The following is a 72089-nucleotide window of genomic DNA, read 5'->3' as shown; positions in this document are numbered from 1 at the left end:
CTATTAGACATGGGGCCCCAAAAGGGTACAATACCCTGCATGGCATCCTTAAACTGTTGTAAGGAGGTATCGGTCTGATCTATATCCTTCGTGTCAATGACCCTTCTGACTCAGGGAAAGTATACACTCCAACGCTGCAGCTGGTGATCTTTATGGTAATTGGGCGGAGCAACATGCACCGGGGGAAGAAGAAAAGAGAGGTAACACCTGCCAAACCATCCCCTAGGAAGCCAGACATAAGCTTGGAAGCCACAGACGAAGTGGACATTCAAAGTAAGATCAAAGGAGGACTATTGATTGTGCTAAGTGGGTAGGTGAAATTGCATTTACTTTCCCACACCTCTATCTACCCTCAACCCTGGACACAAAAGGCAGCTGCTGAGCTGACCACAGACACCGGTATTTATTTCTCCTTAGTGACATTGCAATCTTGAAAAGATTGGAAATACACAGAGGTGTTAAACTTCTTGAAATCAGCTACTTCCATTTGAAGCCATGTGTTGCTCTTCACCTTGTCATATTTGCTCATACAGGAGTCTGGGGACAAAGTACAAGAGATATTTTGACCTGCCTTACCTATAGGAGTAAACCTATGATGAAAACATATATACTCAACCACAGTGCGAGAATCAGCGGGTGTCATAACCTGAGTGGACTTGTGGAAATGGTACTATGACAAACAATTCAAACCAACCCTCACAACTTCCTAGGTATGACAAAGGCATGACAACAAATTATTACTTTTATGAGTAACTGACGGGAGCAATCCACAAACCCAACAATTTGTTGTATGAGACACATTATGAGCTTGATGCAACATTTGTATAAATACTTTATCTGTGTAAGTCTTTCGGTGCTCCCCTTTGTGAAGGACCAAAGTAACAAACATGTGTTCAGGGGGAATGGGTGTTGTACCAACCAAGGAATGCATGGGATACTTCTCTTCTAAAAACCAAGATATTCCAAGTATTGCTACTAAGGCAATCACAACTATTAGTGCAAAAAGATTTTACTTTTTGTAAGACCAACCCCGCTCTGGACACGGTGGTGCAAATGGCTGTTCCTCCTCATTAATAGGCTGACCAAATGGATGCTTTATGAAGCAAAAAGGGAAATGCAGTAAAAATTAATAGCAAAGGCAATTGTTCCCGGTGTCCATCTGAGCCTCACTGGTACAGGCTTCTATTGTTCATCAACGTTGGCGCTCTTGAGCACCGACAGTGGAGCTGCTCAGTCCTAACTCTCGAGGAATCCCACGTCGCACAGGATAATGTACCCCCCTCCAAGAGAGCACGTTCGATCTGTCCTGTCCAGTGTCAGAACAGTGCACCAATCTCGCCTCTCCCTCAACTAACTCTGTTGGTACTATAGCAAAGTACACCCTAACTTGCACAGTGCATCCCTAACTAATTTGACTTCTCCTTTGGTGCACCGTCCTTCCGCCAAGGACGCAAATTGTACCTGGTGACTCCAGGAACAGAGGGGTCAACGAAAAGAGGCTCTTTAATGGCTCTGATTTCAGGAGGGACCATGCATTTAGTACATAGTCGTTCTCAGCATACATTTGAGCCCCTATAAGCTGTGCGTCACTAAAAGGGACAAACTGAGCTACCTTCTCACCCTCAGCGTCCCCAATACCATCCCTCACCAATTCTTCATAGGGTAAGGGCAAGGGTACTCTGTAGCAGTGACTTAAATTTATCCAATTCTTTTGGCCAGCCACTTTCACAGCGGTCTTGGTAGCAAGGAGAACTAGTTTGGGCTCCTTCCAACGGGGCTCCAAGCTTTTCTTCCGTTTAAAGTTTCAGAGCAACACCCAGTTCCCCGCTGGATGTTATGATCGGGCCCTTCTGGTATGGGTGGAAGTGGTTCTCGAATCTGTTGGTGAATAGAACTCAAACTTTTAATTAACTTGTACAGGTAATCTGTCAGCAAAGGGTATTCAATTTCTGACAACCTACGTGGGCGAGAGGTACCGGGGTGGGGGTGTTCTCCAGCAACCTTCCCCGATAAGCAACCAATGTCGCAACTTTACAAAAGACATGAGCAGGCTCCATATCAGTAACATACACATGACCACCAATATCATATATGACCTGCGGTGCTGCACCCTTTAAATACTGCTCCCAAAGACCAATCAGAGTAGCTGACATGTGCTTACGGGCATGTTGCTGCACAAAAGGCTCATAATCTTTCATCACACTCCACACGCCTTCCACACTGTAAATAGGGTTATTAGCCCACTGCGCTGCCTGATTATCCACCACCTGTTTCTCTGTATTACCCACATAAGATCGGACCAATGTCCACCCTATGCGCCCCTTAAATTTCATCCAATCTCTATCCTCAGGGCCGCGCACCGGTGTCTCACTATGCAGCAATGTCGGGGAATGGAGGAACACAGTGGGGGTGACAACAGAGGGAGCGGACACTAACGTCATTGTCTGTGCGTCGTGGGTACAAGACCTGGAGAGAAAGACGCCGAAGCAATAGGCGTTGCAGGAGTACTAACAGTCACAGTTGCCACAGACGGCCAGGGCAAGCAAAGGACAGGAGGTGCCATGGCCAAGGCAGTCTGATCAACAGAAACAGCAGAGCCAGAAGAACCGGGTAGCTGGGCTTGTGGGGGAAGAGCAGGATATACCCTCTGCGGGCCATACGGAGGTGGTGGTCGAGTGTCTAACAATGACTCCACAAACCTATCATTTTCTTCTTGGGTCACATATGATTTATCCATCTTTAACTGGAATTTCCTATCTTCACGATCGATCCCTATCTCCTGCTTCTCTCTATCATGCGCTACAGCTTTCTGAGTCAATGTTTGCATTCTCCCTTTCTGGGCATCTTTCATCGCCTTCATTCACCTCTGTTTAAACTCCCTTTGCCATGTTCTGAAGGAATCAAACATAGACTTCCTCCTCCTTCTTGCAAAAAACTTCTCTTGTAAAAAGGGAATTTTTTGTTCATCAAAGGTTCCCGCAGAAGGCCACTGAAACTCTGCATTGTCCCTCGTATATTTGTGCCATAGCGTACTAAACATAATAGGGACAAGGCCATGCTTCACATACATATCAAAATTCGGAGTGCCTTCCGGAGGCGTTGGCTGTCTTTCTTCTAGTCGAGCATCAGCGGATCGACAGCAGGAAACCAAACATCTGCTAAACACAGGCATTTTCAAAAGTAAGCCAAATTCATTATATTGTCTGGCAAAGCGTTCACAAGCACTTTGTATCCAAATCGGTCCTCAGGCTGTACCAAATGCAAACCAAAATCAGTCCTCAGACCGTACCAAAGACATACCAAAATGGCACCATATCCACAAAGAACCAAAACAAACTCACCTGGTGTACACAGGTCAAACAAATTTATTCTCCATTGGTGACTCTTCGGACCAAACGGTCAGATCCAAGGGTTTTGCCGTTCAGGACCCCAGTCGGGATGACCACTGGGCAAAGCATTGACCGGCCAGACAGACGGGGCAGCTGCGAGTTCAAGAACTCTTGTGCAAGGATCCCTGGTCCGCCCCTCCGACCCGACGATGGCCCCGACCTCCCCACCCTTACGCGGGCGAGGATGGTTCACCCAATGGAGTCCCTGTTTGGGTGCCAACTGAAGCAAATTACCCGATTAGGGCCACCTGGGTCACTCGCGACCACCTCTCAGCCTTCCATACAAATGAAGAGTCGGTCAGACAGTAGAGAATACAAACCAAGTATATTTTATTCAGGTACACTCGAGCGAAGTCCAGTCTGACCAGCCTAGAATTGCTGCAGAGGGACTGACTTCAGCCAACATAGAGATACATTTTATACATTTCTGAAACAGGAAAGTCCCGCCCATAATGGAATTCTACTAGTAGTTGCAGCTAAAACAAAAGAGTACAGAAAGATGAGTTTCAACTCTGGGGTCAGGCACACATTATCTCTAGACGAGGTTGTTCCATTCGTGTCTAACGCTAGACTAGTGGGAGAAAGCCTCTATCTATCGGAAAGGAATGCGTTAATAAGAACAGTGTATTCATTAGCATTAACCTTGGAGATACAAACATTTCCACAGCCTGCTTCTCGAATCAGGGAATATATAGTTGAAGACATGATTCAAAATGGCGTCTAAACATAAAATTGTGCCGTGAATGCTAACTTAACACGATACAAAAGCACAAACAAAATAGCAAAACATTTACATTTTATCAGGTGACGTAGAAACATGACTGAAAGAGTTAAAGAGGAATATGGTTGCAGAAACATGGAGAAAGATAAGGTAAAATAGAGTTGAGGTTGTGTGGGATATGCAGTAGATGGAGAATAGATACTGACAGGGAAATGGAAAAGTAGCAATGAGGTGACGAGAAAGGGATGAGATAGAAATCTGGCATACAGAGAGGGGACCAGGAGTGATAGATGTAGATTTTGGTACAGCACGAGAGAGAGTTCGTGAGAGAGAGGTATCTTAGGTATATTGAAAGAGAGGTGAACTAGAAAAAGGTGAGGTGGTGAGGGCTAAGCTAGAGGATGATGGTACATAGAGAAGCAGAGATAGAGAAAGAGGTTAAGAGAAAGGGTTAATGCGGAAGAGGTGAGGTGAAGTAAGGAGCGAGAATTGACACAGAAAGATTATTTTTGAATTTCATGATTTCCACGAACTGACTGAGATGGCGGGGGTTAACTCTGGACGGGCCATATTTGCACACTAAGGGGCAGATCTATTATTTTTTAGCTCAACACAGCGCAGCAGCCAAGGTGGATAAAGCAGAGCAGAGCCATATTTATTTAAAGAATGGCCTTCTGCTGCTCACTACCCCTATGATGACGCACAAAGAGACTGCCTCGTGCCCCACATAACCGCTGCACCATGGGGTGGGTGGGTGTGTGTCTGTCCGCGCGTGCTGTTTAGTACAGGGTTTGCACTGACAGCATACTCTTCCAGTACAAAATCCTATGCCTAATTCATAACCATCCCACACATTGCAAAAGCGATGAACCCTGCAGCACACACGCAATGTGTGTAATGTTTGAAGAAATGAAATCATTTCTCCATGTAAGCACCTGCTTCGAGGACGCATTTTTTTAATGCAAAGCCTGATATGTATATCTTTGTAGGCAAGGCGTGGAAGGTGCAAATCCTTTGTAAATCCGGTCCTGCTTCTCTATGACGCCTCCTCCGCGCTCTGATTAGAAAAAAAGCTGTTGTTTTTTTATCAGCAATGTTATTATGCCAGGAATTTTGACTGTACCACTCACTTTACCAGGAGCCCCCAAGGCAATAGCCTAATTTGCCCATGCTTTAAAATGTCTCTGCCTCCTCCACGTCTGCCCCCTTGCTCCTCCAGCTCCACCTTTCCCTGCTCCCTCTGCCCAACCTCTCACTGGCGTTGTTCCCTCAACCTCTTTCACCTGGGCCTTCTGACTACTGCGCAGCCCCTGCCCTTCCAGCTCCCAGAGCCCTCCCGTGTCCTCTGGCTACCACCTCCTTAGCAGCGCTCTCCTTATTCCCACATCCAGACCCTTCTGACCCCACCTCCAGGGGCGTAGGAGACACTAAATTTCTGGGGGGGACAGGCACAACCTTGTGGACTTTCCAGCGTCCCTATACAAATCGCCCATTGCATGAGACCGTACGGCCCGTAAACCAATATAATCGGATAGTTTTGAAGAACAATACTGAGAAAGGCAGGAATATAGTCACATTATGCCTTATTGTTATTTGCATTCATAAAGTAATTAGACCAAATGTGGAAAAATCATGTCTATTTTTTATAGTGCTACTCATAGTTCACTCAGTTTTGTGATCTGCATGGTACATGTTCTTTGCAGCAGGCACATTAACCCTCCGCACTACTTTACGATGAGCCAAAACTTTCACTAGACAAAATTTCAAACTCTCACTAGTAGGAACATTAATTACTAGAGTTATCTTGACATTTTTATTGTTGCCTGAAAACTGCCTGATGCACAAGGAAGTTCATTTTCTTTTAAACCAAAAATTATTTTTAAACTCATTGTTCCTCACCAAAGTCAACGCGAGGTGCGGCCGGTCAAGCTCCCAGCAATGGGGCAGCACAAGCATTTCCTGAACCTTATAGCCATTATATGAGGAAAAACATACATGTAATTGGTGGGGTGGGATACTTTCCCCAGAATGCAGCAAGCAAAACAATTTACCAAATTTCTTGTAAAAGATTTAAGGGAGAGTTGACTTCTTCCCTGACAATGTTTTGAAATTTGTGGGATCAAATTTCTAAAATGTGGCAGACCCTTATGGGGCATTCATAAAATATTCCAGTACTTTCAAGGTGCACCAAGGAGGCCTGGCTTTTTTAGGAGTAAATCTGATGTTTTTCAAATGTCTTACGTCAGAAATAACTTCCACTATGCCAAGGTCCTAATTTTTTCATGGGCGAGCCCCATATGCCAATGAGTACATTCAATATGACAATGCCAAAAAGTTACCATGGATACTGCAGCAATAGTCCTGGGTACCTCTAAAAAATCTCTATGTAAGCATAACATGCATACACTCACACACACACACATTCTCTCACACACTTTCTCACTATATCTCTTGCACTCTTGTACCTATGTACTCTGTCACACTCACTCACACACACACACTGCCACTCACACTTCAATTAGTAAATTTGCTTTTATTGTGTTAGAAAAGCTTGCCCTGCTGCTACTGCTTTACCTGCCTTACCCTTTAGGGAAACTTAATGAAAACAGATTCTCTATACATTATACAAAATAGTAATATATTGCTTTGTCAATGTTTGTTACAAGTATGATATGAATGAAAAATGCACTTCCTTAAAATAGCTCTGCAGGGCTTACATTTGGTTTCACTTGTGGATCAAGCAGTTACAGTATTAACATGTAGTATCACAGCATCCAACTGACCTAATGAAATGCTTTACTTCTTCGACAGCCATGGATTTCATCCAGTAACACTTTAAATTTTTGTTTTTTTTGAGACCCAACTTGCAATGTAAAAACAAACCGACATGTCTCGGGGTGAAGCATTGTAGTAAATGGAAAGCCAGGAATGGCTAAAGCTGTCACACTTTTTTCAATCCAGCACCATACCCCAAAGCCTCCGCCTTAGTCTCCCTCCTCATGCCATCCCACATTGTCAGTCCACTCTCTGCTCTTGCACCAGCCCCTTTGCTGTAGATGGAATTAATTAGGCATGTAGTACCACAGAAAGAGCAGGTATTCTTAAGGGTGCCTTTGTAGAAATATTAGTAGATTCATGAGAGTTGTAAAATGTTGTATATGTGTAGAGTTAGAGGTGTGCTCATGTAAGTGCTGGTTGATGGTGAATAGTGTGAGTGAATGTAGCATGAGTGGCAAGAGTGTAGGGTGAAAAATTTGCCAATGTGAGTGTCGTAGTAACTCAGCATTGTATTGAAGTGTGGGTTGTATATGCACAGTATAGAGCCTGGCCACAGACTAAAGCCTTTTAGTTACATTTGTGCTAGTAGAAGTAGGACCCACAAAATTATCTTTGGTGCGGTAATTCATTTAAATACAGTTACAAAGGTGCTACATCTGTGATAAAAAAAACTGTTCAGTTTGCAATTGCACGCTTTTCAGGAATCCCACGGCAATCAGAGGTTACCAGGCTCCGATTTCATCAATGATAGGCTTTTATCACTGATGTCATGGGTTTTTACCTTTCTGTTGGAAACAAAGTTAACTACCAAAAGAGAGAAAGAGAAAGGGGGGTTGGGTGTGTGTTTGGGTGGATGTGTGTGTGTGTGTTGGTGGGTGCGTGTGTGTTTTCAATAATTGTCCATCAAGGGTGTTTACTTAGAGGAAAAATCACTTTATCTCAACACACAATTCAATACTGTACATAAATGTTAGAGGGCATTAATATGGCATGCAAATAGTAAGACATATTTTCCATAAGCAGAGGGCAGCCAGTACTGACTTGTTCTATTTAAAAGGCACTGGCATCAATGTACTCTTGCAGGAGGGAAAGGCTGGTGAGTTGTACTCTGTTGACCCCTAGTGGTTCCCTGTAGACCCTCCCCAATGGATAGTGATATAGAGTGATATGTTCCAAAGTTATTGCTGCAATGCCTCGCTTTTGCACTGTACCTTGTTTCCGTCTTCTCAGTTATCTGCAGGCCAGGTCTGCTGTTGGCAAGCGAGGTTGAGAGGCATGCTGCTTTTAGTGGTGTTTCAGAAAAGGGGGTGGTGATGAACAGAGTGCCTGAATTAAGCAGACCACTCTTACCCAGTCCAAAGATCAGGGCTTGATCCATCACCGTTTTTTAGCTCACTGTACCATCCCAGCTCAGAACTTGGCTATATGCAAAGTAGTCTGTTCCTGTCCCAGTGCATGATGGGAACAGGGCAAACCAAACTACCAAGCCAATTCTTGTACTGGGAAGGAAACAAGCTTCCGGGGACCGGTTTCTGCCATTTCAGGCGTCTTCGGCCCGGCTTGCTTGAATCCTGATGGTGCAATGAGCAAGGGACTCACATCTGAGTATACCCTTCCACGCTTATGGTGGACAAAATGATTCAGAAAAGGGGGTGGTGATGAACAGAGTGCCTGAATTAAGCAGACCACTCTTACCCAGTCCAAAGATCAGGGCTTGATCCATCACCGTTTTTTAGCTCACTGCACCATCCCAGCTCAGAACTTGGCTATATGCAAATTAGTCTGTTCCTGTCCCAGTGCATGATGGGAACAGGGCAAACCAAACTACCAAGCCAATTCTTGTACTGGGAAGGAAACAAGCTTCCGGGGACCGGTTTCTGCCATTTCAGGCGTCTTCGGCCCGGCTTGCTTGAATCCTGATGGTGCAATGAGCAAGGGACTCACATCTGAGTATACCCTTCCACGCTTATGGTGGACAAAATGATTCAGAAAAGGGGGTGGTGATGAACAGAGTGCCTGAATTAAGCAGACCACTCTTACCCAGTCCAAAGATCAGGGCTTGATCCATCACCGTTTTTTAGCTCACTGCACCATCCCAGCTCAGAACTTGGCTATATGCAAATTAGTCTGTTCCTGTCCCAGTGCATGATGGGAACAGGGCAAACCAAACTACCAAGCCAATTCTTGTACTGGGAAGGAAACAAGCTTCCGGGGACCGGTTTCTGCCATTTCAGGCTTCTTCGGCCCGGCTTGCTTGAATCCTGATGGTGCAATGAGCAAGGGACTCAAATCTGAGTATACCCTTCCACGCTTATGGTGGACAAAATGATTCAGAAAAGGGGGTGGTGATGAACAGAGTGCCTGAATTAAGCAGACCACTCTTACCCAGTCCAAAGATCAGGGCTTGATCCATCACCGTTTTTTAGCTCACTGCACCATCCCAGCCGGGCCGAAGAGGCTGAAATGCCAGAAACCGGTCCCCGGTAGCTTGTCTCCTTTCTGGTGAAGAATTGGCTTGGTAGTTTGGTCTGCCCTGTTCCCATGATGCACTGGGCCAGGGACAGACTAATTTGCATATAGCCAGGTTCTGAGCTGGGATGGGGCAGTGAGATAAATAACGGTGATGGATCAAGCCCTGATCTTTGGACTGGGTAAGAGTGGTCTGCTTAATTCAGACACTCTGTTCATCACCACCCCCTTTTCTGTATCGTTTTTGGCCACTATAGGTGTGGCAGGGTATACTCAGACATGAGTCCCTTTCTCACTGCTCCATCAGGATTCAAGCAAGCCGGGCCGAAGAGGCTGAAATGCCAGAAACCGGTCCCCGGTAGCTTGTCTCCTTTCTGGTGAAGAATTGGCTTGGTAGTTTGGTCTGCCCTGTTCCCATGATGCACTGGGCCAGGGACAGACTAATTTGCATATAGCCAGGTTCTGAGCTGGGATGGGGCAGTGAGATAAATAACGGTGATGGATCAAGCCCTGATCTTTGGACTGGGTAAGAGTGGTCTGCTTAATTCAGACACTCTGTTCATCACCACCCCCTTTTCTGTATCGCTTTTAGTGGTGTGTCATCCACACAACACAAGGCAGTCCCACTCGGTGATTGTGCACTGACTTGGCCGAGACAGACTAGGTTTCTGGTGCGCATACTTGTGCCTCTGAAGGAAGGCTGCCATGGAACTCTGGTAGATGAAGAGGCTCTGCTTCACTGTATCTTATGATGATCGGGGGTTCTTCAGCGTGAGATATTGCTCAATCCCAAGCAGGAACCCAACACTCAAAGTGAAGATCCCACCTTGCATCACAGAGGTGATCCAAATGGGGGGTCAAAGCAACCACTGATTGCAGTAAGAAATCTGGGTTTATGGCCAGTTTTCTCAAGGTGTTTTGGCTTATTCTGTTGAGACTGACAAATGTTGTCAGACTTTCTAAATATCAAACCTCCCTTTTGCATCCTGATACACTTCCACTGTCTGGGAAAACAACATCACCCACGACTTGTGCACAGAAACATGCTTGAGACGTCCAAATGGAACACATAGGCCTTCATCACTGCTTTGCATACATGTATACTGTATGTACTACAATAGTTATACACAACATACTGGAGAGACAATCTCAACCAGTGACAAAAAAATTATTTTTATTGAGTAAGTGAAAAAATCTATTTACAGAAGAGTGAAGAAAGACCTTTACATGAGAACTTCGCTTTTGTCTGTGCCAGCTCCCCTCTGCAGTGTACAGACCATGTACCAAGGTTGGGATACTCCAGACTATGCTTAAAAAGGCTGCCCGGGGCTTAGCATACAGCAGGATTGAACTCTTAATGTTTAAATGATGTCTGCACTCAGAATCACATGTTTAAGCTATCTTCCTCAGATATGGAGCGCTATGTATAATGTTGTTTCTTGCTACAGCCTACAGTCTCCGACTAATTGCTAACTCAGAAAGCCTTCTCCCACTATGTTCCTCAACCCTGCATGAAATATTGACATTAAATTACTCTTGCTTGATTCCTCTCCTTTCTTTCTCCTGAGTGACCCTCTTCTAGCCTTGCATCCTCTGCATACCTTCTATTGCAGAGAATAGCCACCTCTGTCTCATGCCCGTCTGTCTCAATCCTTCTTATTGTAATTCAGCAATTGGCTGATACCTCATGTCATCAATCACGTTCAGACTGCTCACCCACGCACACAAAGCGCTCCACAACATGGGCCCCAAATACCTCAACGGACGCCTCTCGTTCTACACCCCTACCCGCCAGCTCCGCTCCACCAGCCTCGCCCTCGCCATCGTCCCACAGATTCGCAGAACCACCACCGGGGGAAGATCATTCTCCTACCTGGCAGCGAAGACCTGGAACTCCCTCCCCATTTACCTACGACTGACCCAGGACCATCTCAGCTTCAGGAAGCACCTCAAGACCTGGCTCTTCGAGCAGTAGCAGCGTTCCCCCCCTCTAGCGCCTTGAGACCCTCACGGGTGAGTAGCGCGCTCTATAAAGGGAAATGATTGATTGATTGATCAATTACAACCTCTCCTCCTTAAGACCCTATTCCTGTAATGCAACATTAACTAATCTCTACCAGTCTATCTACCTCACCAACCATTCACCTGAAAGCACAGAGCCTCCTCTAATGAGCACACCACCTGGTATTAATACATCACAAAATAATTGGAGTAAATGCATGCACTTTTCCTTGAGAGCACAGTACTAATCACAATAACTAACAATAACCACTGGACTAACCACTAACCTTGTGTTCCATAGTAGCATTCTACTTGTCGTAAAGCACTCCACACCTTGCCAGGGGGAGTAAGCGCTACATAAATCCAATTACAGCTACTGGTACGTTGGCTTTTATTGGAGGGGGTAAGGGGCGAAATCACAGGATGAAATGATTTTGTGAGTACTTAGCCGTCACTAACACTTCTGCTTCTGGGCAAGTTGCAGGGGCACCAGTGTATCAAAACCTCACAACACAGCCTGAGAGTGCAGGTTGCAGAACTTTCCAGTCTCTGTTCCCAGCACCTAGCAAAGTGGAGTTGTCAGTCAGTGACTCCATACCGTGGAGCACAAAAGAGTTTCTAGTTCTCCACTGGTAAAGGACCTCAGTTTCTGGTTCCTGAGAAAGCCTGGCACATTGGCTAGTGGTTTCTGCCCCATACTTTTAGCAAGTCAGAAGAAAAACTCAGCTCTGTGAGCTGTTTCAGATAGTCTCCGTCTTTGGTGTATTTCTTACAGCCATCGCCTTTGCTTCAGTGCCAGCAGGATGGCAGGGTTATGTTGGGTGTTTCTTATCTGGGAGGTTTCCTGTCAGAGGGGACCCAAAACTAAGGCTCAAAAGATGGAGAGACTTCTCCATTCAATTTCCCTCAACTTGCTGTTGGTAACACTGTTAGGGAAGAATGGAGATGGAGGGGGAAGGGGTTTCTCAACACTACAAAAGGACCTTTGTCTCCCTCATTCCAATCCATAGAGTCTGGTTCACCTCAGAGGACTTCAGTAATGCATTGGAGAAACCCTTAATTCATAATGATGTTGAGGCTCTCTACAACCACTACCTTATCCACTTCGCCAGTACAGGAAATCAAAATGGATCCCTGAGAGACCACAGTCTCCTCTAGCATATAAACTCCACACACATCCTACTTGACATACATGAGCTACACACTCATAAGTCATCCATGTCCAGGGTCCCAGCATCCCGAGACAATTTTGAAAATTACCTTCACAGGGGGGAACACGCACCTCTAAAAGGGAGACCCCCCAGAATTCCATCACTTGATTTCCTACTCCATCTCAGCACATCATCAGCAAAACGGCATCAGATCCAAATAACCCTCCACCTCACTGCCTTTATTTTTTAATGTCTTCAAGCATCCTCTAGCTTACCTGTTGCACCATTGGTTGTCTGGAGGTGCTTTTGAACACAATTCCTGAGTTTCATTTGGAGAACACAGTATGACTCGTCCTAGTAGGTGCTCCTTGCTTACTTCTGAAAATCTACATTTACTATGGATTTGTAATCGCTCTGCAGAGTTTGGGGTGCCTGATACATCATCTTCATTTTTTTTTTTTTAAACCGTTTTTATTGCAGCTCCAAATATTCATTACATCAATTAGGATAAGTTCTGTTACAGCGGAAACCTCGTCCCCCTTAGTCGAGCTTATGGGTGGTATACACAGCCATACTGCCCACATCCCTGAGGCCGGGCGGCGATACTCAACCACATGTTACATCCTCATATTTCCAACATGTACGGGCGTCCAGTGAGGAAATCCGCTGTCTGCTTTTAGAGTTTTCTCCCCACTCCCCCAGGATTTCCGTATACGTCGAATTTTCTCCATTAATTCGGTCCAGCAGTCCCTCCCTCAGTCCCCCCCCAGTGTCTCCCACTGCGCCTAGCTTGGGGAAAGTTCGCCTGTGTGGTGGTTAGCAGGAAAATCTTATCAATTACTGGGTATGTGTGGTTGGTGAGGGAGCCGGGGCTATGGTTGTGTCAACTGCGTTATTAGGTTCTTCCTCCTCTTCCCCCTCAGCTAGACTACCTCACAGCGCCTGCACTAAGATCTCCCAAGCCATCGCCGCTTCCTGTGCTCTCTCATCTGGTTTGCGGCGAGCCAGTTGGTACCTGAGTGTGCTCTCACTAGCCGCCCATTTCAGAAATTCGTTCAGCCACCTCCGGTGTGTGGGACCTGTCTTCGACTTCCACCCCTTGGTCACCTCCCTCTTGGCAATATGAGGCCCATGTCTATAAACTTGCTGGATATCTTATTCTTTTTTTTTTTTTTTTTTTTTTTGAAAACCTTTATTGTACAGAGAGAGCTCACAAATACGGGCCTACAACCCACCGGGCTGGCCACCACAGAGCAAAATTCCAGGAGCAATGCACAGAGTATCACAATATACAAAGGCAAAGAAACAGGAGAAACAACAAGCATCTTAGAGCAGGCATAGGAGAAAAGAATTAGAAAGGTAGTTTTCTTATTTTGTAAAGGACGGGTTAGGGAGTTCAGGAGTATGGCGGGCCGAGAGACAAACCAGAGGGGTGGGGCCGCGGCGGGCAGCAACACAGCGATCGTAAAAAAAAAAAAACAGGAGAAACAAATACGAAATAGGCATACCAATAAGCACCGGTCAAAACAACGAACATGAGGAAAGGCCACTGCACACATCGTCCAATGCCCGCCCATCGCAGCCACCACCCGTCCCACCGAACAGCACAGAAAAGGACCCAAATACAAAAACAATACGAAACGTACCCCCAATAAAAGAAGAGAACCCCACAAAAGGGGGGGGGGGGAAGGGAAAAGGGAAGAAGGAAAAGGAGGGGACTCTTACCCAAACACCCGCCCCCGGGCGACGAAACAGGAAAACAAAAACCCGGTACAAAATAAACAATAAAAATAAAGAAGACACACCCAGCGAATCACAATCATCGTGATACCGGAAAAATACCCCAGAAAGACACCAGGGGGACAGGCGACGAGACAGAGCCCCGAAAGAGAGGATACACAAGGGCCATAGAACCAAAAAGGGAGAAAAAAGGAGGAAAAAGACCCCCCAAAAACAGCAACAGACCCCCCCACCCACCCCACAAGCCCACCCTACACCCCTGCAGAAGGCTACGGCCAACCCCCCAGCAGCGTGCCTGTCGCCCTAAATAGAACCCGAAATATAGAAGAAAGAAACAAGGTAGAAACAAAGGCAAAAGAGAAGGACCAGGGAAAGGAGGGAACATTACACACGGGAGTGGGCGAAAAAACAGTATTATCTGCAACCATCCCACCACCTGTGAAAAAGGGAGAGGCAGAGCCCACGGGAAGTTAACGATATTAGGATAAGTTTCAGGAGTCCCATGAAGTTACGCAGCATCACAACAGCACATGTCGGTCATAGATCAGAAACGAGACTACCGCATATAATAAGTCATTTCAGCCCTGTCCGCTTTTGTCCAAAGTTGTAATCATCCAAACAAACAAAGTCCAAGCGACGAGGGACACAGGGTTCAGGAGTAAATCCAGCGGCAGTCCTAAGAAGAAACGTGAAAGAAAATACGGAGGATACAAAAAAGTTACGGTACAACCTTCGCACCGCAGGCACAGTTCCAAGGACAGGTCCAACGAGGCAAGCCCAGCTGGGTCGGCACAGGCGCCCCGGCCGGGGAGCCGACGCGACGAGAAACAGAAAGGATCATCAAGGCCTGGACAGGATGCAAACGGTCCGCAGACCAGCGGCCGAGGCAACAAAGCAGGACGACAAAGGGCGTCGGAGAGTCTCCAACCCAAGGATGCGGTCTCCGCCGGAGGCATAGAGACCAGGAGCACACCAGCCGTACCCTGCAACGAGGAAGCCAAATCCGACGACGGGGGCCCGTATAAGTCGAAAAGTGGGTCCGCCTCCACAGGGGAAACAGGCGCTGCCACGGAAGTCCGCCAGGAGTATAGTGCATCCAGGACAACTTGAAGTGCAGGAAACCCTTCACAAGATCCGACATCCGGGCCGTGTGGCGGGCCCCCAGTGCTCGCCCAGGCCCAGCAGAGACTCCCAGGGTCGGCCGCCATCTTAGGAGCCCAGCAAGCCCTCGGTCGTCGGGGGCCCCGGCCGGAGCAACACCAAAGCAAAAGGAGGTCAGCCGAACTGCGGCAGGGCGCCCCAAGGCAGGAAGGAGACCCACCAGAAGAAGGATGTTCGTCGGCCCCCTCGTGCCGCCGGCCCCGTTCTCCGAGCCCGGGCGGAAAATCCAAAAATGGATATCTTATTCTTGGGCGTATGTGGGAACCAGTGAAGTATACTAACGGCTGTATCGTACTGTAAGTCTCTGCTAGCTACGTCATTTAATGTGTGGCCAATCTCCCTCCAGTAGTCCTGCAGACGGGGCAGTCCCTCAGCATGTGAACGAGATCCGCTCCCAGTTTGTTGCATCTGGGGCAAGCGGCCTCCTCAGCCCCGAAGTATTTCCTTATCTTACCTGGGGTGAGGTACGCTCTGTGAAGCACATAGAAATGAATCAGCTGGAATCGTGCATTTCTAGTGCTTTTCCTGGCCCTTTGCACCAGTTGCATCCACGCGGTATCCGGGAATCTCCCGCTGCAGGTCTAGTTCACACTTGGCCTTCAACGCTGCCAAGGGCTGAAGGGTTTCGTTCAGCATTCGCGAGTATAGGCACGTCACTGCTTTGAAGGTGCCTGGCGACATCATAGTGTACTGGCAAGCCAATGTTGTCGTCGGTTCAATTAGTCCTTCCCCCCAATGTGCCTGTATGGCCCTCACCACCGCTGCGTGCAATAAGTAGTCTCCTCTCGGGAGGTCGTAGCGGTCCCGCAACGTTTGATACGGGGTCAGTACTCCGTCAACGTACAAATCCCCCACCATCTGCAGTCCCGCCTCTTCCCATAACTGCAGTCGCGACCAGTCGCCACCATGTGGGAGCGCCGTCACCATGCCCAGTGGGATCTCGGGCGCATATGGGTGTCTGACTCCTGCGCGTTACTGTGAGCGGTTCCAGCACAGTCGGAACGTACGCTCTTTCTGGGACAAATCTCTGATTACCAGCCTCGGCTGAAGGGCAATATAAGCCAACACATGGCGGGGGGTGCCACTGTTCCTCTCCCGTTCCGGACCGCGGAACACCCTCGCTACCTCCTGCGTGAAAGTCTGCAGTTGAGCCGCCAGGTAGTAGAGCTCAAAGTCTGGGACCGCCAGACCACCCTCATCTTTTGGGCGGGTAAGCGTCGCTAACGCTATCCTGCGTCTGCCGAAGCCCCATAAAAAGGAGGTTATTAGTGACCTCAGCTGCTTGAAGATCGTGCCAGGCACCCAAATTGGGAGTGTCCTGAAGTAGTATAATAATCGGGGCAAGGGGATCATCTTCAGAAGAGATATGCGACCCGTTACTGATAGCGGCAGGGTGGCCCAGAAGGACATGCTGCCCCATAGGGCACGAATGCAGCGTCCCACGTTGCCCTCCAAAATGTTTGCGGCGTCATGGTATACGTGCACTCCCAGGTAGTCTAGGCAACTAGGCTCCCATCTAATCATCCGGCTGGTGGGGGGCTGTCTCTCTCCCTGCCGCAGGGGGAACAGACAGGTCTTAGTCCAGTTAACCCTGAGGCCGGATAGCCTGCCGAGGCGCGCCAATAGACTCTCCGCAGCTTCCACCGCTCCTTCGGTGTCTTCCAAGAAAAGGAGGAGGTTGTCCGCGTACAGCGAAATAAAGTGGTGGTTCCCCCTGAACTCCAGACCTCTGTAGTAGTTACCCATTCTAGCCATTGCCGCGAGAGGTTCCACCGCCAATGCAAATAGCAGGGGAGACAATGCACACCCCTGTCTGGTGCCGCGGCACACCTCATATGTTTGCGATACTAGCGTGCCCACTTTCACCCGTGCTCTCGCCGAGGAGTACAACACTTTCGTCCAGTGTATGTAGCCGTCGCCCAGGCCAAAACACCACATTACTCTGTATAAGTACTCCCACTCCAAGCTGTCAAAAGCCTTCTCTATGTCGACTGACAGCACTAGGGGCGCCTTCGCAGCCCGTGGCGGGTCATTCACCAGCCTGAACAGCCGTCGGATATTGTGGGTGGTGTTACGGGTGGGTATGAACCCGGATTGATCCTTGTGAACCAGTTCTTGCATGTGGTTCAACAACCTGGCTGCTAGTATCGTGCTCAGTATCTTGTAGTCCGTCGTCAGCATGGACAACGGTCGGTAGGACGCCGGATCGGTGCTCTCCCTCCGTGGCTTCAGTAAGGGAATCATTATGGCCTCACTCATAGATCGCGGGAGCCGTCCCTTGTCCTTGGCTTCATTGTACACAGTACGGAGCCTGGGGGCCAGCTGCTCCAGGTACCTCCCGTAAAACTCAATGGGCAGGCCGTCTAAACCTGGAGTTTTATTGCATGCCATCCGTTTCACTGCTCCCCTAATCTCCGCTATCTCAATCTGACCGCCTAGGGTGTCTGCCTGCTCTTGTTCCAGGTGTGGCAATTGCAGCTCCTTTAGAAATGCTTCTATTTCTTCTCCCTGGGCCACTAGCGCGCTTTTGTACAGCTTCTCGTAGTAAGACCTAAAGCTGTCCAATATGTCCGGTTGCGTGGTGCACACACTTCCCTCCTCCCCCTGCACGGCTAAGATCGGGTGACTGTTTCTTGTGGGGTATAACCAAGCCAGTAGTGTCCCTGCTTTATCTCCTTCGGCATGTGACTTAGTCAGGTACGTCTTGTAGTCAAAGCTGCGAAGAGGCTCCACCTCCACCGCCACCGCCTCACGAGCCTCACAGACCCTATTTTGAAGCTCAGGCCGATTGGGGCGCGCTAATTCGGCCTCTCTCAGCGCGCGCTCAGCCCTGTTCAAGTCATCCACCAAGGTTCTGCGCACCCCCGCATACTTTCCTATGCAGTGGCCTCTTACCACAATATTGAAGGCATCCCACTCCACCGCCCTAGAGGTCGCGGAGCCTTCATTCTCTGTGAAGTAATGGGCAATCCTCCCTCCCAGCGCTTCTCGGAACGGTGGGTCATCTAACGTGTCCGGCCGTAGCCGCCACGTCGGGACCCGTGATATTTCGTTCATCCAGTCCAGCGTCAACAGCAGGGGGTTATGGTCGGATAGTGTGCGTGCTAGGTATTCCGTCCGGGCAACCGCAGGGAGCACCAACGGAGAGCACAGAAAGGCGTCAAGACGGACGTGAAGGTCGTGAAGGCTGGAGTAGAACGAGTAGTCCCGCTCCGCCAAGTGCTGTGCACACCAAACGTAGGCTAATTCCCATTTGTCTTGCCAATCCGATCTGCTTTTCGCAAGCCGGTGTATCGGGGAAGCGGGTAATGGTGGATGTGACCTATCCAGGGTGGTGTCTGCTACAGAATTAAAGTCCCCCCTAACAGTACTGGGCCTGTGAGGTAGCTAGCTAGTTCACCAGAGAGCCTTGCAAAGTAGGTCGCCTGGTCCACATTAGGTGCATAGATGCTTCCTAGAACCACGTGTCGGCCCCTGACCTTGCCCTCCACCGCCACGTATCTTCCCTCCGGGTCCACTATTTGTCTGGTTATCTGAAAAGGGGTGCCCGCTCTTACCCAGATCAGCACCCCTCTAGCGAAGGCGGAGTACGTGGTGTTGAATATGTGGCCCCTCCATCTACGCTGCAGCGCTATGCCCTCCTTCTTTGTTAGGTGAGTTTCCTGTAGAAACGCAATGTGCACCCCTCTGCGGACCAGGTAAGCATGCACCTTGTGTCTCCGTGCCATAGTATGAAGCCCCCTCACATTCCAAGTCACACATTTTATTGAACCTGCATTAGCCATTGTCCCACAGTGTCCGGTACATTGCGAAGATGAATCGTTCCCTGGCGCTTGTGGTGACACTGTTCCCACCCCCCCACAAAACGTCCCTCACCCCCCGCCCCTAGCACCGCCCTGAGTAACCCCAACTTCTCCGGGCCCCCCATCCCCCAGAACAGGACCTGACTTCAAAAAAGCTGCTCCCATCCAAACTGCGTTAGAGCAAACGTGCTCTCACAACCCTCCTAATCCGCAGTCTGCACTACGGAGGCCTTAAGGGCCCTATGGAGCGTGAACTAGCTACAAGGACCTCGAGTGCCGTCCCATCTCCCCCGCCCCACAATGCTCATGTAACTCACGATAGTTCAGTCTTACTGCAGCCTGCTCAGGTGTCTATAGTGGCAAACCCCAGCCACCGCTGTACGTTACGAAGTCCTCATCTGATAGTCAGCATTCAACTATTTCCCCCGACGTCTGCGGTGTGATCACCGGGCCTTTCGTGCTGCCAAGTTCCGATAGTTCCGTCTCCGAGCCCGTCCCACGGTCCTCAGAGCCCGAGGCACGCCCCGACTGGGCCAGCGCCGCTCCCGATAGGTCCATCACTGCTTGCAGCGCTGCCCTTCTCTCGTCCTCCGTCTGGGACTCCGTTGGTTTCCTGGACCTATGCCTGCGTCCTCTGAGCCTTTGTGATTTCCTCACCGTACGTTGTTGGCGTAGCTCCACCTCCGTCACGGCTCGAGCCCCGTCCGTGCCTGCTTTGTAGGAGTCCCACCAGGCCCACGCCTCCGCTGCTGTAGGGAAGAACAACGATTTCTCATCCACCACTACTCTGAGTCTGGCTGGGAAGAGGAATGAGTACTGTATGCCCTCAGCTCGAAGTTCCTTTTTGATGGATAGAAAGGAGGCTCGTGACCTCTGGGTCTCGAACGTGTAGTCAGGAAATAGCGTGACCTTGCTATTATCCACCTGAAAGGGGCCCGCATCCCTGGCCCGCTGTAGTAGCCAGTCCCTGTCTTTATAGTGGAGGAGTTTGTTGACTACAGGGCGGGGTGGTAGGCCCGGTTTGGGGGGTCTGGCTGGCACCCGGTGCGCCCTCTCCAGCGTGAAGAAGGGTGAGAGAACTTCTGGTGCCACCACCGTTCTCAGCCAGTTGTCCAAGTATTCCACCATGTTAGGGCCCTCCTTTTTTTCCGGAAGGCCCACCAGGCGTACGTTGTTGCGCCTGCTGCGGTTTTCGGCGTCTTCAGCCCTCCTCTCCAGTGTTTGTATTTGCTCCAGCGTCTCTGTTAAACGACCTTCCATGGATTTGTGCTCCGGTACCAGATCCTTCAAGGTGTCCTCCGTGGACTTGACCCTGTCCGACAGTTTCCCATGATCGGCTAGCAGAAGTCCCAGACCCGTTGCCACCTGCGCTATGTCCTGGTGCAGAGCGTCCTTCGTGGCCGTGATGGCCTCCAGGATGCGGTCTTGCATCTGTTGTAATTCCGTCGGAGTCTGTGTCGCATCTTCGGGCGTCTCCAAGTTAGGGCCTCCGTCCCCCTTCGTTCCTCTTGGCTTCCCCATCTTGAGTCGGGATGCCCGGTCCGAGCCCTCCTAGGTTCCAGAGGCGGTCGGAGCCCCCCCTGCAGCCGAGTCGATTCTCGTCGAATGGGCCTCCAGGTGGGTCCGGCCCGACTGAGCCCTCACGACTCCTTCCCCTCGCACTCTCTCAGCTCCCCAGGCCTCAGGGCTTACTCCCTCACCAGGGCCACCTCGCTCCCACCTCTGGTTCGGCACACTGCGCCGTGCCTCTACTCCCGCTTGGGGGGGGGGGCCCTCTCCTGGGACTCCTGTTCACAAGCCTCCAGACGGGTCCAGCGCGGATATCGGTATGTGTCCGGGTGGTGCAGTTTCTACGGGTGGTGCGGCAGATTGACGCCTGAAGCACCTCTACGAGGACCCAGAGGTCAGACCCCACCAAGGGTAATCTCCGGTTGGCGGGGGCAGATCCACGAGTCGCGTCACCCCTCCGGGCTACGACCGTCGTTCAGAACCAGTCTTCAGGCGGGAGGCGATGAAGGACTGCTCACCGGCAGCGCTAACGGGCGGCACCGGGGACCAGTGGGGACCCCCCGCCGGCACCTCCCCAGGGAGCACGGAACCGCAGCGGGCGTGCGCCACTCCCCAGCCAAGATCGGCGTCAGGAAGGACTCCGAGTTATGCAGGGCGTTGTAGTTGCGATCGGCCTCTCCTGGCCCAGAAGTCGGGGTGTCAGGCGCTCTTCGACTAGCGCCGGCGCCCGATCAGAGGGCAGCGCGTGGTCCCGTTCTGGACCACAATCCAGTTGGAGGCGCCCCCCGCACCCCAGCGGTAGCCAGCAAAAAGAGACTCTCCAGGTCTGCGGAGGATTCCGGGGGCGTCCGGCCTCCCCAGGCCCGACAGCCGGGGTGTCGGGTGAGTCCGCACCGGACCCGAGGGAGTCAAAATGGCCACCTCCCAGGCTCTCCTCGCCTCACCCAGGATCTCCGCTGGCGGCGCTCCAATCCAGCCGGACACCGCAGTTTCCTTCTCCGGACTCCACAGTATGGACGGGGGACAGGTGGGCCGGATTTAGGCTCCAGTCCCAGCAAGGGCCCACAAAAGCCGGGGGCCTTCGGTCGGCGCCGCGGAGGGAGGGAGGAGCCACGCCTCGGTCAGCCCGAGTGCAGCCACCAGCCCTCAATCTTCAGGTGTCCGGAGTCTGTACCTATCGGGTTCCAATCCGTCCGTCCTGTCGCTCCTCCCTCACCGCAGCCCCCCGCTGGTCGTCAGGGAGGTCGGAAGGCCGCTAGCACCGTCTCATCAGCTCAGGCTCTGTGGCGGTCGCCATCTTGGACGCCAGTCCCCTCGAGCTGCGACGTCGTCTTTCTCCCTCACCGGCGCGGCCGCCGGAGTAAAGCCTAGACCGGAGCAGGCCCAGGGGTATCCTCTGAGATCTCCCGGAGTTTCACGGGGATCCCAGGTCGATGGAAGGAGTATTTCAATGGATTATCGGGCGGGGGGTCAGGAGCCTCGTTAGGCTGCGACCATCCTCGCCGGCTGCTAGCCACGCCCCGATACATCATCTTCATGGATAATGTGTTTTGTAACAGTCATCAACGACAGCACAACACAAAAAAGCTCTTCACTCTAGAGACACCAAAATGATGGGCCTTATTCTATTAATTGTTAGAAGGCTTAAAACAGAGTAACAATCACATTTGACTGCAAACCTAATGTGAACAGTGCTTTACGTGCCAGTAGATAGGAATGTGGAGCACTGCCTTATTGCCCTAAGGAAGTTACTAAACGTGTATATCTCATGGGGCGTGGCTTGGCCGCTGGAAGGAATGGACGCGTGAGCACCATGTTCCTCGCTGGCCTTCCTGATTATCCTGCATTGAATCCCCCCCGCGGCACCCGCTGACCGGGGCTTGACCGCAACCCCACCCACGCGCCATCGGACCCTAGTTGATACCGAGGAGCAGTCCCGGAGACAGCAGAGGGACGCGCTAGCCTCGGGATCGCCGACGCGGTGCCGGCCATTTTGAGCGGCCTGGGCACGCAGAGCGATCCCCGACCTTGCGTGAGCGGGAGGCCGACCCGCGGTGAGAGCTGTCCGGCCGCCGCTCATCACACGAGCCGGCGCGACATAGATGCCGCCGGAGCCTTGGCGGAGAGAATCGGACCATTCTGCGGAGGCACAGGGGCAGCAGCAACTAGCGGAGCCCGTCGGCGGACACACCGGGCCAACGCAGGTGGCGGCAAGGACTCCTGGAGCTCGGACCCGGGGAGGCGCGGCCCACCCCCGGGAGCGGACCTCTGACGGTGGGTGACCCCCCCCCTCCTGCCTGCCTTCCTCGGACCACTGGCGGTGGGAGACTCGGGGAAATAGCGCTGGGGGGTCCGCCGGGGTGCTTGAGGCCTGGACCTTGCTGTGGGGCACTGCTGGCCTGGGCGCTGCTACGTTAGGGAGGCCTCTGGACTGTGGGCTCCAGCCCCTGGGACTGGTGCTGGCGAGACGCGAACTGGGGCTGGCCCCCCCACCCTGGGACAGGGTCCCCCACATCGGAGGGATACACTAGCTACCGACCCCCGGACTACCGGATGTGGGGTGTTGGGCCCGGAGCCCCCCTGTGCTGCAGTGAGGAGCGGGTGGTGGCCCTGGGGCTGGGGGCCCTTCTACACACCTTGTGCCTTCCGGGGAGCGGAGATTGAGGTGACGCCTTGCACCTGAGACCGGCTGCCACCATGGGGCGCCGCCCAAAGCCCCCAACAGATGTGGAGGAGGGGGCAGCTAGCAGCCAGAGCTCTATGATAGACGAAGGCCCGAAATCGGGCCTCCCGCAGGGCCAACTGGACCAGATTTTGCAGGCCATTGCGGACACCAGGGAGGCACTCCGCCTGGATATCAGCCAGGTGTCCACGAGCCTGGGGCTCCTGAGGGCGGACCACGGCAAACTAGCGGACCGGGTCAAGCAGACGGAGTGTCGAATGGAAGCGCTGGAACCGACGACCAAGGCGACTGAGGTTGCACTGGGGGAGCTGCAGCGCAGGGTGCACCTGCTGGAACAGAGAGCGGAAGACGCGGAAGGGCGAAACCGCCGCAACAACATCCGCGTGGTTGGCCTGCCGGAGAAAATTGAAGGGGCGGACATGCTGGGCTACCTGGAGCCTTGGCTGCACGACGTGGTGGCGCCGGAGGGTCTGACCCCGTTCTACACACTGGAACCCGCTCACCGGGTCCCGGCTCGGCCCCCGGCTGAGGGCAGACCCCCACATCCAGTGGTGGCGCGCTTGCTGCACTACAAAGACCGTGACTTTATCCTACAGAGGGCGAGGGCACTGGGGCCCTACCGAGTGGACAATGCTCAGGTCTCCATATACCCGGATTACTCTCTCGAGGTACAGAGACAGCGCTCCACCTTTCTTGCAGTTAAGAGAGCATTGCGGGAGGAGGGTATCCGCTATTCACTTCTTTTTCCTGCACGCCTGCGGATCATGTTAGATGGGAAATCTTCCTTCTATGATTCTCCAGACGACGTGTGGGATTGGTTGGAGCGCTACAAGGTTGGGACGGATGCTCGCCCTGCAACTGAAGACCAGCGCAGGAAGACGCAGAACTCCAAGCGCTCCAGGAGACCCAGAAAGCGACCGCCGAAGGCTGGGACACCTTTGTCTCGCAGACCGAGCTAGAACGCAAGGAGGCCCTTCGGGCGGTCTCTACTATTTCCAGGGCGGTCACGGCGGCATCTGCAGCGGAGACGGGCTCACGGGAGGGCTCGGAGGAGGCAGTGTCGGAGGAGTCGGGCGTTGGTGGTCCGGGACCACCTCATGTCACACCTGGGACAGCTGATGGCTTAATGGACGAGTGACCCTCAGGACCTGTTATGCTGGTATCGTATTTGCAGCTGGACCCCTGTTTGGGACTAGAGCGGAGGCATATGACTGGGATGTGTGGAGTGCTGCGGGATGGTGGAGGGATATCTCCCCCCCCTCCCGCTGGTGATGGTTTATGCCTTTGCGTGGGTGGGGATGTGAGGCAACTGGGGCGCACTGGGGAGGGCTGGCCTGGTGGCATGGTTAGCTCAGGGTCTGTTGGGTTTAGCGACAGGCCGCCCCCCCCTTTCTCACACCTATTGTGGGACTCTGGTAGTTACCGGAGACTCTTGAACTCAGTTTATTGACATTTGGATGGGACTCTGCTGTTTGGGGCCTATTCTGGGGGTGGGTGGGACGTGGGGTTATTGGGAGGTGTTCAGGGGTTGGTTATGGGGTGTTGTCAGTGTGTCTGGACCCTTATCTATCGACAGGACTGCCATTATTACTGTGAGTGGGGATCGTACCTGACCTAAAGTGTGTAACCTGGAATGTGAGGGGACTGAACTCTATGCTGAAGCGCCATAAGGTACATGCCTATCTTGTTCGTAGGGGGGTACAAATAGCCTTTCTGCAGGAGACGCACATTGACCAACGTGAAGGGCGGGCTTTGCAGCGCAGATGGCGGGGTCAACTATTCCACACGAGCTACTCGGCCTTTGCGCGGGGGGTTTTGATTTGGGTGCGGGCGGGGGTCCCCTTTCAACCAGTGCTGACGGTGCTTGACCCTGAAGGGAGGTTCGTGGCTGTACAGGGCCGCCTGGATGGGAGAGATGTGACGCTTTGCAGCATCTACGCCCCCAATGTAGACCAAACTGCCTTCTTGGCACGCCTATCAGGGAAACTGGCGTCAGTGCTAGCTAACGCGGTCTTACTGGGGGGGGGACTTTAACTCAGTACTTGATGTGGGGTTGGATAGATCTCACCCTCCACTGGCGCAGGCAGCGGCGCACAGGCTAGCGCAGAGCAGGCGAGCGTGGCAGAGTAGCTGGGGCCTGGTTGATGCATGGCGGACCCAACACCCGACGGAGAAAGATTTCTCGTTCTATTCCCCTCCGCACGAGCTTCATGTTCGCCTTGACAGCATTCTATGCACGCCGGATGTTCAATGCTTGGTCCGCCACAGTGAATACCTGGCTAAGACAATTTCTGACCATAACCCTTGCCTGGTGGCGGTCCACTGGACGCGCCAACGCCAAGCTATACCGACGTGGCGATTGAATCCGCTGGTGCTGGAGGACACTGTGTTTCGAGCGGAGGTAGGCAGCGGGGTGGAGGGCTATTTTGGCGCTAACGCAGGCACCGCTTCCAGTAGGGCGCTAGAGTGGGACGCCTTTAAGGCAGTGGTTCGGGGAGTCTGCATCTCAGCCACAGCGGGAGTCCGCAAGACTCTCCTACAGGACCTTACGCGGACCGAGGATCGCTTGCGCGAAGAGGAGAGGTGTTCCCACACGACCCCGGAAGCTCGCGAGGCGGTTTCGGTGGCACGGGAGGAAGTGGCGGTGGCAACGGAGAAGTTGCGCTGCTTTGATTACAAGGAGTTCCTTGTTCGGGCTCATGCTCAGCGCGACAAAGTGGGCTCACTCTTAGCCTGGCTGGCCGCTCCGGGAGCCCGCGGCACCCCGATTGTAGCTCTAACTACGCCGGACGGGCATGAGGTTTACACTCAGTCGGAGATCAATGGCCAATTTTTCACGTACTACGCGCACCTTTATAGGAGTGCGATGCCCTGCGTGCCGGCGGAATTGGATGAGTTTCTCCAGCGGGCGCAGCTCCCCCGGCTTGACCCAGAGCACGTGGCTCGATTGGGCGGGGTCATCTCTGAGGGCGAAATCCGGGTGGCCATTAAACAGATGGCTCGCCGCAAGACTCCTGGTACAGATGGGCTACCAATCGAATTTTATGCTGCTTATGCAGACGTGTTGGTGCGGCGGTTGCTTGTGGCATACCAGGAGGCCTGGGACACTGGAATCCTCCCTGCGACCGCCCGAGAAGCCTTGATGATTCCCTTACTGAAGCGGGATGGCGAGGCTACCTCACGCTCGGCCTACCGTCCACTGTCCATGCTCACAACGGACTATAAGATCTTGAGCAGGATTCTTGCGACGCGACTGCTGGCCCATATGCGCGCTTTAGTGCATCCGGATCAGGCGGGGTTTTTCCCCCAGCGCACTACCGCCACCTGTGTGCGTAGACTGCTTCGGGTCATGGGGAACTATGTTGATGGCCCACCGGGTGCCGCTGTTCTGTCGACCGATATTGAGAAAGCGCTTGACAGCGTCGAATGGCCGTACTTGCTTCGCGTGCTAGAGACCTTTGGCCTGGGCGAGCGATTTGTGAAGTGGACCGCCTTACTCTATGCTGCGGCCACGGCCCGAGTCAAGACCGGAGCTACTATTTCGGCCCCATACAGGGTGGGGCGAGGGACCAGACAGGGGTGCTCCCTGTCCCCCCTACTCTTTGCGTTAGCTATAGAACCCCTGGCAGCTCACGCCCGCCTGGGCTGTGCATATGAGGGCCTTCAATTGAGAGGCGCTACCCACTACATATCCCTTTATGCCGACGATTGCCTGCTGTTTTTGGCTGACGCGGACACTGCTATGCGCGGGGCTAGACGCCTGCTGTCTGATTTCGGCCGCCTCTCGGGACTGAGGGTCAACTGGGGGAAGTCCTGCGTCTTCCCGCTGGTGCCGGGAACGGACGACTCCCAGCCGGAGGATGAGCTGCGATGGGAATATCATTGCCTCCCTTATTTAGGCACGCGCATATATCGGTCACAATTGGACCTCCTGGAGGGTAATATTGAGAGAGCGATTCGGAGCCTACATGGCTGCATGGGATTCTGGCGGACGCTGCCGTTGTCGGTCGCAGGGCGAGTGGCGCTACTTAAAATGGTGGCGCTGCCCCGTCTGTTGTACCTGTTTCGCACACTGCCGGTCTGGATCCCGGCATCTGTGTTCGCCAGATTGCGCTCCTTGCTCACTGAGTTCATTTGGGGAACGGGCAGGAGGCGAGTGGCTCTGACCACATTGATGCGCCCTAGATCGGACGGGGGACTGGCTGCCCCTGATTTCGAATGGTACTATTTAGCGGCCCAGTTGCAGTGGCTTACCCAGGCAGTGGCTCTCGAATGCAGAGGCCCGGAGGGGACTGCAGGCAGGTTCCTTCCGAGACATGTCATGTCCTTCATTATTTCGGCCCAGAAACTGGACCTTTCCCTACTCACCAGCGAGGAGCGGACGATCGGCAATTGCTGGCTGCGCTGTCACAGGCGAGCTGGCGTCGCTCGCCCATATGCCCCTGAGATCCCACTAGGGATGTGCACTGCCTTCCCGCATGGAGGGGATTGGTCGGCACTGGTGACTTGGGAAGAACTGGGCCTGCAAATGGTCGGTGATTTGTATAAGGAGGGTTCATTGCTTTCGTTCCAGGAGTTGCGCGACGTTTACGACCTCCCGAGGGGGGACTACCTGTTACACGCCTCACTGGTGGCTAGTATCCAGAACCATTGGAAGAAGGGCCTCTCTGAACCACCGACATCTGAGAGCTGTCAGTATGTGGTTATGGCGGCTGGTACCTACAAGGCCGTCACCTGTCTCTATCGGAGGCTATCGACGGAAACGCTGCAGCCCCTGGACAGGCTGAAAACCAAATGGGAAGAGGATATTGGGCGACCGATCCCAGAATCGACTTGGCCGCAGCTTTTGCGGCGAGCGTGGAAAGGCACTAGGAATGCCAGGTTCCAGATGGTCCAGTTCTTCTCTCTTCACCGAGCTTATCTGACGCCGGTTAAGATCTCACAGTATTTTGAGGGCGCGTCTTCACTCTGCCCTACATGTGGTTTGGAAGGTGCGGATTTTGCCCATATGTTCTTAGCTTGTGCGAAGTTAACTGATTATTGGGAGGCGGTGGTGGCCTGCCTGAATGCTGTCACGGATCGGCATATTGAAGCGGATATGGGCGTTTGTTTATTATTGTGGTTCCCTCACACCCCCCGTACTTGCATCACCAGCAAATTCTATGACTTGGGCCTAATACTGGCCAAACGGGAAATCACCATGCATTGGAAGTCCAACCGGGGCCCCAGCTACTCGCGCTGGAGATCTACACTGGAGCGATGGGCGAAGGCAGAGAGTGCGTTGCGGCTGCGACAGGCCAGGCGACTAGATACTGATAGGGCGCTAGAATCGGCCAGGGCGTGGGAGGCCCTTGTGTCCGAGCTGCAAATACCTGAGGGTGACCAGAGCGGAGATAGTGAGGCACAGACGCCATAGGGTGTTTCGAGGGTGAGGTTCCCCGTTCCTGATGCGGTACACGACCGACATGAATAACGACGAGGGTTGTGGGAGTTCAAGTCCCCCAGTGGCAGGCATCCCCTACCCCCTCCTTTCGATTGCTTCCGGGAAGGAACGGATTGTTGATTGTTGGCTGTTGAGAGAGAGGACGTTGACGCACTGACAACGGGGGGTGGGTTACAGGGAGGGATTGGTTGTGGGATTGTTATCATAAAAGGCATGTACTCAGAAAAGAATTGTCATCCCATCTTCTCGGATGCGAATACCAGAACTGATCGATGTCTTGAATAGCTATAATCTGAAATGCCAATAAAAATTGTTTCTACAAAAAAAAACGTGTATATCTCATGAAAGCAGCTTCAGGTGTGACCTAAAATCCATTTGTCTGGAGTTCTCTCAACATGGCAGTGGATGCCAAACGGGGAAATCAAAGGGTTCATTTACAAAAAAAATTCGACTGTCCAGTCCCAACAGAGTCCTCCTTTTGCCTGTTTCCTCTGCTCTCTCTGAGGACCATACCCTGCTTGCCGATGTTCAGTTTGGGGTGCCATCCTTTTCTCTCTCTGCTGTATCAGGTGGAGGATGAGACCTTCTCTCCGTTCTGTGCCACAGTAGAGGAGTCTCCATACAACTTCATACATAGACTGGTGACCTTGCACCCTTTCACCAGCAATCCCCCTCCATTCTTTGACTGCATTGAATCAGCAAAATCCTTTACTCTGTTATGCTGAGTGCCATAGAAATAGTCTTCTGGTCTCCAACATGTTACAGGCACTCTTGCCAGCTCCAGACGCTGTAGCCCCTGCACTACAAAACTGCAAAGCCGAACAGGAGTTCAAGTATCAATTGCAAGCTGGTCACCACTGTGGTAAACTACAAAAATATGGTTTCAGGTTCACATTTGCCTGGCTGCATCCTAAGAAAATCGTAGGTCAATAAAGTTTTCCCCTTTGAATTTACAAAATGCAAGCCTTGCTAGCAACAGATATCGGCTTCAGAACATATGTTGCACATAACTGAAAGTAATCAAACTCGTTTCAATGAAAAATGTACTACATGTTTATAACTGCTCCACAAAATATTTTCGGGTTTTGTAGAATCTTTTAACAGTGCTCACACATGCTTGTGGTCACTTCTGAGCAATTATCAACAACAAAGTGTGACTGAAGTCAGAAAAAACTAACCTTAACAGAGGTCAATAATCAGAGAAATTTAACCTGATTCTAGCTCGTATTGTTGCAGAAGTTGTCAAGCCCCCCGCCCCCAACCCCTGGTTTCCAAACTTTGAGACTGTAATGTAAAATTATTGGGGTATTGCCAGAGGTTCATTAGTCAGGGTATGAACTCAAAGCTGCAAATCCCAGAGAGAATGCCCGCAAGTCCTTAAACTGAATTGTCTATAAGGCACTGAAAACCAACATAAAATGTGACAGCGCTTTCCATGTGGAAGAGCAAGCACTTCAACGGATGAACACTGATTTTGTGGCTAAGCAATAATGATCACAGTATACAAGTGCAACAAAAGCTTGTACATTTGTAAAACAATTAGAATTGCACTCATCGTTCAAAAATCAATGCCCCCATAGGAAAATAGTTGTTCAGGTTTAAAAGATTGCAACAAAGCAGTGTCATAGCTCTGAAAAACCAACATTAAAGACTAAATTACAACAAAAAATAAAATTAAGCAACAATATATTCTCAACAAAAAGTTCTCTTGTGGACTCTGCAAACAAAGAATGGTAGATATTTTTCTTTTGGAAAGGTGGCATCCCTACTTGTGAGATGCCTTTTCATTAAATGCAATCTCCTACTGTGACAGTAAAAATAAAATTAAGTAAGTAAGGAATAAAGACTAGGCGGAGTGGGGACACAGGGGGTTCTGGAATAAATTAACAAAACAACAAAGCCTTCTTATCCAGTTCCAAATGAATGTAAATGGTCTTATAAAGACCTGTGAAAAACTTGTGTGTAGCAGAGACAGAGGCAGACACCAGATACTGTCCAGCCGTGCGCACAGCAACTGGAGCAAGGGGGGGGGGGTGTTAATCCCTTTACTTGAGGCAGGTCACAAGTCAAGTGCGGGCCATTATGCGCTTTCGAGTGCTAATGGCCCTGCGATTCAGAGGAGAGGGGAAATTCCTTTGTCCCCTCGTCCACCCCACCCTTGTCCCCCCCACTCCAAAATCTGGGGGGATATGTCCCCCCGCGTCCCCCACACTTTCTACGCCCATGCCCACCTCCCACCTCTGTGACCCTCCAGCTCCCTCTGCTGGTCCCTCAGGGTGCCACCTCCATGGACCTCTGTCCTCCAGCTCACAACTCATAGCTCCACCCCCCTCTGCTCACCCCTTCCCAACTCCTGATCCTTCTGACTCTGTCCCACTTCCCTCGCCTTCTCCCTCTAGCTAGGTTGCCCCTGCTGCTCCAGCGTCACACCAGGGCTCCCCTAATGCCAACATGCTGGCAGGAGTTGAGGCTGATACAAGGCATCCTGTGCAATCTGCTTTAGGGTCCCTGCCTTCGCATCCTCCTGGGAGGTGGCGAGGGTGAGCGCCCCCTACATTCCAGGACAGGGCCCTGCGAGGAGAGGCTTGAGATACTGTGGCTGAGTCAAGAATACCAGTGCCAGGGATCCCCTGCTGGGGCTGTGCCAGGCAGCCTCTGGTGACACTAACATGCGCCAGGAGCCCCTCTGTTCCAGGTGGACATGGGTGGAATGGTACTAGCCCCTGTGCCGCTAACAGCTTGCCTGGAATAGTAGTTACGTTGTGGCCTGATATCGATAGTAGATTACCAATCAATATTCTTAAAACTTTGTTTGAAACCTAACTTCTTCTGAGCAGGCCATTGAGAACGGCGCTGGCGGCTTATGAATGGTTGGATGAAGTTGTGTCTTTTTTTCACATGCAGTTACTGCGAGAACTTTGGGGTCTACGCATGCTGCACTGGGGTGGCCACCCACATAAAAATCAGCAACGGCCATGATGTTTTTCGTGGTGCAATGTTTGTCAGTAATAAGAATCCTCCATACCTGCCCCTCGTGCATGTTCAGGTCCTGTAAGCCAGGCTGTAAACGCTGCTAGCACAGAGCACGCAGCACACCTCTAGTGTCACAGTACCAGGGGACATTTTTGCTCCAGCCATCTCTCCCAGAAAGAACCCTATGACGTCTGCTTAGGGATAAGGAAAACAGGAAATTAGGCGTGCCACAGGTAACCCAATAACCAGGATATAGTCAAGGTTATGGTTTGGTGATAGAAAATACCTAACGGCCCAGCCATTCATGCATTATATTTAGAATGATTTCCACCCAAAATAGGAACATAGCAGAGTATTCTTTGTTTTGTGAAATGCTTTGGTGACCGAAACGTTTAAGGAGATGAAATACATTGACATAGTTGTGAGGCTGCATCTTTTTTTTTTTTTTTCAAAGTATTTTATTATTAATTTATAAGCAAAGACATTAGCATTTCTGTTACAAGTGTAGCCATTCGTAGTTTGTACAACAGTGTTTACAGGTACTTCGACGTATACGCTTAGCTAACCCCACCTGGCGTGATGCCCAGATGCATGAAGCTAAAAACCGCTCAAATTGAGATTCCTTAAATGCAATGTATTAAAGTTTAAAAAATAGCGATTTCGCTAAGAGGGCTCGCAAATTACCATGAAGTACAACTTCATGGTAATTTGCAAAACCTTCGAAAAATGCACTAAGGTGCATTTTTCAAAGTTTTATGTTGCGCACACACATGCCCTAAGGGCCCTAAGGGCATGTGTATGCGCAACATATGTGCACAGATCAATTTCAGGGGTGCAACAGGGTGTCCTTTGGACACCCCTGCACCCTTGAAATCGCATTCTCATTTTGCGATTCGCTAATTGCGATTCGCAAATTGAAAATTCTTCCCATTCATTCCTACGGGCCTTTAGGCCCATAGGAATGAATGGGGAGGTATTCCTTAATTGCGACTCGCAATTTGCGAATCACAATTAAGGAATTTTAAGAAATCGCTATTTTTAAAGTGATTTCTTCTTGCATACCCCCTTGTGACCAAATCATCGTTATCTTGTTGGTAAGTATTTAGTAAAGTGCAGTGTCAATTAAGGAGCAGTGACAATCCCCAGGACGCCAAATCTAGGATAGATGTTCTTTAAACCTACCGTGTTCTTTAATCCATCTTGTCTCTAGTAGGGTTATCATTAGAACAGGAGATTTCCATAGAGTTACAATTAAATTGGAGCCTCAGCCTATGACAGGTGTTTTGCATATAAGCGAGACTCTTGATGTGTTTTTTCAACAAACTGCACGTTTCACGGCAGAGATCCACTAATTGTATTTCTTTTTCTCTCTTCTGAAAACTCTTTTCCATGTTTTTTTCTCTCTCCACATTGCAGTGTTTGAGGCCCTGATGAGAATCCCTCACGAATAGACGGGGATTTGAAACGCGTAGGCCATGTCTCAGCTGGTCTGCTTGAGCATCTAGGAGATATTGCTACTCTTGGATCCCTTATATTCTTTTGTACATTACCTAACATTGAATCAATCTTATTGAATGGTGTAAAATTCGAAAAATTTACTGGATTGTACGGTTTCAAAAAAATTTGTAGTGAACTAGTGTATAATCAATGCAGACCCAGCTTGTATTTCATTATCATTTTTATTGTAGTTTGTCAGTATGTGGTATATGTGACAACAATCAGGTATGAGTGTGCTGAATGTTCTTGACTGTGATATGATTGAGGTTTCGGATGATTGAAGTTTCAAATGAATATAGTATGGTGTGTTCATGACTTTTCTAATGCTTCTCTCTTTTTTATGAAAAAACAAACTATGTTATGATCATTGAATTTCTATAAAATAAAACTGCGATTAAGTAGCAACACCCTATCTTGAATTATTTTTCTTGATGTGGATGACGAATTTATCTTTAGAAATATTGTCATTTTTTCTGTTTAAATGTTCACTGTATATAACACTATCACTATAGAAAGAGGCGCATCGGGTCATCCCCTTCCTTTCTTTCTCCTGTATCGTCTAAAGGTGTTTTGACTTTTTTCACATGTTTGCATTAGGACACTCTGACAAACTTTACTCAGAGGATGATATTTCTATGAAAGCACTTACATATTGCACATTTGCTTTTTTTATATACATATATATCTATAAGGAGAAATGTAAGATATCTCCTGGGGCCCTTTTAGAATAAGTTAAGTTTAATTAATCCTTTTTTGTTATTGTTACAGACCTTTTTCCCCCCTCCTTCCAACCGTTATAAATTGTAAAATAACAGGTCCTGAAGAAGATGATGTAGAAATTTACCGATGCCATGGAAATGTGCGTTGACCAGCAAGAGTGTGACACTCCAGCTATCAGCACAGCAACCGAGGGTCGGTGTTATCACCTGGATTTTTTTCACCTGTGCATGTAGTGTTGTTCTGGGATGTAGAGTGTGAGAGTACTGTGTGCAAGGTTGAGGTTTTGGAGTAGCAAGAGGTGTGATTGTGTGTGGGGGTGTGTTGATTTATTTCTTGTAGATAGCTGTGACTTCACAGATGGTGACACCTATGGTGTTATAAGTATGACATTAGCTGTATAATGAAGATAGAAAATTGTGATATTAATTGTAACAAGTCATATGTTTTTTATAATGTGAAATACTAGATAAAAAAGTAAAACTAAAAAAGCAATAAATGAAATAAAATTTGTAAGAAGGATCATTTGTTCTGTGTGGAAAATCATGTTTTGTATGCCCTACTTTAGAGCTTTGAGAAGCCATTAATTAAAGAAATGTAGGTCTAGAGGGTTTACTCTGTACACAGGTTTGGTTTTTTACCCCTGTTCCCTGACTTGTTGAATTATTCTCCTTAGGTGGGTGCATAGCTCATTATGATCTGGGTTGTGGGCTTGCTTTGTTGTGTCCCGCAGCCTGTATCCCAGCGTGGATGGATTAGAAGATTGGAAGGGTCCCATCAGAGGAGGTCCTAGCTCTTGGAAGATAAACTCAATCGCTACATCTGCCCCCTTCCTTCAGGGCAATCCAGCAAAACGGTCTCCTCATCCCATGGATGAGAGTAGCTTGGGTAGGTGCAGTCCTCTCGTTTGCGCTTTCTGATGTTGGAACTCCCATCAACACTTGCGTTGCTAAGGATCTACTTTCTTCAGTTCCCGAAGGAATTTGGAAAAACCTGTCTTTATAAAGTATAACAGTAATAAGTTACTTTGTCGGCTTGGTTGCCTCCTTAGCGCCATGAATATATGGCATACCAGTGCTTTAAAAATAAAATATTATAGAAACAGAGTTCTAAGCTGCTAGCTGGCTGTGTCTCATTCCAAGGCCACCTCTCATTTTTCTTCCCTGTTGAATGTTTCCAATGCCTGGTTTTCTAGGACGCCCTTCTGCAAGCCTGCCCTCGGAGCAATCCTATTTTCCCCTTTCCCCTGCAGAAGCTCTAAAATCCACGTATGCCAGGTTCCCTGTGCCCTGGCTGCGATCCTGTAATATTGTTTCAAATGTCCCTTGGTGTGATTTGTTGCTGCTGTTCTGCACCTCTTTGCCCCTTTGCAACGGGCCAGTGACTGCTTCTTAGCTTCAGCCCCAGAGACTGCTAGCTTGTGACTTGTGAGATGCCCCAGTGATGCAGGAACGGCTGGCTCCTCACACACCACACCAGCTCTGCAACAATGTCGTCTTTGCAGCATTGTGCAGTATTGTTGACCCGCTGGAGGGATGATGGTTTGTCACGTGGCTCACGGTGGGGTATCTTTCGCAGATGATGAGAAGCCTGCAGAGTGACAGGCACATCATTAACCCCAGAGAGCAGTCTCCTGTCGTTTCTTTCCTCCTCCTCCCCCCTCTCTCTCTCTCTAGGACTCTGTCTTCCTTTCGCTATAGTCCGCTCTCTCTGTATATGTTTCTCCCCCCCTTTCTCCAGTCTGTTATGCGTACACACACACACACACATCTGTCTCTTATTCTTGGCACCCATCACACATTGGTATGCTCTCTCTTTCTCTCCCCCTCAAACACTTGTACAAGGTTGCTCTTTTCATTTCTCTTCTTCAGTATATCTTTCTCTACTTCTCGCTGTCCTTTTTCTTGCCTATTGCTTCCCATGCTTCTCCCGCCCCCTTTCTTCCTCTCCTATCTCTCTGACAGTGTTTCTCTCTTTCTTTCTTTCTCTCTCTCTCTCTCTCTCTCTCTCTCTCTCGCATATTTCCCCTTTCTCTCGTGCTCTGGCTCTTGCACGTGTGCACAGTCTCTCTGCCTTTCTGTCTCTCGTTCTCCTTTCCTCTCTCCTGCATTCCCACTCACTCTTCCTTTCACTTGTCTCTCTCCGTTCCCTCACCCTACCTTTCCATGCATTTTTCTCCTTGTGTGTTCCCCTGGCCGTCTCTCTTTCTGTCACTCTCTCTCACTCTCAGTACAGTTGGAGGCTTGCTTTGACATACTGATGTAGAAGTCTTGCTCAGGCATTGTGGGTTCCTATTAATTTAATAGGCTCGATTCGGGGTACCACGCGGGTGGACGGCGTCCCCCCACTTATTTTACCGGGAGCTCGGTAACTAAAAACTTCAACTGAGTGTAAGCCACCTTTCGTGACGTCAGCACCCCCCACTTCTTTTTTTAGGACTTGTGCCCTGCATATACTGCATTACGATTTTACTTTTGTCTCTCTTGAGCTCTGACTTTGCTCAGTTGTCTGCTCTCTGGTGTAATTTTCACAAGGGAGGATGTGTTTCTTCAGTCAGTGATTTTGTGGGAGAATTCGCCATTAGTAGTTCCTGGTTTTCTCGTGTTGAAATGCATTTTGTTTCCCTGAGGTTGACATGTTTGGCCTTGTTCTGCTTTCCAGACTCGTCTCCGATCCCCTTTCTCGATTTCCACCATGTGATTGTGAACCTTCTGGTTGGCCATTAGCTGTGTTTAAAATTATTATCCTGAACTTCTGCTTAGTGGTACTTACCACTTCATATTGTTCTCTGTATGCGTTTCTCGGTGGGTTTTGTGTTTTTACATGGTCAGTGACTGGCTGCCGCCCCCTCCCTATGACCACACCAACCCCCGGACACATGAACATGAAACATGGTTATCTTTGGAAGGCGGGGGGTCGCAAGACCCCCAGCCGTATTTATTAATATATAAAACAATACATTTTAATTGCACGATAATCAGTTTATACAAAAATTCTGCAGGACATTAGATACAAGATTGTCAACAGGTGTGAGAGACTATCCTTAACAAAACTCTAATACAGATTGTTTCCTAACCGAATCTAACATCCTCATCTGAAATTCTTGTATACTAACATTTCTGGCCAAATGGCAAGGTCGCTAACCGGTGTCAGGTCCTACTAGCTGCGCCTCACCAAAAGATGTGCGCATGCGCAGCCGGGCCCGGTAATTACCCGGTCCACGCCGAGAACTCCATTTACCCACTAAAGGAGGGCCCTTACTCTGCGCCATCCGCTGACGTCATGAGTATGCGAGCGCGGGGTGGCTACCAGCCTAAGGAAAGCGTGACTCCTCCAACCCGCGCCCCTTTGAAGCACCAGTTACCTTGCCCCTGAAGTTCTAGGAGGGGCCAATGGCCCCTCCCCCTGGGCGGGAACCTCCATAGGATGATGCCCGCCCCCTCAGACCTTAAAATAGCTGCTCACCGGTCATGACCTTACCGCCACAGGCCAGCATTGTTAACCGACGATCTGGCCTCCCCCTTCCTAGACCTAAACCAGGACCGACTTACTTTGCAAATCCCTCCAACCAGGCCCAGAGATTATTAGACCACAGGACGTTCCCTGCCTCAGTCAAGTGTACACCGTCCCCCAGGTAGAACTGCTCGCCCCAGATACATCCATGTGGAATCGTCTGCAACCGGGGGGCTCGAAATAGTTTGTCCAACTGTGTGCTGATCCTCTTTACCGAGTGATTCAACGCCCTGACCGAGTCCCCCCCTCGCCACTGCCACCGAGGGATAAGTTGCGACCATACTACTGTGCAGCCCGGGCAAATCCTAGCCACCCACCCCGCAGTGGAGATGATCTCCTCAATAAGGATGCGCCTCCCTAATTTGGCCAAATCATTCTCCCCCAGGTGAAGTATCACCACTGACGGGGGGGCGGGCTGCTGAGCTAAGAGTCCCTGGAAGAAGCTCCTGAACTGGCTGAGGCATAGACCCCCTCTTCCAAAAAATGAGATATGAAACCCCTTTTGCGCCGCCCTGTTCCTACGGTCTCCTAAAAGAAAAACATGTTCAGCACGCCTCACATAAGAGTGGCCCACAATCCAAGTCACCAATTTCCTGTGTTCTTCATGCCGCTTGTGCTGCAATGGTGTAGATCGTTGACGCCCGGCGGCGAGTTCCTCCCCTGCGTCACAGGTTTGAGAAACTGCAAAAAAACAGAAACATACCAGGCGTGAGCACCATCCTGTCACAACATTTCAATTCATACATATCGTTTGTAACATTCAGACTACCATCTCCCGATTCTCTTCACATTCTCACCTGGGAGACCCCTTGCCACTGCTTCAGTTGCTGCCCCAATCCTAAAGGAGTGAGTGCCAAATTCTTTGGGATCAAAACCTGCCTGTCTGACGTCAGCTCCAAGACTCTCCTGAATTGGTACCTGGTCAATGGCGTACCATCGGCGTGACACAACAGTGCACCCCCCGCCGTGCCCTCACGCTGCCTGTGGAAGACTTCCACATTAGAAACCAGGCAGCAAGGATTGGCCCGGGCCCGGTGGAGCACTATGGTGTGACCCCGAGATTCCCGGTCAGTTTTGGATCTCTGAATTGTCACCCACATAGTATCCTCTCTGATCTTTACACAGGCCCCCTGTAGGCCGCCCAGCTTATCTTCTTTTGACGCTGCAACCAACTCGCCAATTCTCAGAGCCCCATAGAAAGCCAGGGAAAATGCAGCCTTGAACAGATGTACCTCCCACTCTGAGCTACAGACACTGTGAAGCGCCACCAATAAGGCTGTCAGCCACGCTAGCCCAATGGGCCTTCTTCTATCTGCAGAGTGACCTTGTAAACGGCGCCAACCCCTTAAAGCCTTGCGCACCATAAAGGTGTTAGTGGGATCTTGCATGCCCTTAGCCTGCGCAAAGAAGGAGACCGCCGCCCTATGCCTGCTCGCGGCCGCCACTGAGCGCCCTTCCCTGTGCATCAATTCTAAGTAGGCCGCAAAGCTGTCCTCCTGTGCCCACCTAACCTCCCATTCCTGCCCCAAGAAAGCACGGTAAGACAAAAACGCCCCTTCGTAAGCTGTCTTGGTCCTGTGGGCTAAGCTAGCAACCACGAGGTCCTGTAATCTGGGGCACCAATCTGCCAAAGTACTGCCGGGAAGTGCGCTGGCGAGAGGTCTGCTGCAGGAAGATGTTCCCTGAAAACCTGCATTTTAAAGCGAGAAAGGGAGTCAGCTGCATTGTTGAGGATGCCTGGGACATGCTTGGCTCTGAAAACCATATTCCATTTTAAGCACTGTAACACAATCTCCTTTATCAGGCGCAGTATGAACGGACAGCGTGCCCCCTGTTGGTTTATACATTCCACAACTGTCATGTTATCAGACCAGAACACCACTGATTTATTACATAGGTGTTCCGGCCAGACCTTCAAAGCCACCCATATTGGGAAGAGTTCCAGGAAGCCAATATTGGCGGTCAGACCCCATGCTCTCCATTCTTCCGGCCACCGCTGGGCGACCCACTTGGGGCCCGATGTAGGTAGCCCTTTACCGATCGGAATCGGCCGAAAATACCGATTTTCGGCCGTTTCCGATCGGTAAAGGGCCATGGAGATGTAGGGGCACATTTTCGGTAATTTTACCGATTCGTTATCATTACCGAATAGGTACATTTACCGAGTCGGTAATATTTACCGATTCGGTAATGATAACGATTCGGTAAAATTACCGAAAATGTGATGTAGGTAGCCTATGTTCCGGCTGCACATGGCTTACAGAATCGGTATTTTACCATGGAATACAAATCCATGGTAAAAAACCGATTCCTGTGTACATGCACATCTGTGCATGTACACATGTGCCATGTGACAGACAGACGTGCCCTTAGGGCATGTCTGTGTGCCACATTGCACACATGGCCGTTTTGGGGGTGCTAGAGGGTGTCAAAGTGACACCCCCTGCACCCTTGTGAATTCCTTAAATACCGATTGGGTAAATACCGAATCGGTAATGCCTAATCATTCCTATGGGCTTCAAAGCCCATAGGAAAGAATGGGCATTACCGATTCGGTATTTACCCAATCGGTAATTAATGAATTGTTAAGGATTCGGAAACGAATCCAGATGTTGGGACCTACATCCCATTTACCGATTTTAAAATACCGAATCGGTAAGATTCGGTATTTCAAAATCGGTAAATGGGATTTACCTACATCGGGCCCTTGGTCCCCAGGATGGCGCCGAAGCCCACACTACCAGCAGCGTCTGTCCATAAACCCAACTCTGCTGATGTGGCGGGAGGACCGGACCACACTACCCTGCCATTAAAATCCTCCAGGAATGCCATCCATATATGCATATCCGGGCGAACCTCAGATGACAACCTCGTGCGGTGATGTTTCTCCCGTAGTCCTTTCATAGCTTGGGCAATGGAGCGTGAGAATGGGCGTGCCATGGGGTTGACCCGCAGAGCAAAGTTCAGTTGCCCCACCACTTCCTGCAGCTGTTGCAAGGAAACCTTGTCTTTGCGTAGGCATTGACGAAGAGCTTCTCTAAACCTAGATACTTTGTCCCTGGGCAACCTGAAGCATCCCTCCACTGAGTCAATTTCGATACCAAGGAATTCCAGGCAGGTGGACAGGCCGACCGTCTTCCCTGGCGCCAGCGGGACCCCAAAAGCCCGCATGAGCACGCAATATTCCTGCAATGCCCAAGCACACTCCTGAGCGCCTAAGAAAAGGAAATCGTCCAGGTAATGCATGACCTGCTGGTGGCCCGTCGCCTGTCTCATGACCCATTCTAGAAATGAGCTAAACGTCTCAAAGTAAGCACATGATATGGAACAGCCCATGGGCATGCATTTGTCCATGTAAAACTTGCCTTCGAAATTGAAACCTAGGAGGTGGTGATCCAAAGGATGGACTGGGAGGAGACGGAAAGCAGATTCTATGTCGGATTTTGCCATCAGTGCCCCTGGCCCCAGAGCACGCAATAAGTCAACAGCCTGGTCAAATGAGGCATACTTTACACTACAAATCCCCTCATTGATCGCATCGTTCAAGGACGCTCCTCTTGGCGCCGACAGGTTGTGGATCAGTCTATACTCGCCTTTCTCCTTTTTGGGTACTACTCCTAGCGGTGAACACACAAAATTGGGGACAGGCACCTTCTGGAAAGGGCCAGCTATCCTGCCCAGAGACAGTTCCTTGCTAATCTTAGCAGCCCCCACTGCAGGATTATGCTTTACTGACAGTTGGTTCCTGCAATGTGCCCTACCTGTGTACCCCACTGCCGGGATCCTAAAACCTTGTGAGAAACCTTCCTGAAGTAGAGTGGCCGCTGTGTGGTCCGGGTATCTATTCAACCATGGGATCATTGATAAAACGTCTATTGGCGTGGGGGTACCCAAATCGTCTGCACTACTCTGGCTTCCCCCTTCCCCTCTGACCGTGGTTGCCGTGCTTGGACCTGCCAGTTGTCTCGGGGTGGGAGGGGTGACCACAGACTGCACATGCATGTCTAAATCTACAGGTGCCCGGGGCCCTTGTGCAGGAGCGCTTATTGAAGTCCCAGCATACCCCTTTTCTCTCCGACCCCCCCTATTCTTCCCCGGGACCTCACTCCCCTGGGCTGACCGAAAGGGCTGTTGGGGTCTGGCGGAGAACACCCTGACTGCACTGGTGGACTGGGATGGGGCTGTGTTCCCTGAGAACTGCTTATGCCAAGATATAGAGTCAACCCTGTCCCATGTCAGTGATGTGTCAAATTCCTTGGCTTTCCTGAAATTAACATCATACTCCTTCCATGCATCCCCAGGGTATTGTTCGCTCCACCCCTCAATCCTGCTCTGGTAGCAAGCCATTGGTGCCTGCACATTAGGGGGGCGTTCGGCCGTGATAGCCGTAAGGACGGAAAAGGCCCTGACCCAATTATTCAAAGTCTCCTCTACCCTGAACTTGGAGCACTGTGCCCTCCATTCACTCGGATGCATCCATTCCTTCAGTAACTTGGCATGCTCCATTTCCCTATTGTCTAGTAACAAAGAAAAAATGTAGACATATTTTCCCGCCCAAATCAACTCTTTCACTGCCTGGGACACATGTTGTGCCAAATTTTCACTCCTGGATGGCACTGAGCCGTCCCCCAAGAGAGGCAGCGCCACCTCCTTACCATTTCCGGGCACCTGGGCCGGTAGACCACCATCTCCGTTCGGTTGGGCGGGACTGGAACCTGTAAGTGAAGAAGATGAGGGCACTGCAGCACTGTCCGCCGCCGTTGCAGCTTTAATCTTTTCTACCAACTTTGCCGCTTCTGCCGCATGATCTGACGAAGCAGGTAACACACCCCCCTTTTGCAGCCAAGGCAATAAGGCCGCTATCTGAGATACCAACTCGACAGGGACCGGGTCCAGGTTACCAGCTGGCACCACAGGCACCCCTGGGAGCATGCCCGGTGGCACTGGTGTGGTAGGCAAGGGAGCGGCTGGCGGCGGCAGACCCGGGACTGGTATCGGTACCACGGGCAGGGGGTAGGCCCCGCAGGAGGGGGCGCCGGCGGCATGGCAGGAGCCGGTGCAGCGGGCGCCAGAATTACAGGCCCAACCTCTTATGAATGTCACTCATCTCACGCATCATGGCCTGCATCATAACCTCCATTCTGGACCCCTTACCACCCTTTGGTCCTGGCATGCTTGCCGACCACTGCCCTACACTCCTAGTGTTACAACTTCGGTGTATGTGTGCTCTGTACCTTCACCAGATGGAGGATGCGCAGGGGGCTGTAAGCACCATGCAACCGTAACCGCAACACCCCGGCTTATCCGGTTTGTCAGGGGTGAGTAAACTCTAACGTAGACCCACCCGGCGGCTACTAGAAGCAATGAAATGCAAGCCCCCCGCTCTCCTCTTACCGTTCCAATCCTGTGTAGTCTCAGCCGGTATCGGATCTGTGACCAGGTCTGCCGTTCACCACTCTGGGCTCACCGCGCACGAGATGTGAAAAACACTGTATTAGTTGCCTGCAATATAAAAAATTATTAATTTGCTGAAAACTGTTATTAATACCACACTTGAATGGGGGCTCGAACCTTTGCTGACCACCCCCAAGCCAACCTTTGCTGCTTAAAAACAAACAAACTAGAGGGGGACAGCACAGACCAGCACAGAATTGCAATTTATGTTTTCAAAACAATCTTTTACCCCCTACAAATAACGAAAATTAGAGGAAAAACTACAGATATTTCAATCCCCAGTCACACGCTCTGCCAAATGGTGTAGTTTGTCCCCGAACTAAGAGCTGCAGCAGCGGGTGTAAGTACAAAAAAGGCGGCGCTGCTCCCGTCACCACCAGCCGCCTCACCCAATTCCTCGCCTCAGTCAGGCGCTCGGTCCCCGTGGTCAAAGCGGCAGCAGCGGGCGAATGTAAGAAGGCGTCGCTGCTCGCCGTCACCACCTGCTGCCCCAAACAATACCTCGGTGTCCCGTAGTGCACTCCCCCCGTACACCGCTCAACGTTGCGAATGTCGCTCAACGTTGCGAACGCCGACCCCAGGGCACACGACCTCGCCTCAGCTCCGCGACGACCTCGCACCTCGGCTCCGCGCTCGTCCGAAGATGACCGCACCAGGATCCTGAAATCTATAAAATAAATGAGAAGATCACTAAAACAAGAAGCCCCGAGCGCGGGGCACAACCGGTGTGGGGGAGCGTCCAGGCTTCTTTATCCTCGAGGGGCTTGGGGGGGGTGGCTACGCCCCCGCTCCCTGCCCCTCCTGCAGCCCGCCCCCCTGACCCGGATGTCGCTTAATGCCATCCGGGTCAGGGAGGGTGCCAACCAATCGGTGGTAGGGCGCGCCCCAGAGGACACGTTCCACCACCGAGAGGTACAGAGGAGAGGAGTGGTCGCCGCACCGCCATGCGGGCGGGGGGGCCAAGAGCCCCCCCTTTTCATTTGTTTTAGTTATATGAATATTTAGTTACAGTGTTTTGCTGTTTCTTTGTTGTTTGTATAACTCTTGTGCCTGGGTTTCCTCATCATTATCAGGGGATTTACAGTTCTATTTCATAGGCATTGTAAACTTCTGTGAAGGTCTTTTCTTGATTATGCACCTTTTTGTAGGCCGTGCAGTAAATCCAAGGACCTTTCTATCTTTCTCTCTATCTCTCTCTCTCTCTCTCTCTCTCTCTCTCTCTCTCTTATGTTTGTGGTATTAGATCAAGTTAAAGCTGTCATCGCAGACATTATCTCATCAAGAGAAAAACTTTTGAAAGTACTGTTGAGAGAGGGGCTTAGGCTTGTGTTCATTTGTTTAAGTACATCATTTGATAGGGCAGAGGTTGTGTGCTTCCACTGAAATAGAGCGCTTGTAATTGCACATTTTGCCTTCTGTGACAGCTTATGCTCAATACAGCAAGACTGAGTTGTTTATATTGGCAAGCCAATGATGAAGGTTAGATGCCTGATCTTTTTGCTGTGAAAAGTTATGATAATGGTAGTAGGCCTCGCATATTTATCGTGAAAAGCATATGTGAAAGTCAATATTTATTTGTTTATGGTTTTGTAGAGTGTATCAGTTACCCAGCTGGCATCTTAGCACTGATCTTCTAAACGAACAAAACTGAAATAGAATTAAGGGTTATTAAAGATACAGGCTTTCAGACATTTCCTAAACTAAGAAAGATTAAAGTTGCTCTCAGCTCCAGTGATTTCAGATTTCAACTGTTTGCAGCAATGCTAGGCAATGCACGACTGCCACAACATGCTTCATAAAAGTCTTGGAACGTTCAAAGGCTGGAGGTCTGGAATCTAAGAGCTTTAGTATTGCATGTACTGTGCTTGAGAAGGTGGATGGCAGAGGGCCTTATGAAAGAACATTAGAGACTCAAAACGTCGTCTGTTCCTTATTGGCAGCTATTGAAAGTCCTGAGATGTCTTTAAATGTTATTTTTTAGACAATTTGAGTAAGCAGCGTGCAGAAACATCGCAATTTCAACTGAAGATAGTTATCAAGCCCCAAGTAGTCAGTTGGGTGATCATTAAAGTTTGAATTACTGTTTTCATATGATGCAGAGGCGATAGATTCATTATCCTGCTCTGTGCCTGCAAGGTACAAACAAAAGCAGTTAGCTGAGAGTTTCACATGGTCAGCGACTAGCTGCCGCCTCCCCCCCAGACCGGCACCCAACACCCAGAAACGTGGACACGAGACGTTTTACTTTTTGGAAGGCGGGCGCTAGTCGCCCGGCCGTATTTATTAAAGTATGAAATTAAAAAAGGTTTTTTAATTGCATGTGAGAAGTTGGCCTGATGTGCAGTGCTCACTATTCTAGTGATCACTATATATCAGTCCAAACAACCCTTATTGATGATTGGTTGTAAGTCAACCTTATAGACCAGCTATCCTAGTAGCATGGATACGAGCAGTCTAAGGCTAAGACTCTAGAGGGCGTGTTAAGCCAGCTGTTTTACCATCACATTACCCCTTGAACACCCAGTGAAAGGACACCACACAAGTGTTATGAAAATAAACAATGTATTTATTAGAATCACAACAACCCTGTACTCTTTATGAGGACAGGGTGCTAAGCACACAACAAAACTCTTATGAAAATACTTAAGTTAGCACGTTATACACAAATGCCCGAGGGGCACGAAAAACCATATACTTTAAAAGTGGAATGCGAAATTACTAGCAGGTAAGTACAGTACTAATAGGCTTTGGACTCGCTAGGACTTGACTATAGAATCGTTAGATTACTTCTAGGAGACCTAGGGGACTCGGGTGCAGAGTGTGCACTCTCACGCGGGATGCGGGACAAAGTCTATGGGAGCTAGTAAAGGCAAAGTTAGTGTTCACGGGCGAACCCGACCTGGTAGGAAAAAAAACGACAGTGGATCCTGACCCTAGGATAGTGAGGCTATGCTGGGACACCGAAGTGCCGAAGTTACCTAGCCCAGGGGCTGCAGCTGCATAGGTCTGAAAAGACGTCGGGAATCTCGTTGCCGGACCAGGAGCCTGGAAGAAGGAAGTTGCTGGCAGGCGACCAGTGAAGGAAAGTTCGATGGATCCAAGCCTGGATCAAGGAAGAAGAAAACCTGAAAGCAGAGGGGACCAAGTTCTTGAATCACTAGCCAGTGATTAAGTGGGCACCAGGATGGCACCGGGCGAAGTCACCTCGACTAGGTGAGTGGGCGACGCTGGCTCTGCAGATCTCACGGACCAGGAGGCGTTGTCGGCGACCAGGATGGAGAGGCGAGCTGTCCCACGATGGATGAAGCTGTCGGCGTCGAAGTTACCCAGGATTGGACAACAAGCCTTGGCTAATTCAAGCCCACGCGGTGGACTCAAAATGGCGTCTTGAGTGGACCAGGAGGGTCCGGAGTGCTCCTCTTCTGGAAGGGAGCAAGGGCCAGTCTGGAGCAACCAGACTAGCAGCAGTGATGTCGTCGGGCGTCGTTCAGAAGGCCACAAGCCAGCGGGCTAGTAGCCAAACAACGCGGTGAGCAGCAAAAAGCAGAAGGGCCCCACGCAGATCGTGGAGATGCTGGGAGGCTGCACTTCGGTGCTGGAGCTGCTCAGGGTCGGGGCTTCTCGGACCCCAAAGCACTCACCAGGAAATTACTCGGCGGGCTTGCTGTGCAGAAGTCGTGCAGTCTTGAAGATGGCCGGTCCCTCGAGGTCTCGTCACACCCACGAATCTCAGCGTGACTGATGATGTAGGTAGAGGTCAGAGGTGCCAGGGAAGCCGGTTCTCGTCGAGCTGGGCAGTCTTGATCCGGAGGAGAGACTTGCAGCAGACCGCAGTGTTCTTAAGATGGTGCCTGCGGATGCAGGGTGACTACTCCTTAGTCACAAGGGAGAAATCTTAGGAAGAAGTCTTGAGTTCCTTTCGTGGAAAGTAGTTTCAGGATTCAAAGATGATCTGATTTGGAAGGGGGCCAGTTCCTACCTTTATCCTGTAAAAAGGGGCTGGCACGCGACTAAGTCCTGCCCTAGGGGTGGGACTAGGAGGGGGGTGGTTACACCCACTTCCTTGGCGGGCTTTTCCCCAGCACAGGGTCTGGAGTGACCCTGGAACTGGTTCCAGCCAGCCTATGCACAGTGAGCACCGGGGTGCCACGTGCAGTCACCTTCCTCTAAAGCCCTGCCTACCTACAATACACAAAACCCTGTCTGGGACGGTGCTGGCACCGCCCCTGGCAGGAAACCCTTTGTCCTTATCTCCTGCTCTGGGAGGACTCCCAGCAGCAGGAGGGCAGACTTGTGTCTCGGTGGCAGCATCCATTTTGTGGAGCTGAGGCTCTGTTTGACTTTAACCGGGGTTAGGGGTTACATACATGTCGTGTCCCTCTAGAAGGGTGGAATGCTAACCCCGTCGCCAGAATTGGCGAGGGGTTAGTATTCCAATTCGTATGACACCTTACTCGACATGTTTTGATAAAGCGATACCAGAGTTGGCATATAACCGCGAGGATTATAATGCACTTAAGAGTATATGGTATGCGATATCATGGAAACGGCTAAGGGATGGATCCCGAAAGCCGCAGACAGGCTCAGCTCATGCCAGAGCACCATCTCACACGATTCCAAGCACTCTGCCTTCAGGATTGTTAAGGCCTGCCATAGGAGTGACTGATAGGAGATCTGTGTGTCCATTTTAGGGCTAGATATAGGTATACTATATCTAAAGCAAAGGGTGAGTACACCACCTTGCCCCAGCTGTCGTGCAGCCAGTTGTGTCAGTTTAGTTAGTCAGCCCAGGGGTGGCATAATACATGCTTCAGCCCCTGGGAGACTTCTGGGTACCTCAGCCCTGGGTACAGGGACTTAGAGAGGGCCCAGTGCCAATTCAGTACCTGAGTACAATTTGGATAGAGAGAACAGCTAGGCTGTGGGTCTGATTAGCAGGCCCACAGCCAGGGAAAGTCGTAAACCAGTGCAGCAAAAAGCAAAAATCTGGGTGATCATAGGATTGCAGACCCTACTCTCCTACATGACCCCCCCCCAAACTTTGGGACAATAAACTAACCTTGACCAGGTGAGTCTTCTTGCTCTAAGTGGAAATACCTGGAGAGCCCATCAGCATTGCTGTGATCAGTACCAGGTCTATGCTCCACTGTAAAATCCATCCCCTGTAGGGAAATGGACCACCTAAGCAGTTTGGGGTTTTCACCCTTCATCTGATTTAGCCACAAGAGGGGCTTATGGTCTGTCTGAATGGTGAAGTGAGTGCCAAACAAGTAGGCCCTCAGCTTCTTCAGGGCCCAGACCACAGCAAAGGCCTCCCTCTCAATAGCTGACCAATTTTTCTCTCTGGGTGTCAACCTCCTACTAATGAAAGCAATAGGCTGATCATTACCATCAAAATTCAGTTGAGACAGAACAGCCCCCACACCCAACTCAGAAGCATCTGTTTGGACAATGAATGGCTTGGAGTAATCTGGACTCTTTAGGATAGGTGCTGTGCACATGGCCTGCTTTAGGTCATTGAATGCTTTCTGACAGCTTGCTGTCCACTGAACTTTCTTTGGCATCTTTTTGCTTGTCAGGTCATTAAGAGGGGTCACTATGGACCCATAATTTCTGACAAACTTCCTATAGTACCCAGTCAGGCCCAAGAAAGCTCGAACCTGAGTCTGGGTGATTGGAGGAGTCCAGTCCTTGATGGCCTGTATCTTACTCTCCAGTGGCTGAACCTGGCCTCCACCCACAAGGTGGCCCAGGTACACAACCTGTGTCTGCCCTATCTGGCACTTTGTGGCCTTGATAGTGAGGCCTGCCTTTTGCAGGGCCTCTAACACTTTCCTCAGGTGGACCAGGTGATCCTCCCAGGTGGAGCTAAAGACAGCAATATCGTCTAGATATGATGCACAGAAGTCATCCAGCCCAGTGAGGACTTGATTCACCAACCTTTGGAAGGTGGCAGGTGCATTTTTCAGTCCAAAGGGCATTACCACAAATTGATAATGCCCTCCAGGGGTAGAAAATGCTGTCTTGGGTTTGGCCTCCTCAGCTAACCTGATTTGCCAATACCCAGCTGTCAAATCAAATGTACTTAAGAAGTTGGCAGAAGCCAATTTATCTATAAGTTCATCTGCTCTTGGTATTGGGTGGGCATCAGTCTTAGTGACTGCATTGAGGCCTCTGTAGTCTACGCAAAACCTCATCTCTTTCTTACCACCCTGGGTGTGAGGCTTTGGCACTAGAACTACTGGGCTAGCCCAAGGGCTATCTGAGGGCTCAATGACTCCCAGCTCCAACATTTTCTGCACTTCAGTTTTGATGCAGTCTCTAACATGATCAGGCTGTCTGTAGATTTTACTCTTGACAGGCAGACTGTCTCCAGTGTCAACATCATGGGTACACCAATCAGTTTGGCTGTGTGTCAGAGAGAACATATGTCTGAAGGATTGCAAGACTTGCCTGCAATCCTGTTGCTGATGTTCAGTGAGGCTGCCACAAAAGACAACACCATCAACTGATCCATCATCAGGATTCTGAGTGAGCAGGTCTGGGAGAGGGTCACTCTCTTCCTCCTGTCCCTCATCTGTGGCCATGAGCAAGCTCATGTCCTTCCTGTCAACATATGCCTTGAGCCTGTTAACATGGAGCACTCTGAGAGGGCTCCTGGGAGTTCCAAGGTCCACCAAGTAGGTAACCTCTCCCTTTTGCTCAATGATGGTGTGGGGCCCAGACCATTTGTCTTTCAGAGCTGCTGGGGCCACTGGCTCCAGCACCCACACCTTCTGTCCTGGCTGGTACACAGTCAGAACAGCCTTTTGGTCATGCCAAGCTTTTTGAAGTTCCTGGCTGGCCTCAAGGTTTTTAGATGCCTTTTCCATGTACTCAGCCATCCTGGAGCGGAGACCAAGTACATAGTCCACTATGTTGGTTGCAGGCTTTTTGAGAGGTCTCTCCCATCCTTCCTTCACCAAACACAGGGGTCCTCTTACAGGATGCCCATACAGAAGCTCAAAAGGGCTGTAGCCAACCCCCTTCTGTGGGACCTCTCTGAAAGCAAACAAGAGGCAGGGGATCAGGACATCCCATCTTCTCCTAAGAGTTTCAGGTAGTCCATGAATCATCCCTTTCAGGGTCCTGTTGAATCTCTCAACAAGCCCATTGCATTGTGGGTGGTAGGGTGTGGTGAACTTGTAGTTCACACCACACTCCTTCCACATTGCAGTCAGATATCCTGACATGAAGTTTGTACCTCTGTCAGAAACGACCTCCTTAGGGAAACCCACTCTGGAGAACACTCCAACTAGGGCTCTTGCCACTACAGGTGCTGTAGTGGTCCTAAGGGGAATAGCTTCAGGATACCTGGTGGCATGATCCACCACCACCAGTATAAACTTGTGCCCTGATGCTGTCTGGGGTTCCATTGGACCAACAATGTCAATCCCCACTCTTTCAAAGGGAACCCCCACCACAGGTAGTGGTATGAGGGGGGCCTTTGTTGTGCCACCTGACTTACCACTGGCTTGGCAAGTGACACAGGAGCGACAAAACTCCTTGGTATTCTCATTCATATGGGGCCAGTGAAAGTGTGAGACAAGCCTGTCCCAAGTCTTTGTCTGACCTAAATGACCTGCAAGGGGAATCTCATGGGCCAAGGTGAGGAGGAAACCTCTCAGAGACAAGGGGATGACCAGCCTCCTGGTTGCACCAGGCTTGGGGTCTCTTGACTCAGAGTACAGGAGTCCATCTTCCCAGTATACCCTGTGGGCACCTGTGGCATTCCCTGCAGCCTCAGCAGCAGCCTGCTGTCTGAGGGGTTCAAGGGAAGGGCAGCTCAACTGTTCCTTCCCCAGGTCTGCTCTGGAGGGTCCCCCTGAGCCCAGAAACTCAACTTGATCAAGTTCAAGCTCTTTAGGCTCAGTTTCCCTCAGCTCTTCCAGATCAGCCTCCTCAGAGACTTGATCCTCAACCTGGGGCAAGGGGGAAGGCAAAGCCTTACCCTTACTGCTCTTCTTCTTGGAAGGTGTCTGGTCCATAATTTCAGGATCCAGCACCTGTTCAGTGGGGCATCTTCTGGCCTGTGACCTAGTCACAGCAAGCACATGTGCTGGCAAGCCTAACATCTCCATGTGAGTCCTCTGCTCCACTTCTGACCATTGTGATGACTCCAAATCATTGCCCAACAAACAATCAACTGAGAGGTCTGAACTGACTACAACTTTCTTTTGTCCCTTCACTCCACCCCAGGAGAAAGCCACAATTGCCACACTATGACTAGTAGTGACATTGCTGGCATTGGTCACCAGTAAATCAGTACCTGGCATGATCTGTCCAGGGTCCACAAAGTTAGGTGTCACCATGGTGACACTGGCACAAGTGTCCCTATAGGCCTGAGCCATTTTGCCATTTATCAAAGGTGTCTGCCTGTATTTGCCCAAAGTATTGGGACTTATTTCAGGGGGCATATCCATATCCCCTGTACAGACAAGGACAGCCTGAGTGAGTGTGCCAACTAAGTTGTCAGACCCCTCAGTACCCAAGGTTAACCCAACTAATGCCTTGGGAGGTACACTACCACTACTGACTGTACTAGGGGGTGCAGTTGCCTTAGGGGCTGTAGTGGCAGGAGTTTGTCCTCCTCTTTTGGTGCACTCACTAAACCAGTGAGACTTACTTTTACAGTACTGGCACCACCTTTTTGACTGGCCTTCTTGAGTCTTCTTCTTCTGGGAAGCCTGACCCCCACCCTCTTTGGTTTGTTGGGGACCTGGTGAAGACTTCTGGTCATTTTGCTCATTCTTGACATTACCCTTCTGGTCTGCTTTCTTCTGACCACCCTGGTTCTGGTTCTGGTTCTGCTTGATCCTTGTCCTGACCCATTTGTCTGCCTTCTTTCCCAATTCTTGGGGAGAGGTCAGATCTGAATCAACAAGGTGCTGGTGCAACAACTGGTTCTGACAATTGTTTAAAATTTGTTCTCTCATCATTAGATTATACAATCCTGTGTAATCTGTAACCTTGCTACCCAGCAACCAGCCCTCCAAAGCCTTAGTGGCACAATCCACAAAGTCAGACCAGTCCTGAGACTGAGTTTTCTGGGTGTCTCTGAACAGCAACCTGTACTGCTCAGTGGTTAAACCAAACCCATCAACCAGTGTATTCTTCAGGACCTGGTAATTGTTAGCATCCTCTACTCTTGTAGTGAGGAGCTTATCTCTACCTTTACCATCAAAGGAGAGCCACAGTATAGCTGCCCACTGACTCTGGGGAATGCACTGCACAGTGCAGGCCCTCTCCAGAGCAGCCATCCATTTCTGGATATCATCCCCTTGCTTAAAGGGGGGCACTATTTTAGTCAGGTGTTTAGTATCTAAACCCTTCTCTCTATCTCTTGGGAGATTGCTGCCACCAGTGGGAGCTAACCCACTCATCTGCTGCTCTCTTGCCAGGGCAAGCTTCTCTTTGGCCAGGGCAATTTCTTCCCTTTCAATCCTCAGTTCAGCTTGTCTCATCCTAGCTTCATGCTCCCTTCTCTGAGGGGAAGTAAATCTCCTCTGTGGAGGATTCCTTCTCCCCTGAGAAGAGGCATTAGAGTGCAGAGATCTATTGGAGTCCCTAGAAAGAGATCTATCTCTCCTAACTCCAAGGTTAGGCCCACTTCGGGTTAGTACTGGGGGTCCCCCAGATCCTAGCCCAAGTAAGTCTAAGTTGGCCCTGGTTAGCCTTCTGACTACCTCAAGACCTTTGTCTACCTCATCCCCAGAGAGTTCCTCTTGATCCTCCTCCTCAACTGCAGTAGCAATGTTGGGGAGATCTGGATCCCCAGAGGTTCCCTCTAAGGCTGGCATGTTCTCATGTAACTGAGAAAGCTTTCTGGCATCATATGTCTCTAAGAGACCTATCAGAAAGGGAATGGTGGGGTTAGACCCCTGCTTCAGTTTTCTGGAGACACAGATTTGTCTCATCTCCTGGAAACTGAGAGCTGCATATCTTGAAGTGACCTGTGGAGGGTCAACACTGACCAGGGGAGTCTCAGTAGATTCTCCCTGGGTAGACATGCTTTTCTAGTGAGGTGTAAGTGGTGCACTTACCTACACTATATGTTTGCCTACTGATCCCTTGCTAGAGTTGTAGTTTAGGGTGTGCTAGGCCCTAGGAGCTACAACAGCTGGTTCAGTAGAACTCAGAGTATTCTAAGCTAAGTTATATGTACCTTTAGTACTTATGTGATCTTTCACAAGATATTCTTAGGGCATGTGTGGTAAAACAACAGCAAGCTCAAATCCCAACCGCTACTCACCAATGTGAGAAGTTGGCCTGATGTGCAGTGCTCACTATTCTAGTGATCACTATATATCAGTCCAAACAACCCTTATTGATGATTGGTTGTAAGTCAACCTTATAGACCAGCTATCCTAGTAGCATGGATACGAGCAGTCTAAGGCTAAGACTCTAGAGGGCGTGTTAAGCCAGCTGTTTTACCATCACATTACCCCTTGAACACCCAGTGAAAGGACACCACACAAGTGTTATGAAAATAAACAATGTATTTATTAGAATCACAACAACCCTGTACTCTTTATGAGGACAGGGTGCTAAGCACACAACAAAACTCTTATGAAAATACTTAAGTTAGCACGTTATACACAAATGCCCGAGGGGCACGAAAAACCATATACTTTAAAAGTGGAATGCGAAATTACTAGCAGGTAAGTACAGTACTAATAGGCTTTGGACTCGCTAGGACTTGACTATAGAATCGTTAGATTACTTCTAGGAGACCTAGGGGACTCGGGTGCAGAGTGTGCACTCTCACGCGGGATGCGGGACAAAGTCTATGGGAGCTAGTAAAGGCAAAGTTAGTGTTCACGGGCGAACCCGACCTGGTAGGAAAAAAAAACAACAGTGGATCCTGACCCTAGGATAGTGAGGCTATGCTGGGACACCGAAGTGCCGAAGTTACCTAGCCCAGGGGCTGCAGCTGCATAGGTCTGAAAAGACGTCGGGAATCTCGTTGCCGGACCAGGAGCCTGGAAGAAGGAAGTTGCTGGCAGGCGACCAGTGAAGGAAAGTTCGATGGATCCAAGCCTGGATCAAGGAAGAAGAAAACCTGAAAGCAGAGGGGACCAAGTTCTTGAATCACTAGCCAGTGATTAAGTGGGCACCAGGATGGCACCGGGCGAAGTCACCTCGACTAGGTGAGTGGGCGACGCTGGCTCTGCAGATCTCACGGACCAGGAGGCGTTGTCGGCGACCAGGATGGAGAGGCGAGCTGTCCCACGATGGATGAAGCTGTCGGCGTCGAAGTTACCCAGGATTGGACAACAAGCCTTGGCTAATTCAAGCCCACGCGGTGGACTCAAAATGGCGTCTTGAGTGGACCAGGAGGGTCCGGAGTGCTCCTCTTCTGGAAGGGAGCAAGGGCCAGTCTGGAGCAACCAGACTAGCAGCAGTGATGTCGTCGGGCGTCGTTCAGAAGGCCACAAGCCAGCGGGCTAGTAGCCAAACAACGCGGTGAGCAGCAAAAAGCAGAAGGGCCCCACGCAGATCGTGGAGATGCTGGGAGGCTGCACTTCGGTGCTGGAGCTGCTCAGGGTCGGGGCTTCTCGGACCCCAAAGCACTCACCAGGAAATTACTCGGCGGGCTTGCTGTGCAGAAGTCGTGCAGTCTTGAAGATGGCCGGTCCCTCGAGGTCTCGTCACACCCACGAATCTCAGCGTGACTGATGATGTAGGTAGAGGTCAGAGGTGCCAGGGAAGCTGGTTCTCGTCGAGCTGGGCAGTCTTGATCCGGAGGAGAGACTTGCAGCAGACCGCAGTGTTCTTAAGATGGTGCCTGCGGATGCAGGGTGACTACTCCTTAGTCACAAGGGAGAAATCTTAGGAAGAAGTCTTGAGTTCCTTTCGTGGAAAGTAGTTTCAGGATTCAAAGATGATCTGATTTGGAAGGGGGCCAGTTCCTACCTTTATCCTGTAAAAAGGGGCTGGCACGCGACTAAGTCCTGCCCTAGGGGTGGGACTAGGAGAGGGGTGGTTACACCCACTTCCTTGGCGGGCTTTTCCCCAGCACAGGGTCTGGAGTGACCCTGGAACTGGTTCCAGCCAGCCTATGCACAGTGAGCACCGGGGTGCCACGTGCAGTCACCTTCCTCTAAAGCCCTGCCTACCTACAAAACACAAAACCCTGTCTGGGACGGTGCTGGCACCGCCCCTGGCAGGAAACCCTTTGTCCTTATCTCCTGCTCTGGGAGGACTCCCAGCAGCAGGAGGGCAGACTTGTGTCTCGGTGGCAGCATCCATTTTGTGGAGCTGAGGCTCTGTTTGACTTTAACCGGGGTTAGGGGTTACATACATGTCGTGTCCCTCTAGAAGGGTGGAATGCTAACCCCGTCGCCAGAATTGGCGAGGGGTTAGTATTCCAATTCGTATGACACCTTACTCGACATGTTTTGATAAAGCGATACCAGAGTTGGCATATAACCGCGAGGATTATAATGCACTTAAGAGTATATGGTATGCGATATCATGGAAACGGCTAAGGGATGGATCCCGAAAGCCGCAGACAGGCTCAGCTCATGCCAGAGCACCATCTCACACGATTCCAAGCACTCTGCCTTCAGGATTGTTAAGGCCTGCCATAGGAGTGACTGATAGGAGATCTGTGTGTCCATTTTAGGGCTAGATATAGGTATACTATATCTAAAGCAAAGGGTGAGTACACCACCTTGACCCAGCTGTCGTGCAGCCAGTTGTGTCAGTTTAGTTAGTCAGCCCAGGGGTGGCATAATACATGCTTCAGCCCCTGGGAGACTTCTGGGTACCTCAGCCCTGGGTACAGGGACTTAGAGAGGGCCCAGTGCCAATTCAGTACCTGAGTACAATTTGGATAGAGAGAACAGCTAGGCTGTGGGTCTGATTAGCAGGCCCACAGCCAGGGAAAGTCGTAAACCAGTGCAGCAAAAAGCAAAATTCTGGGTGATCATAGGATTGCAGACCCTACTCTCCTACATTGCATGATCAACAATTTATACAAAAATCAGCAGGACATTATGTACAAAATTATTGTCAACAAGTTTGAGAGCCTGACCTTAACAAAACTCTAATACATGATGTTTCCTAACCGAGTCTAAAACATCCTCATCTTGATTTTTGTACATTTCTGGCCATATGGCTAGGTCACTACCGGTGTCAGGTCCTACAAGCTGCGCCTCCCCATGAGACGTGCGCATGCGCAGTGTTACCCCGGGAATTGCCCGGTCTACGCCCTGAACTCCATTTACCCACTGAAGGAGGGCCCTTACTCTGCGCCAGCCGGTGACGTCATGAGTATACGCGCGCGGGGTGGCTACCAGCCTAAGGAAAGCGTGAACTACTCCTACCCGCGCTCCTTTGCAGCATGAATTACCTTGCCCCTGGAGTTCTAGGAGTGGCCCGCAGGCCCCTCCCCCTGGGCGGGAACCTCCATAGGATGATGCCCGCCCCCTCAGACCTCAAATATGTGCTCACCGATAATGACCTTACCGCATGCCCCATACCTAATAAATACGACGACCTATGGGAAAAAATTCTAAAGGACAGCTACACTGGCTAATAAATAATAGTATCACAGTACAGCTACAAAGGGAAAAAAGGCCTAAAGACACTTGGCATCACAGAAAATTACTTCACACACAGTTTGCTAACAGGGAAAAAATTCCTAAACAAAAGCATCATCACAATATACCGACAGAACCATTTCTACTACCATGTAAGACATGTGAACAGTACCTTCAAAAAACTTACCATTATACAAGGCATAATGCATGCCACAAGACTTTTGTTCCAAGGGATGGTGGGTGGGAAAACAAAGAAGCCCTGAGCGCGGGGCACACCGTACTGCGGGGGAGCGTCCAGGGACAAGGGGGTCTCCTGGGCGCTCCCCGCCTCTTTATTCCCGAGGGGCCAGGCGGGGGGGGCACGCCCCCCCGGCCCGCCCCTCCTGTAGCCCGCCCCCCCTGACCCGGATCTTCTACCTTGTATCCGGGTCAGGGAGGCCGCCGGCCAATCGGTGGTGGGTCGCGCCCCAGGGCTCGCCCCCACCACCGAGAGACATAATGGAGTATGGGGGGGCGACGGTCGCCGTGCCGCCATGCGTGCGGGGGGGCCAAGGGCCCCCCCTTTTCACATGGTCAGCGACTAGCTGCCGCCTCCCCCCCAGACCGGCACCCAACACCCAGAAACGTGGACACGAGACGTTTTACTTTTTGGAAGGCGGGCGCTAGTCGCCCGGCCGTATTTATTAAAGTATGAAATTAAAAAAGGTTTTTTAATTGCATGATCAACAATTTATACAAAAATCAGCAGGACATTATATACAAAATTATTGTCAACAAGTTTGAGAGCCTGACCTTAACAAAACTCTAATACATGTTGTTTCCTAACCGAGTCTAAAACATCCTCATCTTGATTTTTGTACATTTCTGGCCATATGGCTAGGTCACTACCGGTGTCAGGTCCTACAAGCTGCGCCTCCCCATGAGACGTGCGCATGCGCAGTGTTACCCCGGGAATTGCCCGGTCTACGCCCTGAACTCCATTTACCCACTGAAGGAGGGCCCTTACTCTGCGCCAGCCGGTGACGTCATGAGTATACGCGCGCGGGGTGGCTACCAGCCTAAGGAAAGCGTGAACTACTCCTACCCGCGCTCCTTTGCAGCATGAATTACCTTGCCCCTGGAGTTCTGGGAGTGGCCCGCAGGCCCCTCCCCCTGGGCGGGAACCTCCATAGGATGATGCCCGCCCCCTCAGACCTCAAATATGTGCTCACCGATAATGACCTTACCGCCACAGGCCAGCATTGTTAACCGACGATCTGGCCTCCCCCCTCTAGCCCCTACCTAAGGAACCCTCCTACTTGCAAATCCCTCTAGCCAGGCCCAGATATTCTCAGACCACAAGACATTCCCCTCCTCAGTTAAGTGAACACCGTCCCTCAAGTAATACTTGTCGCACCAGATACACCCGTGAGCTATTGACTGTAACAAGGGGGCTCGAAACAACCTATCCAACCGTGTGTTGATCCTCTTTACCGAGTGATTCAACGCCCTGACCGAATGTCCCCCCCGCCACTGTAAACGGGGTATGAGTTGTGACCATACTAGTGTGCAACCCGGGCAGGCCCTGGCCATCCAACCCGCCGTTGAGATAATCTCCTCAATCAGAATGCGCCTTCCCAGTGTTGCCAAATCATTCTCCCCAAGGTGAAGTATCACCACTGACGGTGGAGATTGCCGGCGCGCTAAAAGCCCCTGGAAGAATCCCCTAAACTCGTTCAGACACAACCCCCCTCTCCCGAAGAACGTGATGTCCAACCCCAGTTGTGCCGCCCTTTTCCCCCTGTCACCTGACATAAATACACATTCTGCTCGTCTTACATAGGAGTGACCCACAATCCAAACACTTTTCTTCATTGTTCCCTGGCTGCCGCTCCGTGCTGATGTATGTTGTTGGTGCCCGACGACAAATTCCTCCCCTGCGTAACAGGTCTGAGAAACTGTAAGAGAGCGGAAACAAACCAAGCGTGAGTGCCATGTAATCACAGCATGTCAATTCGTACATAACGTTTATAGCATTCTGAGGACCATCTCCCAATTGTCTTCACTCTTTCCACTGGGAGGCCCCCCGCCACCGCCTCAGTTGCTGCCCCAATCCTAAAGGAATGAGAGCCAAACTCTTTAGGGTCAAGACCTGCTTTCCTGACCACCATCTCCAATACCCTCCTGAATTGATACCTGGTCAAGGGGTTCCCGTCGGCATGACAGAGCAGTGCCCTGCCCGCTGTGCCCACCCGCAGCCCGTGCAATAATTCCACGTGCCTCACTGGGCAGCAAGGGTTGGCGGGGGCCGGTTGGAGGACTATGGTGTGGCCCCTAGACTCCTGGTCGGTCTTTGACTTCAGAATAGTCACCCACATGGTGTCCTCCCTTATCGTCACACTAGCCCTTTGCAAGCCGCCCTGTAGGTCTGACTTGGAACCTGCCACAAGTTCGCTAATTCTCAGCGCCCCATAGAATGCCAAGGAGAATGCTGCTTTAAAAAGAAGCACCTCCCACTCCGAGCTACAAACAGTGTCCAGCGCGTCCAGTAAAGCTGTCAGCCGCGCTAGTCCTATGGGCTTTCTCCTATCTTTATGATGGCCCTGAATACGGCGCCAACCCCTCAAAGCCTTACGTACCATAAAGGTATTAGTGGGATCACGCAAGCCCCTAGCTTGAGCGTAGAATGACACCGCTGCCCTATGTCTGTTTGCCGCTGCCACCGAGCGCCCCTCCTTATGCATCCATTCTAAATAGGCCGCAAAGCCATCCTCCTGCGCCCAAAGCACCTCCCATTGTTGCCCCAAGAAAGAACAGTAAGACAAAAACGCCTCTTCGTAAGCCGTCTTGGTCCTGGGGGCTAGGCTAGCGACCACGAGGTCCTGTAATCTGGGGCACCAATCTGCCAAAGTACTGCTGGGAAGTGTGCTGGCGAGGGGTCTGCTGTAGGAAGATGCTCCCTGAAAACCTGCATTTTGGAGCGAGAGAGGGAGTCAGCTGCATTGTTCAGAACACCAGGGACATGTTTGGCCTTAAAAACGACATTCAATTTAAGGCACTGCAAAACAATTTCTTTGATCAGACGAAGTATGAAAGGACACCGTGCTCCCTGCTGATTGATACATTCCACAACCGTCATGTTGTCTGACCAAAACACCACTGATTGATTACATAGGTGTTCGGGCCAGACCATCAATGCCACCCATATTGGGAAGAGTTCCAGGAAGCCAATATTGGTGGTCAGACCCCATGTTCTCCATACTTCCGGCCACTGTTGAGCGACCCACCTGTTCCCTAGGATGGCGCCAAAGCCTACACTCCCGGCAGCATCCGTCCACAGGCCCAACTCTGCTGACGTTGTCAGCGGGCCGGGCCAGACCACCCTGCCGTTAAAATCCTCCAGGAATGCCATCCATATAAGCATATCCTGGCGAATTTCAGACGATAGCCGAGTGCGGTGATGCTTCTCCCTCAGCCCCTTCATTGCCTGAGCAATGGAGCGAGAGAAAGGGCGAGCCATGGGGATGATCCTCAGTGCGAAGTTCAATTGCCCTACCACCTCCTGTAATTGCTGCAGGGTGACCTTATCTTTTCGTAGGCATAAATGTAGTGCTGTTTTGAATTTGTCCACCTTATCCCTAGGCAATCTAAAACATCCCTCCACTGAATCAATCTCAATGCCGAGGAATTCTAAGCAGGTAGTCAGGCCCACAGTCTTCCCGGGCGCAAGCGGGACACCAAAAGCCCGCATGAGCACGCAAAATTCCTGCAATGCCAGTGCACACTCCTGAGATCCCGCTGTACCCAGGACGAGGAAATCATCCAAATAATGCATGACCTGCTGATGGCCCGTCACCTGTCTCATGGCCCACTCAAGAAAAGAGCTAAACATCTCAAAGTAAGCACAAGATATAGAACAACCCATGGGCATGCATTTATCCATATAGAACATATCCCCAAAGGTGAAGCCCAAGAGATGTTGATCCGCTGGGTGTACCGGGAGGAGGCGAAAGGCTGATTCTATGTCTGATTTCGCCATTAGCGCCCCGGGCCCCGTGGCCTGTAATAAGTTAACTGCCTGATCAAAAGAGGCGTACTTAACGCTACAGATACCCTCGTCAATGGCATCATTCAGCGACGCCCCCCTAGGTGCTGACAGGTTGTGAATCAGTCTGAATTGCCCTTTCTCCTTTTTGGGGACAACTCCTAATGGGGAACACACAAAATCAGGTACCGGCGCTTCAGTGAAAGGGCCAGCTATCCTGCCTAAAGATAGCTCCTTGTCAATTTTGGCGGCCACCACAGCCGGATTATGCTTTACTGACAATTGGTTTCTACAGTGCGCGCTGCCTGTGTATCCCGCTGCCGGGATCCTAAAGCCTTTAGAAAAACCTTCTTGGAGTAGGGTGGCCGATGTGTGGTCCGGGTATCTATTCAACCATGGAATCATTGCCACCACATCCACTGGAGTGGGGGGGCCTAACCTGTTTGTCTTACAGTGGCTTTCCCCTACCCCTCTGACCCGTGTTTCCCTGCTTGGACCTACAGGCAGTTTCTGGATGAGAGGGGTGACCACAGGAGGAACATGCATGTCTAAACTTACACGCGGCCCTTGTGCAGGTGCGCCTATTAAAATCCCAGCACACCCCTTTTTTGTCTGGCCCACTGGCCCTAAACTTCCCAGGCACCTCACTCGTTTGGGGGGGCCGAAAGGGCTGTTGAGGTCTAGCAGAGAACACCTTGACTGAACCAGAGAACTGAGGGGGGGGTGCAGTATCCGAGAACTGTTTATGCCAAGACATGGAGTCCACCGTGTCCCATGCCAATGTTCTATTAAATTCCAATGCCTTCCTGAAATTGACATCATACCCTTTCCATGCCTCCCCAGAATACTGTTCACTCCACCCCACAATCCTGCTCGAGTAGCATGCCAATGGTGCCTGTAAATCTGGAGGTCGCTCAGCTTTAATAGCAGTGAATACAGCCCAAGCTTTCATCCAGTTGTTGAGAGTTTCCTCAACCCTAAATCTAGCACACTGCGCCCTCCATTCGCTTGGGAGCATCCACTCTTTCAGTGTTTTCGCCTGCTCCATTTCCCTATTATCTAACAACAAAGAATAAATATAAACGTATTTATCTGTCCAAATCATCTCCTTCACAGCTAATGACACATGCTGAGCCAAATTCTCACTCCTGGAAGGTAGAACACCGTCCCCCAAGAGCGGCAATGCCACTTCCTTACCAAGTGCGGGCACCGGGGGCGGCTGCCCATTAGCTCCGTCCAGCTGGGGAACACTTGGACCTGCAAGGGGAGAAGATATTGGCAATGCAACACTGTCGGCGACCGCTGCCGATCTGATTTTTTTCTACAAACCTCGCCGCTTCTGCTGCATGGTCTGCAGAATTCGGGAAAGCTCCCCCTTTTTGGAGCCATGGCATCAAGGCCGTTATCTGGGACAACAATTCAGGGGGCATTGAATCTAAATTCCCACCCGGGACAACAGGTACCACTGGGGTTATGCCCAGTGGTACCGGCGCAGCAGGCAAGGCGGGTGCCGGGAGTGGCACGCCTGTACCCGGGATTGTGGGCACCGGTGGGGGAGCAGACCCAGCATCTACTGGTTGACCTACAGGCACCGGCACCACGGGGGAAGGGGGTACTGGCATAGGTATATGCGGGGGTGGGACGACCGCCGGCGGTACGGCAGGTACCGGCTCAACTGGCCCTGGGGCGGGTGCAGCATACCTGGGTCTCTTGGACTTGGATTTCCTAGGTGGGGTAACAAAATTCCCCCTTGGCAATGGTGCCACCCTCTGGCGGACAGGCCTACCCGAGGGGCCAGGGGCATCATCATGCCTTGCATTAAAACGTGCTTCCAGCTCATCTACCTTCCCTAGCTGCTGCTTAATTTCACCCATCTCACGCATCATGGCCCTCATCATCGCCTCCATGCTGGACCCACCTTTTCCTCCCCGCGGACCTGGCATGATCAAACCTAAAACAACCAGCTGCCTACTCTCCTAATATCACGACAGGCCCACTTTGTGTACCTTTTAGATGGAGGGTCACCAGGGGGCTTTCAGCACCATGCAACGGCGACCGCAACACCAGCGGCTTGTCCGCTTATGTAAGGGGTGAGTAAACCTAATGTAGACCCACCCGGCGGCCACCAGGAGCGATGAATGCTAGCCCCCCGTACCCCTCTTACCGACTAGTCCTGCGTATTCGCTGGCGATATCGGTCTGCAATCATGAACCACACCAGGCCGCGCGTTTACCGTCCTTACGTCCTTATCAGTGAGTGGATTGCACCAGTAGTGCCGTTAAATGTCTGAAATAGAGATACGTATTACCACCATGTAATAACAAAGGAGGGCGGATTGTAGGGAAAAAACCCCGTTTAAAACAGTGGAGGCTTGCACCCCCCCCCCTACCACCCTGTTGGGATGTGCACTACTAAATCCGTTTAATTCAGAGATAGACAATTAAAATCTCCTTCCGGGACAGAATTATAGCCAACAGTGAATTCCCTACTTACTCACACTACGCATTCGTTAGCAGTCTCCAATAGTAAAAGTAAATGCAGCATTCAAAGATCTATAAACATCAATTCACTTTCTCTTATAATTGTAAAACAATTCTGCAGCCCGATTTATAAGAATTCCATTCACTTTTATCACACTTGTAAAACAGTTCCCAATTCACAATCCCTCTTTTTACCGATTGCACCGTTTAAATGGGGTCTCCCATCCAGGTGCTGCCCTGGTCGACCCTGCTTCGCTTCCTAACGAAAGGAAATGCACCAAAAATGCCCTACGAGCACTCGCGTGAGGAAATAACACAGGCGCGCAGCGGGTCTTCAAACAAGACGGATGCAGCCTTTCCGGCCCCGCTCACTTCCCCCCGATGGACGGTAAACTGGACCCGCGCTCTACTTCTTGCCGCCGGTCCACTGCTCGTCCCTGCCCCCCGTGCCCGAAATACCTTATGCGGTCGCCGTGCGCGCCGCTTTAGAAATACAACCAGGCCTGGACAAAAGCGCCTCTGCTCCCGCCGCCTCTGCTGCCGGCTCGCGTCCTTTGGAGACGCTGATCTCCCCGGCGGCTGGCCCCACGCGGCTGGGCTGTTAATCTCGCGACGCGGCTGGCTCTTGGCTCGACGCGACTGGCCTCCGTGTAGAGTCCTTCTAGAAGATAAAACACAAAATTCACGCTGTCGCCTCGCGTCCTCGGTGCTCCGCGCTGCAAATCTCCGGATCCGCTTCCCACCTGCAAAAGAAAGGGAAAAATTCAAAAAACAAAGAAGCCCCGAGCGCGGGGCACACCGTACTGCGGGGGAGCGTCCAGGGACAAGGGGGTCTCCTGGGCGCTCCCCGCCTCTTTATTCCCGAGGGGCCAGGCGGGGGGGGCACGCCCCCCCGGCCCGCCCCTCCTGTAGCCCGCCCCCCCTGACCCGGATCTTCTACCTTGTATCCGGGTCAGGGAGGCTGCCGGCCAATCGGTGGTGGGTCGCGCCCCAGGGCTCGCCCCCACCACCGAGAGACATAATGGAGTATGGGGGGGCGACGGTCGCCGCGCCGCCATGCGTGCGGGGGGGCCAAGGGCCCCCCCTTTTCATACTCTGTGGTTTGAATGAAATGTGGAATCGAAAATGATTCCCAGGCTCCTGACAGAGTCAGAAGGGGCAGGGCCTAATGCATTCAGCCACCAGTCATTTGACCAATGTGAGGGGTTTTCAAACAACACAAACTTTGTTTTTATCTGTGTTCAGGCACAAAAAAGTAGTACTGCAAAATAAACGTATGTAGTGTATTTTGTAAAGTGCACAGCTGCCCCAACGGGGCGTCCCGGCACTGTATAACGCTATGGACCCCTTCCTGGCTCTCCCTGTGAGATGCCCCTCCTGGGCACCCCCAAGGTGAAGCCAGGCATCCCAGTGCTGTAGGGGCCGTTGTGGAGATTAAGCAAGCTATTGCCCAGAGTTGGACCCATGGTTAGAGTAGGCACCGAGGCGAGAATTATTGAGTCCGCAGACATTAAGCTCAAGACCCTGCCGCGTCGGGACTTGAACCCTGGTCCCGGGCCTGATCTCTGCTTCAGAGTCTGCCGCTCTAACGGGTGAGCCACACTTCTCCACTAAATAAAGTATCCATCTGCCTACACAAAAATACATCCAGTTCACTTGTAAAATGATTACTAACCAGTGAGCCACACTTCTCCACTAAATAAAGTATCCATCTGCCTACACAAAAATACATCCAGTTCACTTGTAAGATGATTACTGTCTGGGATGGTTCAAGCTACAAGAGACTCTTTCTCTTTTTTTAATATATAACCCTCGCATCTCGCTAATAGTGACATGCTTCATCATCGGGTTCATCCTGGCTCCTAAAGGCTAGAATGGGCTCAACCGTATTTCAGGGAGTTCTTTTGATATCTTTTCTGGAGACCAGTGGTCTGGGGGGAATCTAAAAATAACTGATCCACACCCAGGTATCCCTTTATTAGTGGGGTGGGTGGGCACAATAAAAATAATAATAGTAATTCTAAGGAGAGGCACTCAAGGAATACTGTGGTCCTATGACCCTCAGTTTGTCAACACGTTTCTGCCCTACTCTGATGGCCAAATCTGGTCCAGGGCATTTGTCAGGAAAGAAACAATTGTGTCTTCCCCAGTGATAATCTATATGTGTCTAATCACTTGTGGCATGCACATATCTTGACATGCGAGTTTTACTCACTTATTAGGAGCCTGGTACAAGAACACTTAATGAGTGGTGCCTGTCGAAGGAGACAAACAGATATGTATGCTGTCAGGGATCACAGACAATGCAGATGTGCAAGGAATGCTGCATGCTACATTCCTTGTATACTATTCAAACTTAGCCAAACTTGCCGATTTGGAGTGCTGGCCTTGCCTTTTGTAAAAAATAGTGAAAGATGGCGAGGTGTGTAAGTGAACACTGACACTTTCACAATGTGAATGTAGTGTTCTAAGTACTGACTGCAAACCATGCATCAAGGTGTGCCGTGATAGTACGTCTAAGATAAATTAATTTATGGTCCGCACTCCGTTTTCTCAAGTTTATCAAAGGGTATTTTAAATGGGAAGGGCGGGGTATTCTACATTCAGTACCAAGGGAGGTTACATAACAGCGATTAGTTGGAAGGGTAAAGATCTGGTCCGGGGAACTATCGACAGACAGAGTGATTTATGGGAGATGTATTTTCCTAAGAGAAGCCCGAATGGGCGGACTGAATCACATGACTAACCAGGTGGGAACTATTATAACGTATAAATCAGGTTGCACCACGCAGGAGGGTAATTTGAACTAAACCTCACGGGAGAGGAGGAAAATGATATGCTCGTATTTGAAAGGATATTTGAGGTATGAAGAACCGTTATATAGTTTTTATTTCAGACCAACTGTAGAACACGGAATAAGTCAAGAGGAGGGTTATGTTTCGAATAACTTGGGAATAGATTGTAAAAACATTTTGTGGCGTCTCTATAGAGGGAAAGTGTTGTTTTTATGGGTTTTGTTGCAACATGTGAGAAAAGATACAATATTGCGAGCACTGGGTTTACATCAAATTTAACGGTAAATCCTTTTGTTTTTGAACTTTACAGAAAAGAACCCCTGACGAAGGGCAGAAATCGCCCGAAATGCATTGGGTTAAACTTTGGATATTACTTATGGAGCTTGGGATTTTAACATGCTGCATTTAAAGGCATTTCAAATTATGCAGCACTTGAAAATTGGAATCAGCCCCCAGCTCAGCAGCATTCCAAAACGCCCGGTAGCCAGTCCGGCCCTGCTCAGCAGCACAGGTGCAAGCAGCTTGTGGAGATAAAAGCTCCACTAACTTCAATAACCTCAACGAATGTACAATAAAACGTTACTTATATGAGAATATGTGGTGGACATTAAATATATTTGGCTTACGAGGTTTATGTTACCTCCACTGGCACGATGCATCCTGGGACTGGTATTGCCAATATCAGCAACCTTGTGATAGTACGTCTGGCTTCATGAACAAAATGCTCATGCACATGCAATCGGTACACAATAAAATGTACCTGTACAGGTGTAACTATCAAACCCCACCAGGCACGGAGGGCAGTTTGGTCCTGTAGTCATACACTTTTGCTCAAATGGCCATTGTATGTAACATAAGTGATACAAAAGACAAAAACAAATACACAAACATACACAAGACCATTGCTCAAATTGCTGGTCTTAAGGACCGTGGTAAGAGAAAGGCGCCACGTGCACAGATGGGGGCCGAAGTCCCAGTACTCATGTCCTCAAGGATTTCGAAACGGGCCCGTGCACCTACTTAGTACCTCACTCACCTGGCCCGCCGAACAATCGGACTGGCTGCCGGGGCGAGCTTTTATCTCCACAAGCTGCTTGCACCTGTGCTGCTGAGCAGGGCCGGACTGGCTACCGGGCGTTTTGGAATGCTGCTGAGCTGGGGGCTGATTTCGTTGATGGGGACCTGCGTGTGCTGAATGAAATTCGTTTTGCTTTGTTTATTTCAAAGCACACGCATGTCTCCAACAACTAAATCAGCCCCCACCGCAGTGAAATCAGCCCCCAGCTCTGCAGCATTCCAAAACGCCCGGTAGTCAGTCCGGCCCTGCTGCTGAGTTATGGTCACATGTGAATAGACACAAACGCGTTGTGACTTTTGTAAGGGCTGTTGAGAAATATAGTGGCTTATTTACAAGTCCCTTGCGCCGCTGGTACACCACTTTTTCCCATATTAAAAGTGGCGCAGCGGCAGCGCAAAGGGCTTGTAAATAAGCCCCATAGTGTTTAACTCCCTGTCGCTGCGAGGAGCCGGGTTTTCCAAGAGAGGATGAGAATAATGCCGCCTTGTTTAAAAAGTAAAAGAGAGGAGAAAAAATAAACATAAAGCTTGAACTAGAGTTTCTACTGCGGTATATTTATCGTCCCATGCTGCTTGCACCGTGTGGAGTAATGAACACTTGCGGACAGTCTTGTCACACACTGGCAGAAAAAAATATATATATAGCCATAGAGATAATGCTGGGATTCTGCTTCAGTGTTTGCGAATGTCGCAATAAAGTATGAAAAAAATGTATGGGGCAGATTTGCTTGAAAATCTATATCGCATCTGTGTGAGTTCACAATAAAATATTTTACAATGGCAACCAAATATAGGCTCACCTTATTGACCAAAAAGTGAAACTTATTGTCACTCTTGGGTCATGACTTACTGTGATCTTTAGAGTATTGGAGGATTGGTGACACATGTATTTTGTGTGGACGTGTCGGTTGTAGTCCAATGTCTCTAAAAGAGTAGATCTGTCTGTCTTTAGGGAGGTCTAGGTGAGGACTCCTCGTATGTTAGTACCTAGAGCTACAGATTGACTATGAGGTGGAGACTCAAGGCTAGAGTCATCTGGAATTCAGTTGGTGCCAAGGGATGTCATGGTTGAGTCCAATTCTGTTGGTGCGAAGCTTATAGACCCACCTTTGCTCTTTTCAAGTAACTCCTGTTAGCTGTGATATTTTTTCATCACGGTCCAGTGCGGGTCGCTGTTGCCATGGTTTTTCTTAAGATAGTGAGAGTTAAGTCTTGTAGAAGATCTTTAGCACCAAATGGTGCTTCTGTGCTCACTTATTCTGCCCTTGATTTTGTTAGAGGGCCTGCCTACATATCCTACTCCCCAAGGGAATTCTATCAGGTATACTACGTGGTGTCTATTGCAATTTGAATGTGCTTGTTGCTTCCATGGTGTCTTAAGGCCCAGGTCTAGGATTTTTGTATGTTTTGTGAGAACATAGATAGCAATTTCCACAGGGGTATGTCCGGTCACTGGTGGCAGGTTCCATAGGGTATTTTGTCTCTTGATGTTAGTATTCTAGTTTTTTGTGTTGGTTAACCCGTCCTTTCTAGTCGTATTTTTCCTGAAGAAGAAAAGGGGTTTGGCAAAAGTCAACTGATTCGATGTGAAAATCTAGCAATGTTTATTGATGATCTTCTTGACTTCATTCGAGGAGGTGTTGTAGGTGCTGACACAAACCAATGCTTCAGCGTCCTCTTTGGACTCCGTCTCTAGGAGGGCTTCTCTTTGGATATTACGTGCACGTTTTTTTTGCTTTAGTAATGACCTTGCACTGGTACTGCTTTTCCACGAATTTTGTCTTGAGGGTTATGGCTTATTTTTTTAAGTACTCTACCTCCGTGCAGTTTCTCCATATGCAGAGGAACTGTCCGTCCGGAAGATTTTCTCTTAGTGCCTGGGGTTGGGCACTGTTGAAGTGAAGGAGGCTATTACTATCTGTGGGTTTGGTGTATAAAGTAGCTGTGATCTTTCCCTGCTAGCCTTCATCGTGACATTGAGAATCGATACAGATCTTCTATCCTCTGTCATGGTGAATTTTAAGTATGGATTCCTGTCATTAAGCCAGTCAAGGAAGAGCTCAGTGGTCCTGTCTGTCCTCACCATGCCAGATGAGAAGGATATCATCTATGTAGCGGCGCCACAGTTGTATCTTCTCAGTGTATGGATTGTTGATCTACGTATTGTGTTCCTCAAACCAGTGCACGTATAAACATGCTATGCCATTCATTTAATCTGCAGTGCACTGCATCTTAACCAAATGGCCATCATGGAATGCTATTATTGAATGGGTATCATTTATTGTTGCTATTCCAGCCTGGCCAACAAGTTGTTTCTAAACATGGTGGCCATGCTGGAACTTTAAAATAATGATATTCTATGTATAATACTGCATGACACCCACTCGCTGCTGTTAGATTTTATTTATTACAGCTATCATGAAACTATTCTGAACTGGGAAGACAAGATCTAGTGTGTCATGTTATGCAGATTTGTAGAGCGCACCATCATCAGGAGAGTGTCCTGACACCGAGCAGGTGTGAGTCTACGCACACCTACGGTCTAGTGGGTTAATTGAAAAGCCAGGTCTTTAGCTTTTCATGGAATTAAAAAAGTGAGGAGGAGGTTCTTATGTGTAGTGTTCAACACTTTAGGAATGATGTAGAAGGATTGACCGCAGGATCTGGTTTTTCGTACGGGGGATTTGTGCAAGTAGGTGTCCAGACGAGCTGAGGTGTCTGGAAGGTTTGTGAAGGCAGATGAGATTGTTGAGGTATGCTGGGCCAGTGTTATGTAGTGTCTTGAAACTGTGGGCGGGGGGTTTGAATTGTGTTCGTTCGTGAATGAGGAGCCCGTGCAGCTCCTTCAGGGATGGTGTGATGTGAGTACGGCATGGGAGGTTAAGCGTGATTCTGGCTGCCGAGTTCTGAATAGCCTGCAGCCTCGAGATGGCAGATGATAACCTATCAAGTGTCTATGCATACATCCCATGGCAAGCACAAAGTAATAATAATATGGGGCTTGTGGGAGTATTGTGGAGAGTTATCTTTTATTTGTACACACTTTGAGAACTATTGAGCTATGTTTTCCTCTAGAAAATACTGTGTTGTTCTACGTAGAGGTCTGCGTTGTAAAATCCCATATAGACTACAGTCTGCCATAGAAATATCTGGAAAGTCATACTGTGGACTGCTGAAAGGCACTGCAGTACCATACTAATGGAAGATTGTGCACTATTGAGGTTCTAATTAACAATAACAATGCACAAACTTCTGACAGACATTACTGTCATGTGCAGTGGCGGCTGGGATGTACTGACGGTGGTGAGGTGGGGGCACAACAGCACACAAAAAAATATATAAATAAACGTACCTTCCTTTCTTCGCTGTGCAACGTCCTCCTCCCTCCGTTGTCTTCTGTAAGCCCCAGAAGCAGGAAACTGCACTACCCAATGGTGGCGCCGCTTTTCCAACATGAAAGCAGTGCCAGGATTGGATAGAGCCGTGGATGCCTGAGCTTTCTCTAACTCAGCTGCCCATTAGAGAACTTTAAAATGCGCATGTCTGGCTGGCCGGCCCATGTCCGTCGGCCAAAGAGACATGCGTATTTTAAAGCACATAGCTCCCTGCTGCCACTCGGCAGCGCTGGCCCCGCTCCGCCCTGACACTGAGTTCAGGACAGGTTGCTGAAAAATAAAATGGTAATAAAAAATAAACTTTATCACCGTTTTATTTTCCAGCTCTGGGGTTTGTGGGGCCGACACTCCTCTGCTCAAGTGGAAACTCCGCCCCTGCATCATGCGCCGTCCCAACTTGTGTTGAAGTGGGGCATTGTGGTTTCTGCATGGGTCCCTGGGGATTCACTTGAAATGACTTTCTCTAAGTATTTCCTACAGACCTAAGGCACCTCAGCCTTCAGGTCCATACTCCCTGGATGGCACCTTATCATATTCTCTAGGTACCAGCCTGATTTCATGCAGCTAGCCAGAGGCCTGTCTGCTTCAATGTATGTCTCTGCTTGGTGACTTGTGCTTGGGGTGACTTTCCTCCGTTAGCTGGCTTTTATTGTCAGGGTGATATTTGCTTCTTGCCTTTGTGTACAGACTCTCAAAGAATTCCTGAAAAAACAAAAAGTCTCCTAGATGTACTATCCTTCTGCGGTATTTTCCACTATTGGTGTGCACTGTTTATCATCCTTTCAACTCCCAGTTTACTTTCAGATTGCATGCTGTATTTGGTGGTTTCTTTCTTTCCTCCCCCATTGTGTGGGTGACTGCATCAGATTGCCTGCTGTGCCAACACATATGGCAGATAAAAAAGGAGAGAGATCTACATGTGCAGGGAAACAGATGCACCCAGCAGTGTTTCACCTCTGGTAAAGGGGTCGGACCACCGAGTCAAGGCGGTAGTGTTTGAAGACCACAAGGCCCGTGGGAAGAGACAGAGTGCGTTTTTGGAGGTAATTGTGATTCTGATGGTGGCTACAGGCCCAAGGCCATGCAATCGATGGAGCCATGCAAGTGACCACGCAGCAGGGGCCGTCCCAGGAAGCAGGAGTGTTTCTATTGGCTTGCGAGGTGGGGAGGCGGGCAGAGTGACACTGAGCCTAGAGTGGTGACAGTCACAGCACCGGTACGGGGAGGGGGGTCTGCCATGCATTGGTGTTGATAATGAAGACAGTGACCTCCTAAACAATGATGCCTTTAAAGACATCCCGTGGATCGACAAAGGATCCCAGTTCCTCCAAGGCTGCTCATCGAATGCCCAAGATCACATATGTGCAGCAGTGCCTGGCTTGGTTGCGAGCATCCTCTCCCGGGAGAACACAGGGTGCAATATACTGGTAACGAAATAACCCAATCCCCCTTTGTAGAAGACAGTGCTGGGTGAGACAGTCAATAGAGAGAGAGTGAGACTTTGTACGAGAAAGTGCTGGCGAAAGAGTCAAAAGAGAGAGAGTGAGAGGAAAAGGAAGAGTATGAGAGGAGATAAAGAGTGGGTGAAAAGAGATGGGAAAAATGCAATGAGAAGTTTTAAATGAACGGTTAACTTTAATATGCTATTCCACTGTGCCAGATTTGCTGCATTGTTGGTATGTATTCAAAATAACTAAAGTGAACTCTGACTGCTGAATGATGCGGCACTG

The sequence above is a fragment of the Lissotriton helveticus genome, chromosome 3_1, assembly GCF_964261635.1.
Source record: "Lissotriton helveticus chromosome 3_1, aLisHel1.1, whole genome shotgun sequence".
Classification (NCBI taxonomy): domain Eukaryota; kingdom Metazoa; phylum Chordata; class Amphibia; order Caudata; family Salamandridae; genus Lissotriton; species Lissotriton helveticus.
The sequence above is the reverse complement of the archived record's forward strand: the minus strand, read 5'-3'. Positions refer to the sequence as shown.